The sequence below is a fragment of the Megalops cyprinoides genome, chromosome 3 (genome assembly GCF_013368585.1).
Source record: "Megalops cyprinoides isolate fMegCyp1 chromosome 3, fMegCyp1.pri, whole genome shotgun sequence".
NCBI lineage: Eukaryota > Metazoa > Chordata > Actinopteri > Elopiformes > Megalopidae > Megalops > Megalops cyprinoides.
This window is the reverse complement of record NC_050585.1, coordinates 7,942,883-8,014,971: the sequence shown is the minus strand read 5'-3', so window position 1 is coordinate 8,014,971 and position 72,089 is coordinate 7,942,883. Positions and strand designations below refer to the sequence as shown.

General features: G+C 42.1%; 3 protein-coding genes across 5 annotated transcripts in view; all 3 read right to left on the bottom strand.

The window, feature by feature from the left end:
* The window catches only part of LOC118775458 (T-box transcription factor TBX4-like), an 18,165-nt gene extending 9,135 nt beyond the window's left edge, over window positions 1–9,030 (bottom strand). Inside the window, exons 1-3 of the mRNA XM_036525393.1 lie at window positions 8,887–9,030; window positions 8,040–8,134; window positions 1,162–1,281 (exon numbers count right to left, since the gene is read on the bottom strand). Of these exons, the coding sequence (XP_036381286.1) occupies window positions 1,162–1,281; window positions 8,040–8,134; window positions 8,887–9,030 (359 nt within the window). The remainder of the gene's footprint in view (window positions 1–1,161; window positions 1,282–8,039; window positions 8,135–8,886) is intronic.
* Window positions 9,031–31,267: 22,237 nt separating this feature from the next.
* On the bottom strand, window positions 31,268–42,034 carry LOC118774652 (T-box transcription factor TBX2b). Of its 2 annotated transcripts, none has more exons than XM_036524039.1 (7): window positions 41,211–42,034; window positions 39,872–40,139; window positions 38,049–38,195; window positions 36,132–36,208; window positions 35,717–35,898; window positions 33,866–34,470; window positions 31,268–32,884 (listed from the first exon to the last, which is right to left on the bottom strand). In XM_036524039.1, exons 1-7 carry the CDS (start codon window positions 41,570–41,572, stop codon window positions 32,447–32,449), a joined length of 2,079 nt encoding a protein of 692 aa, XP_036379932.1. In that variant the 5' UTR covers window positions 41,573–42,034; the 3' UTR covers window positions 31,268–32,446. The 2 variants fall into 2 exon arrangements, with proteins under 2 accessions (XP_036379932.1, XP_036379933.1); XM_036524040.1 differs by having other exon boundaries at window positions 35,717–35,886.
* Window positions 42,035–56,020: 13,986 nt separating this feature from the next.
* Window positions 56,021–72,089, bottom strand: part of LOC118775482 (breast carcinoma-amplified sequence 3-like) — a 228,806-nt gene continuing 212,737 nt past the window's right edge. For both annotated transcript variants that reach the window (XM_036525425.1, XM_036525426.1), the window contains one exon: window positions 56,021–56,299. In XM_036525425.1, the coding sequence (XP_036381318.1) occupies window positions 56,151–56,299 (149 nt within the window). In that variant the 3' untranslated portion in view covers window positions 56,021–56,150. The remainder of the gene's footprint in view (window positions 56,300–72,089) is intronic.

Sequence of the window (72,089 nt, the reverse complement as noted above, 5' to 3'; positions counted from 1 at the left end):
ACATTAATGACAGATAGAGAGCACGAGCGGTTTCTCACTGACATTGTGGGAATAATTCCCAAGATGGGGGAAAAGGCAGCTCCGACCATAACATTGCTTTTAATCATGTGCTCCCAAGGTGTCGCTGAGGAACTCCAGAACCAACGCTGGCAAACATCGAAATTCCAGGCCATCTCTCAGATCTGGAAATATGGCTGTAAAAGTGAAGTTCCCCTGAGGCCTCAGGCTGTTTTTATTGGGATTTTCTTGGTGTGGCAGTGTTTTGATTTTCCTCTGTCCATGACAAAGACGTTTTTTTTCCCCTGTGGCAATGCAGCATCTGCTCCTGGTGCCACACTCTAGTGGCACTGCCCAGGGTGGGGGGGGGTGACAGGCAGGTCACCAGAGATCAGCCTGCTGTTTTCAGCTCATCGATTTTTAACAGGCTGCCTCCCAGTACAATAATTAACCGCATGTGCTCACAGCGCCCAGCAGTTTCAGCTAATGAAGCGAGGGCTGCCCTTTTCCTTACCACAGCTCCGAGGACTTGAATCATGTATGAGTGAGTATGCTTTTAGCTGCATATGATTATACAGTATGGCACAGTATACAATATTTCTGCACCCCAATTAATCTGTAGCTGTGTTCTATTTAGAGTTCATTGTCAAAGCTGCATTCCTTTGACTAATCCCTGTGAGTGGGCCACCCTTTGGTCAAAGCAACACGATGTCCTCGTTTTTCCATGCCATTGATAGTGAGGCAAGCAGTGTTAAAATTCTGTTTTAAATCCCAAGAGAATGAATAATTGCAGGCAAAATAAATATGCATATAGATGTTATATAAAAAACACAATCAACGTGTGTATGGCCTGCGTCTCAAGCACAGTTTTATAAATGATAAAGCTGGAAGTTGTAGCACTGTTTACTCTCTGTGTTAAAAATATAATCTTTACTCCAGAGCACAGGGTGCGAGACTTGGAGTCACACTGCGTCACTGGCTTCCTCTTCCTGGGGGTCAACATCCTTCCCAGAATGCAACTCGTCTTGTTTAGAGTCAAGGGGAAGACAGACCTTGGGTCGACTTCTTATCAGTCGCTGTCATTAATGATGGGCTCGTACAAACCCCTAGCGCTGAGCCACACCAGGCGTGGCGACGGAGCAGAGGGCAGGGGACCAGGCTCACCATTTGTTGTCACAGAACTTGTAACGGTGGTCGTCTGCCGGGATGATGTCAATTAACAGGATGTACTTGGTTTTGGGGTCCATCCCTGTCACCTTCACCTTGTAGCTGGGGAACAGCCTCCTGCAAAACAGCACAAGATGGGGTCAAGCAGACCTCCGCTGTGCAGCCTTCAGCTCTGAGCTAGCAAGTGAACACAGAAAGAATGCATTCAGTTACAGCACTTAAACTAAACATTAAGGTGGGAAGATGAATTTGTCTACTCTTTTCCATGCTTTGCTTGTGCATGCGCCCCTTGTGGCGCAATGGTGTAGCTTGCCGTCTTTCAGACACAGTACTGTCATTCTTGTGCTCAGAGAAACTAACACCATCACAGTTCACGGTTTTCTCGAGGGAACAGAGGTGGATGCACACACATGCACTCACAGTATGCAGTGAGAGTGGCCTAAAAGGTGTTATTCCTCCTTTGTGTCTGAAAGGAGGTAACCATTCCCCTGAGAGAAGCAGATTTTCTCTTCTTGAGTGACCTCATCCTTTCTGGATTGAGCTGATGTGTCTTCAGGTTGACAAGGAGCCATCTAAAATAATTTCTTTTTCAGTGGGAGACATTAAGGGGTCTTTACTACTATGTAGAACTCTATGTAGTCTATGTCTATGTAGTCTGTCCTGCAGTGAAAAACACCTGTCTCTTTTTATTTGAGAAAAAATAGTAATTGCAAAAGTATACTAAGAATAATGAGTATTCTCTTAGTTTCTTTACACAACAAGTCCAGGAATTAGTGAAGTCCGTGGCAAAAAAAAGTTTTCAAAATATGTAAGGGTTGCATTAATTTATTACTCAGTTATAGACAACAGGCAATGTGGTTTTGACTGAACAGAGACCTTTCTCTGGTGTCTTTGTCTGTCATTCTATACAGTGCTTTCTGTAGACCTGGGAACTGCAACATCTCGAATTGTGTTCGGGTCTGTTACTGATTTTGTTTTACACACAGGGCATAATATATTTTTGGTGATGAACTCCTCTCACTGACGGTTCTGAAGGCCTGGTGCTGTAAAATATGGGACTGCCACTGAACTCGAACACGGGGAAGGCCGGGATGACGGACAGAATATGCTAATATAGCAGACAAGGCAATAAAACACATCAATGGGGCTGCCTTCCGTGACCTCTTCCCGAAAATGGCTCTCTTTTTTCATCCTATCTGCATCAAAGCAAGTTGCCGGGGGAACCGGTGCCCTTTTAAACCTTAAGTGCTTTTTAATAGGGACCTGGATTGGGCTGCGGTTTATGCAGCTGACACGTCATTGGGCCCTAAGTGTGCCGTCACAGAGCTTTGGTTTATCCGGTGCCCCCTTCGGCAACACATAGGAGCAGCATATGCTCATTTAATGACTGTCTGCGTGCTTAAGAGAGATGACAGCGAGTTGAACGTCTCTGGTCAAGCACTTTGCTCCTGTATCCACTTCTCAGCGCGCGGCTTCAAAGGTCTTCCTTCGCATGAAACACAAATCTGAAGCAGGGCCAGCATCGCATTACATCTAATACCCCATGAGAGACCTGTCCAAGGCTCGAAATCCACTCGTGGCAATCACTCCTGGTGTCATGCATTAGTGGGGAGGCTGTTTAATGTTAGACGTGCCTCTTTTTTCAAGCTCTATTTTTATGATGATGAAAGTGCGATGTGTTCAATTCCCATGCAGGCCGCAATCAAAACCAACAGATATCCACAATAAGCAGATATACACAATAAACACCTTATCAACGTGAAGGTCACTGACTTGGGCTTTGATCCTTGTTACACTAACAATAGACTAAAGCTCTGAGAATGTGAAGGTCTTTTTTCCCCCACAATACAAAGCTGGTTGAAATGACAATGCATCAGTCAGACATAATCTGCATTCAGACATGAAATGTCATCTCACTAATGATTCATGCTGCTGTAGACAATGATACTGTTTGCGCTGGGGCCTCCACAATTAGCGGTGTCCACAGTGGATCACATGGCATGTCCAATAGAGCTTCTCGATGGCTCTGCTTCCTCTAATATGTCTGCTGTACAGACGTTGCTGATGCCTCGTACAGGCTGCCATGAGTAGTACCAACAGAGTAATGCTGAATAGTCAAGGTGAACAGAAAGCTGTGTGGTGCTTCAGACCAAACAATCCCACATCTGAAGCTCCTAAAGTTACCTACACAGACCTGCTCTATTTGATGGTCAAATTATCACCTCTACAAGACCTCTTCATAATCCTGGTTGGTTCTACACATGGTTCTACATGATTCTACATGGTTCTGCATGGTTCTGCCCGCCCTCCCAGACCACCAAGAGGCTCAGTGTTACCTTCAACCGCAAGCTTTTTTCCCCACAGAGATTTCAGTCATTTTGTTATCCCTGATTGTGCCACCAGGCAACTTCAGCTCATATACACTGCAGCTGCAGTTTGTTTTTAGCCCCCCTAGGTATGACCATACCCTTGAATTTGCTTGTCTTACTCCGCTGGCTACTAACTGCAGCTCACATCAAAGTCAAGACCTTACGCTAGCCCACTGGGTGGGCAAATGCATTGCTCCTCCTCACCTATAACACCTCACACCCCAGCAGGAGAACTCTGCCCGTTAACCTCTGGTCATGTGCCAATTCCTACGCTGACCTAGACTTGCCTCTTTACCTTATGAGCCCCCAGTGGTGGAAAAAGCAGTCAGAGGTGCTCCCTCCTGCCTGTTGATCTTATGGATTATTGTGGCAGTATATGTATGCTATGACGTGAGTTAATGTTGCTTTTATGGTCATTATTAAACGCTACGGGGCGATAAGCCATTTTTTACTATCCATATATCTTTTTAATGTTGATGAAAACCTAAATATTTTTTTTTTAAATGTAAACGGTCAAGGTCAAGCCTGTAGGTATTTACATGGGCTGCTGTATCACGTGAAATTTAAAATCTTCTATATAATTAAATAACACTTTCCCCATTCTTTATGAAATGAAGTTTTTATGTCTAACTTTACAGGGGCGTCTTTAAATGTGACAACGCTGGTGTGATTTTCTAAACACGGTCCTCCAACTGTGTCCTTTAAACTGTGCAAACAAGAACACTGGAAAAGGAACTCCATTTTGGAAATACTGTAACTCCAATGGCAGGCTTGTGCATTTTGATATTCGAAAACGATATAAATGACTTCTATTATACACAAGCCCAATATGAACGTAAATCAGCTGCAGGATTATTCTGTTTGCGTGAAAAAAATCTGACAGGGAAAATGAGTCACAAACAAACAAGACTGGTTAATAACGTCCAGTCTTAACTTCAAAGGCAAGCCGAGACATCATTACTTGTGCACTCTGAAAGAAGTGTATGCATATTTGGTTTTTGACAACCCCAAACTGCACCGCTTTACTTAACACCCTAATGCCTCTAACTGGTGCTGTTGGAATGCCGCGGATGCAACGCAATGGAATGACATCAGCGTGTAGTGAGTGAAGTGAGTGGGCCTCAGAGCACTCTGGGAACAGATTGCATTGTCTTTCCATTGCAGTTTGAGATCCTTTTCCGTGTTGAAAGGTGCCTTGATAAATGACTTTTTCACATCTAATGTCATCAGCCTGGGGAGCTTCCACATTGCAGTATAGTGCAGGGGTTCACTGGCAACACAAAATTCTCCTGTGTTTTCATATCCTCCCACACAGTGTCCCATTAATCAGAAGCAGTTACTGTACACCTGCATCTACAGGATGTGTATGTGCTCTCTTCAATACTACTAAAGTTATTTCTTTCTGACCCAGTATGTGTGAATGTCAAGGTTGCAGAATTGTGGATTAATTAAATTATCAATTCAAATTAAGACAGTGTGATAAGATGCTTTGGCAGCTATTACAATAATAGATAAGACAGAAAAAGTGAGCACATTATTTTAATCTATCCCAAAGAAATTTCGATAATTACCAACCATGTAACTAGCTGTGGATAATAAGCAAAAAAGAATACATCAGTATAAAGTGATGTGCAGTGTAGCGTTAAGAGCACTAGTCTCTAGAACTGATTTTAAGCAATCACATGTTAGTGGGGATGAGGATGTCTGCTGACCAACTGGATGACTATAAATGGCTACAACTACCCATCTCACTACAGTCATATACAATAACATATGCAGACGTCAAAAATATTTAGGTCGCCACATTCACATAGAAACTGGCCCATGATGTGTGTTAAAGTACAAAAGAAAATTTTGGACACTTGTTGCAAGTTGCTATCATGAACAATTACCATTATCTTAGCATGGGCAAAATATGTCTTATATTTTCACAGTAGGATAGACATCTGATCATATTTGCATATGCAGCTGTGTGTGTCTATGTGTGCGCATGTGTGTGCGTGCGTGCGTGCGTGTGTGTGCATGAGTGCGTGCGTCGGTGCGTGTGTGTTAAAGAGAGAGGGAGACTGAGAATCGGGGGCCGGGGAGAGTATATCGTATCAGTGTCAGCGTGGATTCGGTGCCAGCTGTTTCTCAGTCCTCCCGCATGCCTGGACTCCCAGTGAGTCATTGCGATCCCTGGGAAGCGGCAGGCCCCGGGAGATCAAAAGGGCCCTGTGGATGAGGGAGCTGCCGGGCCTGCGCGCCGCCGCCGCTGATCCAGGGCGCCGCTCCTCTCTAATCAGCCCGCCACCGGACCCTCTGATGAGCTGCTGCGCGCAGAGAGAGCGATGCCCCCTTTGAAGTGTGGGATTAGGGCCCGGCTGTGCCGCGGTAACAAGCGGCCCAGGTTCAGGGGGAGTTCTTCCAGAGCTCTGTGGGCCGAGCGGCACCGGGCTGCCACCCTTGCTGCTGCCAGCTCACCCCTGATGCCTCCCACTAGAGGTTACAACTGGACCCCCCCGTGCCAGAACCAGCCAGGCTCCCCATCAGGTCACAGCATCCTTAGTTAAGGTTATCCTGGGGCATTTCACTTACAATGCTAAAGAGATTTTCACTGGTATCCACTTTTGGCGTCATCTTAAACAATGTTTGCTGATATCTAGTTAAAGCAAACTGTTTTCAGCTGATGCAAAAACATGGGAAACACTAAAAAATCTTTGTATGTGAGGGAGTATTGTACCTATGGATATTTTTATATTATAAGCTCCAAAAAAATGTTTGATACAACTGAGAAACAGAATCACTCACTGACTCCCAATCCATGTGTCCTGTTTCCCCTTTCCTATCAGCTGTCTCAATTGCACAGTTCATACCACCCTCTCCCTTAGTTCAACCCGTGAAGCATTTGCTAACTAGCAATGTTTACCTATCAACTTGACTTCCAATAAGGACCACATTTTTCAACATTCTGTTACTCTAATTGCAATTTCACCAATGCATATAATTAATACACTGTTGTGCACCATTTTGCTTTTGATGACTTGCAAAAGGTGTGCACAAAGAATTTCATCTAATGATTGCCCTTTCCATACCCTGTGTGTACCCGTTAAATTTCAAAAATACATGCTCATGATAACGTCTTGTGCTTGTTATTGCCTACATTTATTCAAACAGGGTTGTATTCACTTGAAGACAGTTTTCATACATCCCGGAGGATTTCACAATATATTTTTAAGTTAATCTAATTGGTTTTAATTTTCCCTTCAGGCTTGCTTTTGTGAATGGTGTTTGTCAAGTGCGAATAATTTTGTTGCAGTAAGACAGGCTACCTTAGTGGTATTAAAGCGTAGGCTTAATAAAGCACTGATATGTGATTTTTTTGTCGTTTTAAGTATTTCAAAGGAGCTACCAACCCTAAATGCTGCTTCATAGCCAACGCATGGATAACTAGTTTCATAAAAATGTCAAAGCTAAGATTTTTTTTGACGTATTTCAAGCCTTTATTTATATGAGCCCATATTATTGTAAATTTATATTTCGAAATTTATACAAATAGTTTATACTTAAACTGAATGACAGAAATGCGCGATACTTGATTCTGTGGATATATAGATTTCGATCAAAGTATCAATACGTTATTTTTTAAACGGAGAGCCCGCTTTACAGAACAAGACGGTCGTCAATAAAACAGCTTTGCCTCGATCGCGGCTCGCGCCGGGCGCTGCCGTCAGTCCACTCTCCTACAGCTGAGGCAAACCAAAGACGGTGAGTCTTTTGATAAATCCACACTTTAACGTAGTTATAATTCACGTAAATATAACCCAAGCACTGAGATGTGTAGTTTAAGTTTAAATACAGTACAAAATGGTGTTTCACTCGGGCCGATAGTGGCCCAACGGTATTTTGTCTTGTCAAAGTCCTGTCCGCGAAAAGCGACATTTCGTCGTTTTAGTTTTAACATTCGTGTGGGGATTTGGTATCTGCTGTATCGCACTTCTGTCATTCTTTACCTTTTGAACAAAACAAAAAAAATGAAAGCGTCACATCCACCGGCTAATCACTATTTGTGTGAAGAAATATTTACTCTCTCAGGCTTTTTCGCATGAGCTACTTTTATAGCCTGCAAGTTCCGTTACAAACGTATATCGTTAAGTTTTCTTGTTAGTTTGAAATGTGATTATGACACTGGCGCGGAAAACGCTGAGAATTTTACATAAGCCAGCGGTTCATTTTACCCAGTTCATTTGTGCAGGTGTAGAGGGACAATACATGCGCTCGAGTGGCGCCATGACCTGAGCCAGTAGTACTCCGTAGAGGCACTGAATGCTCAAGTTTGTCAGAAGCTCGGTTTGGCTTACTTAAAAGGCGGTGTCCCCCTCCATTCTAGAATCATTGCAGCTTGCTGCATCACAGATAGCGAATTCAACATATATCTGAAGCTGAGCGAGGAAGACTGCTATCCAGAATGGCTGCTGAGCGGACGCACGCATTCCATCGGTGTGGTGATTGTTTCGCGTTACTCACCTCCCAGCTTTTGTGATGATCATCTCTGTCCCTGCCTCGTGGAATTTCTTCCACAGCTCCCGATCCTGCAGGAACACCTTGATGTTCTTGATGTTCTGAAGTTAAGCAATCAGTCGATAACAGTCAATAAACTGTTGGTCAATTAATTTTTTCAGCCTTATAGGTAACAGCACACATGAGAGCATTAAACACACTACATGTAAAAAAACATTTTAAATTACATAAATTTCAAGAAATTGAATGCACATTCATGTCATCATATATTAAAATAGTGCTTAAAAGAGAAGATAAAGTCGGTGCCTACAATAGGCTAAATTAGTACAATTAATATTGCAATAAATTAATTGAATAAGAATAAGCTGTGCAAGATGTACCAGAAATGAGATGTGGATAATAATTTATCCAAACTGAGCGTTTATTGTTGAGAGTGGATGAGAGGCATATGGTGGATTAAAAATCATAATAAATAACTGCACTTGAGTAAAGTTCCAAACGTTGGGAAAACTATTAATTATGCTCAAGTTATTTCACCCGCATTAAATTGTCAAGAGATATTTCTGAGCTATCAATAAGGAGACCCTGTGCAGACAGACAGCTGAATCTGATCTAAACCCTTACCCTAACCCTTAACCCTTGGGTATTAATTTATGCTCCTAGAGTACATGATGATTTTGTTCAGCCTGTTGTAGTGAAGTTGATTGTTCTATCTTTTTGTGTTACTTTTTAAAAAGCTGTGGGCAGAGATTTTAAAGTCCCCATTAATGAAAGTCGAACACTGTGGCATGCGAACAAGATATGAGTTTACAGCAAAGCATGCAGTTGGGGCAGGGAGCTGCTGGCCGTTTACCTGGTCGGGCTCATTGCTGTGTGTGGTGCTGACCTCTGCAGCCAGGCCCAGGTGTGAAGTCTCGGGAACGAGCTCAGGAAGTCCGGCGGGCGGGGCCGCGGTCACGGCTTCGTCTGTCCCAGCCAGGACCTTCTCCTGGAGCATCTCCTGAGACCACAATCAGCCCAAGGTCAGGCCGATCACTTTTTTTTCTTAACGCCCACACTACTCTGTTCCATTTATTCATCTACCATCCATGTACGTGCGCATCTGCTGGGCAAAGATTTTGTTTAATATGCTGTTACGAAGCTTTTCAGAGCAGCATAGCTCATACTGGTGTGAGCTTTTGTTGAACTGCATCTTGGGGATCGGTCCTATCCTCATTGGCTAAAATTATGGCTGTGGCGATCTATAAATAATTTGATGTATTGGGGGTTAGTAGCTTGGGGTCGGAGCCTGGATTTTGTCAAAATGTTCATAATTAAAGTTTTGTAGTGACCGTGCGGATGTAATTCACAACTCATCCATAACTGGTTCCAGTAGGTTGGAGAAATCTATAAAATATGCCTGAAATACAGAAGTCAGTACCAGCCTGCACAACAGTCCATTACAACAACAATCAACGATCATTCTGCTCTTTACAAAAAAAAGGCATAATTACATAATAACTAAAAATATGTTAACTATAGGGTTTATTTTCATTTATTTTGAGAGCAAGCTAAAATTGCAATGAAAGAAGAATATGTTTCCTATTGGTTCATGAATTGAGTGAGACTTAACATTTACTAAACACCATCACCAGTGTACTGCTAAGGCACTTAGTACTAGTACATTCGTAACCTTTTTTTGGTAAACCCAGGACAAAGAGCAATACTATCAACATAAACCCGACACTTTGGAAAGCAAGTTGAATTAAAGCGGAAAAGCAACACTTGGAAACTGAGTTCGTCTTCCGTACTTGGTTGTGACTTTCCAATGCTCCACCGTGTGCATGTGTCGAGCTAAAAAGGCCAGCTATTTGGCTTCATTCGTTTGTACATTTGTAGTTGTACTAGTGCCATTGGACATTGGCTGTGACAGCAGTGTGTGTGTCCCACTTTGCACAGGATGATATAAAGTCCCATGCACAACATAAGAAGTTGGACCCCACCACATGCCTTTACATGACAAAATGATTTGTTTTGTTTGTTCGCATTCAGGCACAGTCAACATTGTTTTTGTACACACATTCACATTACCTTAATTGTTTTCTTAATCTGAAAAAATAGTCAGTTAGGTTAGCAGACAAACAGAATTTGCTTAAACTGCAACCAACCTTGGTTGTGCCAGCAAGCACATAAAAATGGAGGGATCACTGTTTTCATAGCTCACCATCACACTTAAAAATTTCAGCTTTTTTAAGATCAAAACTGTTCAAAACTGATCAAAACTCTTTATTTGTATACACACAACAGTGTCTGCAAGATGACACTACCGCAAGCTACAAATGCATGCGTCAACAGGGAGAATGTGCCGGAAAGGGAGCATAGTGAGATGACTGGCTTTCTGCCTTGTACTCAGCCAAGAGGAAATACAGGCCAAACAAATAGCATCATCAGGAAGATATTCGCATATATGCGGCTTATGTCTTACAGTGCTCTGCTCATATGGGGTTTCATTTAAGATGTCTATTCTGAGAGTATTCCTTTTTGTCCAGGAACGTACTCCGGGCAGTAAACCGAAAAGTAAATGTTTACAGTGAGCAGGCTGAGACCCCCTGAGACCCTGCTCTGACACTCATTTATTCAGATATTTTAATTAAATATTTATGGCTCTAACAGCGTGGCACCCCAGTTTCATGTCACAGGGCTGAAGGATACGGACTCAGGCGAAGGGTCGACCTGAGCCGCTTTCCCATGCTTCTCCATTGCACAGACACAAACATCGCACTAAACGGTCACGCGGGAAGAAAGAGGAGATGAGTCCGGGTCACTTCTGCAGCACCGAGCACCCGAGTTCACCGCAGCCCCGTTTGAAACTGTATAGAACCCATTTCAAGTTTATAAGAAAAGAAATGTGTATACCGTGCGCATAAACAATGTGACTACATACCCTTGAGATTAAAAGGAGATAATTGAGACTTAAGTAAACTCGCACAGACATTTGCGAAATCTAATAAAGATAAGAGCTGTCACGGCAATGCCACGTGAAATCAAGCGTGGACTTTTACTGTTGAAAATGTACCACTTACTCCATCACTTGCTCTGTTTAGCTAAGCACGGCGAGCAAGCGCTGTGTTTACATCTGTGTCGCTCCAGACATAATCCGTTAAACTATTCATAGCAGATACGGCCGTGGAGCACCCTGCAGTCGCAGTGTTGTTTCCAGAGCCCCACAGTCCCGTGCTGGCCGCTGTCACCGTGAAGCGGGCACTAAGCGAATGGCATCGTGTTGACTAGGCCACTATGCCATGATCTTCGTTTTGGGCGACAGGGCTTAAATGTTCATTTCAGGGTCATTGTATTTCAGGCAGGTCATTATATTTCAGGGCAGTATGCCCCTCCCCAGTAAAAATCTGTATTGCTGTAAACATTTGAATAATGTTATTACTACTGTGGTGACTATTTTAAAATCATGTCTGTCATTTTGGGATGAATGTTCCCATGTTTGTATTGTGTTATTGCTATGAGACCCCAGTACCAAACAAAATTAAAAAAAAATTAAAATTCTGTATTTTTTGAGGTAAAGTGAATATTTTTGGGCGTACTTGATAATTGTACATAGTATAGCCCAGTACCAGAAACATCCCCTTTCAGTATTACGATATAATAAAAATTATCCCAGTTTTCGCGGTGGCCTTCTCCCGAAATTAGCCTATCAATGAACGTGGAAACACAGCCAAAAAAAAAAAAAAAACTTGTGGTACAAACTGTATTTCTTTTATATTCGTAAAATACACATTTATATTTATATTTGGTTTATGGTACTAAAATAAATAGCAAGGTATGTTTGGGTTTCCAAATCCGAATGATCATATCAATGCAGTATCAGGAGAACATTCTTTCACCTGACAAGCACATTAAAACAAATTAGATCGGTAATTAAATACAACATATGTACGGCAACAAGCTTCTGTGTCCCTAATCTGTTTAAGAATGTTGATTTTAATGCGCTAATACACCGAGCATCAAACGGGGAGGTCGTGTACCATCCATCTTGACCTAGAGAGCAAGGGTTTAATGGCACACCGATAAAAACGTTTAGTATAACGATAGAAGAGCCATTCTTAATGATAATTATCATGTATAATTTATCGTTGGGTTAAATACACACATTCGGAATTAGAAATATCAGTCTTTTTATTTTATAGCATTCTTTTCCTGTATTTGGATCCGCAGTCCACGCTCATAGGTTTTGTTGTTGGAGTCAGCGATTATTATCTGGATTTTAGCCTGTGAATCAATGTAATGTAAATCAGTTTCGTGTTGGTAATGAAGCTCAGTTATACATATATACTATGCTCCAACATAAAACAATGACTCAGTTTAAACAAACGGGTTTCACTTCTCTGTTAGTTGTATGAAAACCAGATAAACCTCTTTTGCACCATCAACATTTCACTTCCGGCTCTGTGTTTAAGTATAAGATGTAATGCTGTAAAATTAAGTAATCTTAACATGGAAATGAGTTTTCCAAGTAAATATAACGTAACGTCATTTATATTTACTTTTAAAACAGTATATTAATTTATACAAAAAGTATAAAGCTATTCTCATATATTATGAAATTCCTTTCAATCACACATTTCAGAAGCTTTTGCGTCCCGAAAGACTTATACATGAATTAAAATAAATCTATAAGCTATGAAATTAGTTAACTTATATTAGCACTGTTGATGATGAAATCCATAATAGTAATAATGACCTAATCCGAATGTGAAATACGGCGCATAAATAGTAGCCAACATTTCTTCTTATTATTACTCTTACTATTGTTTTGTTTATAATTTTGAAAAAAAAAAAAAGATTTTTTTTTCTGTTTATTTAGCCTATATTAAAGGGAATCATTCAAAACACAGAAATCATAAGTAGACATCAACGTCATCTTACGAAAGAACCCAGCAGTAATGAATCTCTACATTTGACCTGTTTGTGTTATGCGTTGACATATGTCTATTAGAATTTCAGCAATCTAGATTTATGCTTGCCGTTAAGTAAAATATGCCATGCGCTTGCTATTTGTGTTGACATGTATGAGGAAGTGAAATGCGGCCTATGGAAATGTCTGAACCTTATAGGCTTTAGAAAGCTTTCCATTTTCATTTACTTCACTTAGAACTTAAATGATGGATAATATCGAAACGGTGGAAATGTTACATTAGGTTAATATTATGCGATAAATATTATATTTTCTTGATAACACACAGTATTTTCTAACACAGGCCTGTAGTTGATGTAGCCTTCGATGGGTCAGATTTTCTAACCGCCGCGAACGAGATTGAGTTGACACATGTCCTGTATGTTCTCAAACGTAATTTCTTGATGCAGAATGAGATCTGGTCAGATTTTCAGTAAGATACAATACTTCGTTTTTCACAAACACAACTCATATTCAAATACAAGGTATTGCTAACTGTGTGGGAACAGGTGAAAGGCAATAGTTAAGTCGCAGCAATTTTACATGGGTAAAACGTCAGTTAAGTATTTACTTCTCTATAGAGAACGTTTTGCGTGTCATTTTAAGTTCGTATCGTGTTGATAGAACGGTTAAATCATACCAGGCCCTCAAAGGGACACAACTCACAATGATATTTAAGCCTACCTCATTCAATATATACGCACGAATCCTCCATCTCAGACCGAAGACCGACTTTCTCTCCGCGCCTAACAGACAGCAGCAAACTGCGCTCCGGCGACAGCCGAGACGTGTTGTTTAGCATCTCACGTTGATGAAATGGTTCATCTTCTTATCGAAATAACGGCACTTCTACAGTCTCCTCAGCTCACGAGTTCGTGCTATGGCAAAGTGGGCGAGTCTAAAAGATATTCTGGTCCCCGGCACGGTGTGATCTAGGGAACGCGATGTGAATGTTTTCTTGGAACGAAAAAAAAAAAAGTTTTGCTCTACCCTTTGATTTGTTAAAACACCCGCGTGAATTATTTGCCCTCTTCGCTCACTCCCTCCTTCTCCCGTAACAGCGCTGACGTTGCAGAGTTGTACCAATGTCAAAATGTGTTCTGCACCAGCGGATGTTTATCTCTTGTGAAAGGCCGTATTAATTGTGGCTATTGCTTTTCATAGCCTGTACAGTTCTCCCCTCTCCATTCCTTGTGTTAATTAGCTGCATTGCTAAATTTCCCCTATTCTATTCATTCTTTTTTTCTTCAAGTAGTTATCATTAATTGTGTTTTAGGGCGCATTTCACCTGAAAACGAGACTGCTTATATCTCCTGTACATCAGAATTATGCCGTGCACTGAACGATAAACTTCACCCTTGCAACGCCAGGTTGGACACGTCTAATAACATGTGAGTCAGCACCCAACAATGAAGCCGGACCCCAAAAGGACATTTGGAAATGAAAAACGAAACAAGAAGCATCCAGGGACGTGTATTTGACATGGCACATCTCATGATGGTTTGACGTCTCAGCGCGCCGATAGAGGGACCGCGTTCAGCAGTACCACGTGGTACAGTACCACTTGTGTTTGTCAATCAGGCTCGGCGTCGTTGCCTTATATGAGGATATTCCTGCAATCGCTATCAGGGATAAACTGTCGCTCTGTCACACCCACACCCACACCGACGCAAATAAACAAACGGCAAAACATTATCTGTCAAAACTGAGAATCTTCTTCAGAGGTTCTTTCACGTTCAGCCTCGCCAACTTTGCAGGTGATTTATAGGTCTTTCAGCTTCATACAACCCACTTACTCCAAAACCACAACCATATTTCACTGACAATGTTAAGGAGTTTTCACACAACTCTTCAACTGAGTTCGTGATTCTCTATGAAAACGCGGGCCTTTTTAGCGAAAATGGTAACTTAATTTACTCCTCTGGCAGGACACTCGGTTCTAATGCAATCCACATTTCTTGAATGTTCATTCTCACCAAATGATAGTACCGAAACATCGCCTGTTTCATATTGATTTGAAAATAGTTCAACTCTGATCTGTCACAGAAGTAGGCTAAATTCGATCATCGGCTTATGTCGTTAAATTTTACCGTTAAGCATCGCTTGGAACTTTGTGCTTATTAAATGCTTTTGGGTCAGGAGCATATTTGGATTGACATGTTTTGTCAAGGTTACTATACAAATATTCTGTTGTTCACATCGATGAAACAAAATAGTTGGAGTGACAGCTTAATCACCAAGCTTTGGCGAAGTCATCATGATTTTGAACTAGTGGGATGACGTTTGTTTCAAACATTTGGTTTTCTTCCCCTTTTCACAAGGCATCAGATACTCCTTACTTTCTGCGTAAAGTAGTCGGACTGAGAAGGCCAGAACCCAGAAGATCGTTACAGTGCTGTTTAATTCAGCTAAATAACTTATATGAAGTATTATTCCAGTTTTCATTATCCAATAAATCACAGTAAAAACACTAAATATATATAATTATGAGATGATATTACTCCAAGGGTTTGGATTAGGGCCCAAAATTTAAGTCACCGCTGTGGTTACAGTGCATAAAATTGGACTAAAGAGATTATGAAACTCAAACGAAATGCGCCAAGTGACATACCTTGGCCGAGTGAGTTATTTTTACGAAATAGATTATTCAAAGATCATCGCCGTTTAAGAATACGTGCCTCCTGTAAAATTGTGCACCATGCTTTACTTCATCCTTTACCCTTATAAGTCTAGTAATTGCTGAAATGATAAATACATTTATAATAAATGCAATGATTAAATCCAACAGGAACTCAATTTAAAATAGCACTTGAAATTATTCAAGTTACCTATGTATAAGATACACATATAAAGGTATGTCTATGTCTTGAAAATAACATATTCAGGCAACAGACGTTACTAAACGAATGCCCGAAGTTATTACGTATGATTAAAAAAATATCAGGCCTTACCTCCGATGTTTAAGTCTGGTCGTTTTAGCAAGTATCCTAACGTCTGCAAACACCTTTCTCCCTAAATATGCATGTCCTTCTTAGGAGTTCTCCAAAAGGAGACACGACCTGAGAGTGCTATATAAGATGGTGCTATAAAATGGTTGAATTTTTTATAGGGGTTGAATTGAGCGGGTTTCTGAAAGTGAATTTAAAGCCTTACTCCCACAGTCACGTGGTGCAGAGATCGGGGGCATAATAGTAAACTTACTGTGCGCCATTGGAAGGGCGGGTGTTGCCCTGTAAGACGCTCTCCGTATATTGACAGCTAGCCTTTTCTGTTTTTGTTGGAGAGTTTCATTTCAACGTGTTATTTTTTGTAACTGTCTCGGTTTGTTTTGAAAGGACGAGATTGGCAATGTTGTCACTATCATTAATCTCCGTTTCAGTTTCAGTTTTAGTATATTTGTTGTACTAATCATACAGATTAAACAATAACAGCAATAATATTATATTAGTAGGCCTACTACTGCCGCTACAGATACCTATTATTATTATTATTATTATTATTATTATTATAATTGTTGTTGTTTTGTTGTTGTTGTACAACTATAATATAACAATTAAATATATGTATATATAATAGAAAGACAGAGATCTCAATGTAGTCTTACAAGGATTCAAAAAGTCAAAATTACGTTTAACAATGTGACACATTTAAATAACCAGTAAAACGTCAACAAATACATTCACATTCAACGTATGTGATAAGTAAGGCCTTATCACGATGTGTGTCTAAATTTCACATTTCGTGGTATTCAAACTGTCTACAATAAAGGTTGCAGCAAAGGGAAAATTATTTGTGGTTGAGGGCCACCTTATACTCTCATACATCAAGTGAAATTCGATAAGAAGGTAGGGGTGGATTTAGGAATCTTATAGTGACCCTATGCGTCCGATAAACTGCAGCACGACCGGGAAAGTAAACCAGCTCGCGTGGCGTAGACTCGGTCATTTCTGAACTTTAATTATTTAACATTCGCTTTTCTTTCAGATGGTAAGCGGGATGCCGTTGCGATCCGTCAGAAACTACATATCAACAAGCGTTTTCGAGAAACATGAAATGGTTTCTGTGACTTCAAAATTCGAAAGTATATATAACGTGGCAGGTCATAATATCCACCTTATCTACATTCAAAAGTATATGCTAGTTTGATGTATTTTCATTAGCTCGATAAACTGAGTGTAAAGTGCGTATCGTTTGTCGGAAAAGTGATCCAGAAACAAAAAGAATGCCATCTTTATTTGAAGGGTTGAATATATTTTAAAGTCCATTGTTTTTTTCAGTTAAATAAATAAGGAATTGTATCCACAATAGATTTTCTCTAATTTTATTATTTTTTATTTTTCCTTGTTTTTGAATATATTTTATATGAGCACACACTACGTTTCAAGTTTCTAGTCGGTGTTTATTATCTTTTTTCTCAACCACAACTTCTCGTATCATCCATTTCGATTTAATTTTATTTCTTTTTAAAAATCGCATTGAGTAAGGATTTCATCAAAGCGTTTAAATATATAGTTTTTATTATTGCTTGTTTTAATTGGCGCTGTCTACATAGTTTTAAATAACTAAATAAGTTTTTGGGACACTTTGAGTGGTCAAATTTCGAGAGGTCAGAGCGCTACCCCTGTGTTTAGAAAATGCAAAGAGATCAAACTCCTTTGTCTTACTATGCTCTCACTAATAGGCCTCCGAACTAATACACAAAGTCCCATGAGTCATGAGAGATTTATGCTACTAAAGGTAGTCGATGGCTGTTTCCCTTACAAGCTGTTGATGTATGAATTGGCGGCGGGCAACAGAGGGTTTCAGCTAGTAAAAAAGAAACAGAAATGAAGAATAAATGTCACCATCCACACAGCACGGTCCCTCACCAGCCTCCTCCTGCTTCCTGCCTAATTTGTTTTCAGGTAATGGCGGAGAGCAGCGGGAATAGTCAGTGGATCTCTCCCAAGCCTTAGACCAATGAACATGAACCTATCAAAGGAACTAAGCAAAACACAAGAGTGAGCGCTAAGCTAACACAACTGTGCCTATTCCCTGTGTGCCACATTAGTCCCGGTTTTCCAGCCGCTCAGACACCGCCTGATCTGTGTTTTCCCTCTGTGTATCCACAGCAGCCATGGGCGACATGACCCTCGTCAGTTGGTGTAATATTACGCTCACATACACCGCTCTGTGCTAGTGGCAGATCGTGGCACAGCTCTCTGCACAACTGGTTTGGCCATGCAAGCGGGTCTGGCCAAAGCTGTTCAAGGGACCGATGTCACACACTGCTCTCTGTGGTCAAAAGCTGTGCTGACATCATAAGTCCCAGTGCGTCTTCGTGCTTCTTTGTGGGAGAGATTGATCTCATTCATTTTTCCATTTCGACTCATCTTGTGCGCACAGTCTGTTGTATTCCTTGTTCATTTTTAACACATTTTTAAGTTGAATTAGATTTTTTTGGATTATAGCCCTGCCTCACAAAAATAGGTAATATGACTGGCTGTACCACTGTCATTACACTGTAAGTTTCCCCCTATCCCACCCCAGGATGTGAGAGGGAGAACGGGGAAGTTTAACCACATTAACTGTAATATTAATATGACTTATTGGCACTGTCATATGTGGACTGATGTTTGCAGAAATGCCCTGACTTGATTATCTGCCTATGTATTAGGGATGGTAAGATTCACCAATTCGCATCCGATTTATTTATATATATTTATTAGTAGAGGCCCTACACCTTTATTAATTAGAAACGTGACCGATAATTTTAGATTTAGATTGATTCCTCCTCTGTGAACTGTTTCTCATGCGCGCTCTCTCATCTCCACTGCTGTCAGTGACCAATCCTTGTCAAGTGTCTCAGCCAAGTCTCGTGCGAGTTGGAGGCGTGTCCGGACGAGTCACAGATTATCCTGGAGGAGGAAGAGCTGCACATTCCACCGAATTGCTACAAATCAAATGTCTGGCGACACTTCGGATTTTTAAAGAGAGACTGACAATTTGACAGGATGCATGCAATTTGCAAAATATGCCGTGCCGCTGTAAAGAAAAGAAACAGCATAAATGAGATGCTTACTCAGTTGCAGTACTAGAGAAACAAATAAGTGAAGTAGTGAACTTTTTTTAGTTAATTTATGATTTGCTGTCTGTTTAAGGAGAACCAAAGAAATAAAATCACACTATCTGTACTAGATTGAATTTCATAGCATCATATTCTTTTGCATTGCATCATAACGCGTTGAATCATATTGTGTTGAATCAAATCATGTGGAATCGCACTGCATCGCAATAGGGGTGAATCATATCGTATCGCATTAGTAGTTGCTTCGTATGTATCTTTAATGTATCGGATCGTTGGCAATGCATCGAGATGTGTATCGCATCGGCCTCAGTGATGGAGATGCACATCCCAACTATGTATGCACCGTTTGATCCGCAGTGGTAAACACAGGCGTAATGTGGAAGCCCCTAAAACTTCACATGGGTATGAAAGTCACTTATTTCCAGCCATTTCTCCATATGAGCTTGTGTGTAGCCTTCATGAAATTAAAGCCTGTGACTTTCAACAATAATTGCTTATCTTTCTTCTTGTTGTCAAAATGCTGAATCTGCAAGAAAAAAAAAAAAAAAAAAAAACAGTGTTGAGTGTTTTGACACAGAGACGCCATACACAGTGTCTTGCGGTTAGGAACAGCTGCGGGTGAAAAAAACTGATGAAGAATGCAGACATTGGATGCTTTCAACGCCAATCTCATGAACTCTCCCAGTGAGGGGGCGGGTCTTTGGAGGTGTTGCTCCAATCGTCGAAGAGTTGTTTAAGGCAAACAAAGTAGTGACTGCAGATTATTGTTTACTGGCCTGAAGTTTTCTCTTCTTTATCACAAAGCTGAGCGTGACTTCAGAATATGAAAATACAAACCTTTAAATCACCTCATCAGTCTCTCATGCACTGAGCAGTCTCAGTATCGAGTAGGGGGAAAGAATGTGATCTGAAAGCCACCGATGTCTGGGTCAGAGTGCTTACAGGCTTTTAGGAGTCACACGTTCCCTGCCGAGTTGTTGCGCTTAACGTCCTGTAACATGAACCATGATTGTATGTATAGTGACTCAAACATTGAGACGTCATGTCCGTACTGATGTACAGTTCCAGTAAAAGGTTTGGGCATACTTGATTAAGATAACGGGAAACATGCATTCAAAGGAATTTTTTATCCAAAGACTTATGCTTAAATGCTTAAAATTTGTTTCTTAGGCATCAACTTCACTATTTATATTTGTCTCTGTGTGAATTTCTTTTCAAAAAAAAATATTTAAAAAAATATATATTTTTGGCTACTTTGAAGAATTTAAAATATAAGGTAGTTTTGACTCGTTTCACACTTTTTTGGTTACTGAATAATTCCATTTGTGCTATTTCATAGTTTATATAGTGAAACTGATAAAGTTGAATGACATATTACATTTGTTAAAGCAGCTGGAACTTACAGTATCCTACAACTAATACTATATTCCATGCTGATCACAGGTCAGGTAAATTTAAAATAAAATGTTTATTAATACAGTTACTCCCCAATGCCAACATTTAATCTAACTGCAAAGCAGTACATCCTTAACTTTGAGATACAAACTTTAAGTGCTACTTAATGGTTGTGTAAAAATATATTTCCACAAAGCACAAGTTTTCTAGAGTTAATTTAAAAAGTGTGTAAAAAAAGCAGAACACAAATTTGTATCTCAGCGTTTAGGACACAATTCAAAAGAATCTGTGTCCAAGTGTTTTATTGCATCACTATGGAATGTGTCTGCAGAAACATCAGCTGGTGGAGATAATGGTTCTGCAGTCAATTGAAAAGCTACGTGTGTAGATTTAACTTTAGCCTGTCCTTAATCATTCAGCTAAACTGTGGTACACAGGAAAGTGAAGAATATTTCTACTACCAGCAATTACAAAGCACTTCATCTTTTCACAGCACTTTCTCCAAAATCTTGGGCCACATGTTTGCCATGTTTTCCAGCTATTGTCCCTGTTTGCTGACGGGTTAGAGGACCTGCTCGAGTCCACCAAGCTTCCCATGTTGTACAGCTCTGTCACTCTGTGATGCCAGTCTTCTAAACACAGAAATTGTGCCACTCTTCTCTCACACAGAGCATTCTCTTTCAAGTTATTATTTATTTCCTTCACTGATGTTCTCATTCAGAGCAACCCATAGGGTTTTCATTCTTTGTATTGCATTGTATTGGTCTATACAGCAAGGTAATTAGTGAAGTAATTTGGGTCAGGTACCCTGCTCAAAGTAACAATAGCAGTGTTTGACCTGGGCTCTGAACCTATGACCATCAGGTTAAACATGCTATTTCTTTCCCACTGACAACAGTAACACAATGGATTGTTCAGAAGACTTGATTGGGCATTGCACATGTGGCATACTTTGAGTGTTGCCTGTCCTTAAACAGATTGTTGTTTTCCTCTCTCGTTATCAGTGAGTGACACTAACTCTTCATCGCAGTGGGCTTCATGCAGTTATGAACTTTTTACTGGTACTTGCACTGGTACCGGGAAAAAAAACCGCGCTGCCTAGCTCATCACAGACGCCTCAGCGAGCGTCAGGCTCAGGTTTGAGCGGTGAGGGTGTGATGCGATGAGTCCGTGGTGGGAGCAGAGTGGAAGTGGAGACATGCGTGTGATCAAACGGTTCAGCGCTCACACGCGACTGAAACCGGGGATGTGAGAGCGGATTGGATGTTTATAAAAGTCCTGCCTAATTTAGTCTCAGGCCCTCCTGGGTGCAGATCATCATCCATCATGACAGAGATGCTTAGCTCTCGTTAACCTCCACTGCTCATCCCCATGTTGGGAGTGATGGCTTAGTGCCAGAGGCAAATGATTTCACAGGGTTCCAACATTCAGATAGCCCGTAGCTGACCTGTCACTGCGCTGTGTGTGTGTGTGCCAGGCCTGTCCCAAACTGACGGCCTGTGGATTCGGACTTCGCACATCCCTGAATGGTGTGGTGCTGTGAGTGGCATGGAACTTCAGCAAACGGCTTCACCAAAATGTTTTTAACATTATTAAGTATGCTGCCTTTTAGAAACACCAAGTACAATTTTGTTGTGCTATGTTTTGTTTATCGGAAAATAGATCTTGACATTTCACTGAATGTAAAAACTAGCTGAAAAAGAAAACAGTTTAAAAATAAAACGTGGCTCCACTGTAGTTTACATTCCTTCCGTTTTTCTGTCATATGCCATTTTTAAAAAAAGACATTTTTGTGAAACCCACTGAAGGTTTGTAGGCTGCAGAAGGCTATTGGAAGTGCACTCTGGAAAAATGGGTGTCATGTCCTCCACAAGGATTAATTTCATACATGACAAAATGCCATGTGTTAAATTGACTGCCATATAGGATTATTAATCAAACACCTAAAGTTCAACTTCTCATGAACCATCATACCGATTGAAACTTGTGCAAGAGAAATATCAGTATGTCCGTAAGTATGTGCACCACAAAATAATCCGGATTATAGTGTTTCTGAATGCACGTGTACCCCAGAGTTGAACAAAACATGTTAGAAAATGCAGTTACACTGCAAGAAATTGAATTGACAGAAACAAAAATAAGCCATCTGAACCCATGGAAACAGCTCTGTTTTTTGAATATGTTAATGTGAATTGTGTATTATGAGAAAATATAATTAAAAATATGACACCACCCCATTATACACTATATTTCTGTAAGGTTATTATAATGTCATAAATATAACAGTTTTGGCATAGAATATTTTAAATTAAAATTATTTAAAGTAGTAATATTATCATGGGTTATATGTGGACATAGATATGTTTTCAGACTGGCTGTATTATATGTCGATGTACATACCTGTATTAGAAGTGATTTGAGTAAATGTGCAATACCCAAATGTTTTCACTGTGCATTTTGATTATTTCATTGATTATCATTATTATTAGACTGATTTTTTACACAGTAAGTGTATCAATATTGTTCTGAATGTAAATCTACAATCGCAAGATTAAACATTCCCCTGGAAAGAGCAACTAAATGCATGCCAGTTGGGTGACACATTGGACAATCAATTAATTTATATGGATTTCAAATTTCTATGGCCAATCCAAAAGAAAACTCCATGTGTCAAAAACGTGGAGACTACTTGCCAATCAAATTTCGTGAAGCATTCATGAAACTGCATATACTGTAATCATTACAGTGAAAAACAGTGACATTACTGCAGAGTTGCAGCCAGTGATATTTCATGTCCACACGCGGATAGTCACATTGATTTTACACAAAAATACACATCATGCTTAATGGATGAACCATTTTTTCCCACTGACTCCAAATGGGATATGCATTAAATTTCCAATTGTCCGCGTCAGTCAGGTCAAAGAGAACTGAAGGAAGCCTGAGGATCTCTTCGCACCAATCACATTGCAGCTGCCCTAGATCAGCTTATTGTTTCGCGCTGTTGGCTCTGTGCTCCAGTGATAGAGTGCTTCATTGTTAATCACCGTGCGTGTTTTGGTCCCTCGGTTATTGTGCTTGGCCTGATCCGTGACTGCAGGCAGCTGTTGCGTGTTCACGTGTTGGACTCTGGCGGAGTGAGAGCGCTCCATATGGGCTGGTCAGCAGTACTGGCCTTTCTGTTTGCGCTGCCTGTCACTCCTGGGCATGTTAGGAGGGTAGTAGCAAGCTCCTATTCCCCAGGCTGTGACTGGCCGCATTGCCAGGTGTCCGTTATCCTTAACAGATTGCTGTGAACATAATCTACAGCTGCCCACTAATTAATGTATATGCGAGGTCCATCCTTACAACTTATTCTAGCTATTGTTACGTTTTATCCCACTGTCACTTTTTTTTCCACTGAAGGAGTGGAAATGCTTGTCAGAAAGTTATCGTTTCCCAATAAATACGCAGATGCTCTTTGTCTAATATAGTGTGATAAAGCGTGTATTAATTAATGCTTTAGTGGTGAGAGACAGGAAGATAGTAAATGGTACTAAAATGCAGAATTTTGGTACACTATTAGTTATGGATATATTTTTCCAAAGGGAGTTATTGTGACACCTGGTGATAGGTTGTGGTACTACAGCCTGTTAAGGGTTTCCTTGGTTGCCAGAGATGATCATACAGTGGGGAATTGTGTTCTACAGCTCCTTCTACCTCTACTTATAATGCTACTGCTAGCACTGTTGTTTGTTAATATCATGAACTATAGCTCTAATTATCATAAAATAACCATAGCACTGTACTTCAGTACATTGATTTGAAACCCAAGAATTTAGCAGTGTTCATTTTTTAAGATGCAGCTTACAGCTTGATCATTCGTTGTTGGAATTTCTAACCGTATTATTGCCATTCTTCATATTAACTTTGTGTGATTTCATCAAACAATAGGCTGATCACAGCAAATGCAGCCAAAGTTAATTCTCAGGTCCATGCCTGCATGAGATGAATGCTTGTCAGATGTGCTTTCAAGACAAACTCACCCCCAGCTGTGTACCAACTTGACTCAGATTGCAAGGGGGAAAATCTATGGATCAAATGCAGAGATTACCTTAATATTTACTGCCCCATGGAATTTCCAATACCTTTATACAATTCAGACATGCAGGAAACAGTGAGGTCACCAGAAATACAATCAGACATATCACAAATTAAGAGTGTAATTGTAAGTCAGTTTTATAAAATTAGTCATACAATATCAATCAGAGACCATGCAGGATATTTAATATTATTTTAAATGTAATTTTTTAGAGTTGCAAATTTGGAACTTAATACATCTGCAAAAATGCCATACAGATATTTGACTTTATTATAATCCCCCTAAAATAAAACAGATGTACAAAAGAATAGTCTGTTGTTACACAATTTTGCCATTTTAAATTTGTAAGGTCATGACTAATATGCAGATATGTCTACAATGTAACTCTATAGACATGATAATATCAATGAACATGTCCAATATTCGAAGAAAACAGTGTATCAAGTATTTGTTCTGTTATAGGTAGATCAATGCGGGTCTCTTTGGGCAAAGTTAATGATGAAAACTGGGAGTTTGATTCATTTCCTCTTGTAGTGCCAGTACTTCGTCCTTTGGCCAGCAGAAAAATAATCGCACATTTAAGTCTCCTCTTGGGACAATGGTAATGAAGTTGGGTCTGTTGCGATGGGGATTTGTGTGGTCTTGAGCTGAAAGCCACAGTCCCCAGCTTTTCTTTACTGCATGTGTAAGTCAGAATTACTTTGCTATGCAGCTGTGTGACTAACCACACTGTCAGTCTCTGCATATCCACAATTGTTGCTTTAGTGTCAGTGTCTCAGGTTAGGAACATGATTATGTATATAACCCCTACACATTCATAGCTATACCTCTGTTGGAATCCTACCCAAAGGCTCCTACTGAACCTGTATATCCAGGAGGGGGCAGTGTCTCTCTTATTTGGAGTTAGTCATTTGGATCCCTCGTGTTGGAGATTCTTTCACCCTCTGCCAGTGTTCACATGTACCGTAACTTCTTTACTGTCAAATAAACACTTTATATGGAAAAAACCTACCCATTGACACAATTAAGGCTGTTTAATGGCTGGAGAATACAGCATACAGAAGAACCCACTCTCGGAGCAGACAACATGGCTGGCTGGTTCAGGTTACACCGTCAAGAGCCTTCATGTGTTACATATTTGTGTTGGTTTGGTTATGTTGCTGCGGTAAACACATTCCAATATTTTCTGGATCAAAGTGTTTTGTGATGTGATATGAAACCTTGTCTAAACTGGGGGAGAAAGTTGTTTTCTCCAGGTTAGAAATGTGTAAGCAATGCCTTGGACTGTGTAGCAGTTGAAACACTGGGCTTACTGAAACACTGGAATCTCGGTCTCGTCAGGTGTTTCAGCGTGGGCCCAAAATAACTCATTACTGTCAGCAGTTTTATGATTGTTAACACCAACAATTGTTGTTTGGCAAACCTGTACATACAAACAAGTTCAAGTACATACTCTTGTGTTTCCTTTCAACATGCAGTAAAATGTAAGGCCAGCAGACACTGCAATAATCAGCAGGCAAGGGGAACGAAACAACTTGAATTTACAATAACAAAATAAGCAATCTTAACCCATGGAAACTCTGTTCCGTGAGTATGTGTATGTGATTTTGTAATTGTGTATTATGAAAAAATGTAAATGCAAGTATGCCATCGTCACGTTTTATTAGATTATATTACTGTAAGGTTATGACAGTGCCATAAGTAAAACATTTTTGCCAAAGATTATTTATCTGTGGCATATTTTTAAAGGTTTATTTAAAATAGTAATATTATCATGGGTGACATGCAGACATCGATATAATGTTTTCCCACAGGCTATATTAGGTGTAATGTGAGTGAAATCTGCAATATCCAAATGGTTTTGCTCTGCATTTTTATTATTTTGTTTTGTCTTATAGATTAAGTCTGTCAATATTGTTCTGAATGTAAATCTAGAATTGCAAGATTGAACATCCCCTTGGAAAGAACAGCTGGATGCGTGCCAGTTGGGTGACACATTGGACAGGCCCAATTTTAACAATTTCTAATTGAAGCTATCTTAATTAGTGTTTTAGAACATCAGGTTTTATCTGTGTGCAGATTCTTTCACTCTGTCATATTAGGTTGGACAGAACATTGTTTGCGATCAAAAAATTCCACATCTATTATTGTGGGTTATTGTGGAAGGGAGAGTCGGGTGGAGGTGACAAATGCATGCTGGGAACGGTATTTATTTCCAAAGATTGTATGATACCATCTCCCTTGGCCTTTTAGAAGTGATTATTTAAGCAACTCAGGGGCTTGAGTCTGCTGTATGGGTGCTGGTGGTAAGAAGTGGTTGTTGCCACTCGTATTACATTGATTGATTGAGACTGGAGATCAGTCACTGGATTTTGTCTGACGCTACCCCGAGGTCACTTCTCAATTTAGTCTACAGCTGTGAACTAACCACGGGATAAATTTGTGATCATTTGCAACTTTTGGAAATGAGGCCACATGGCCACATAATTGTTTGTGTTTTGTAGGAAAGAACATTCATTTCCAAGAGTAGGTACACTGCACCAGACATTCACATATCCCCACCACAGTGATGTTAATCCATCAACTACCTAATGACGTGTGTAGTGCCTCTCATGCTGTGTCTGTCATATATGATACAGATACACATGCTATCTTGCAATGTCAAAACGGAATTGTATATTGTTGTGAAATCATAATCGAACTAGTGTGTTCCCAGTAAGGTCTACATGATCAGATATAAAAAATGTGTCATGCGTAAGCAACAGATTTTTCAGCGACACGCTGTAGATGTTGCACAATAGTTGCAACAAAAGGAAACACTAACATGAGCATATAACAATAATAACATAAAATAGCATAAAAACATGAGCGTCTATTACGGCAAATTTATATATAATGCACATGCATATTATATATAATATACCATCGCTGTGTCTATTGTTGTTGTTTAATAAATAATATTTGCATTGTCAAATAATGCTGTTTGTTGCGTATATCGTAATTCCTGGATTTCAGCATATTTATTCCGGCCTCATGCGGCAGCCTGTCCTGCTTGGCTAGGGCATTCAAATGGCCCATTATAAGTATTCCATCTGCATGCTGTCATTCTATGTCTTTATTAATGAACTCGCAAACGTTTAGTACTTGCCATACAACGTCTCGAACGTTGCGCCGTTAACAGTGTGGTATATTGACGTGGCCTTTTTACCCCAGTACAATTACAAATCATTAGTCAGTATCTATGAGGCCGCCATTGGAGCCTATTGATCGATCATTGACTGATTGTTTTAGACAAATCGTTTTTTTCTCCGGGAGAGCGCGAGGTCGAGCCCCTCGCTCTGTTAATTGGAGATAACAGAGTGTAACAATGGCCCCTTAATAAAACGAGAGTTTTGTGATTATCGTAGGAGAAAGAAAAGAAAAGAAAGAAGAAGGGGGCTCTCTAATTAGGAGCTGCAGCTCTCGGGATCTCCCTCAGCCTTTGTAAGCGGGTGTGGGGAGGCTGTGTGGCCGGCAGGCAGGCGACAGGCGCCGGTTCCTGGACAAAGGGCTGTCTGCGGCCAGAGTGGCTAGGCGTCCAAGCGCCCATCCTCCGGAACTGCCCCGCCGCGGCGCTTAACCCTTTCGCTATGACAGTGCTATTTTTCTCAGCTCCCAAGTCAAAGTCTCTCTCTTTCTCTCTCTCTCTCTCTCTCTCTCTCTCTCTCTCTCTCTCTCTCTCTCTCTCTCTCAACTCATCCAACCCATACTGCTTGCCCTCAGAGATTCAAGCATCCAAACTGGCGTCATTTGCATGGTAGGAGTTACCCCATGTTACCTAGATCGCTCTCTCTTCTCTCTCACTAATATTGCTAATGATTCTTGAATAAAAAGAACAAAGACTGTTGTCACTAACATGTAATATGAGTTACTATGAGGTCATTTGTATACAATATAAGCTATGACTTATACTCTTATTTTATGACCAGTTTGAAAAAACTTTCTTCCCCAAACAAAAAATATTCAAGTCTCACAAATAAACGGAACAGCCGCTCCAATGGTAATACGTTCTACAACTCATGGTTTTAAGCAGGATTTTTTTTTAATGCTGCTTAATGTTTTTTTGTTTTTTATTTTTTTTTTTTTGTCTTAAATGAATTGATGTTCTCTCCACTAAGCACACTAACATATACAATTGTTTTTAAACGTAATTTATGTCATATGTTTGTGTGGTAGTAATTTAATGTTACAGTTCTAATGCGAACTAGTTTTGGTGTTCATAATTCATAATTAATTTGTCAACGTGTCATGATTCTGCTGCAATTCAAAATGTGTGAGACAAGAAGCTCAGTGCTTCTTTGAGAACCAGTTCAAAACATGTCCAAAAGTCAAAGGAAACCATAGTTTATGTTGTATTCTATTTATGAATGGAAAGAGATAGTATCATCGTGGATTATTTGTATTTGTTTAGCACTCTCTCACAAATAGCTCAACTCCGCGAGTGCCATAAAAAGCGCACAAGAATGGAAATATTGAAATACGCTGAAAAGCAGGGCGTCACGACTTCCGTGTTGTACACAGATTTAAAAATATCCCGTGCTAATTCTATGTATAGCTAGCAAACCGAGGGGATAGTGTCATACGTTTGCAGACAGGAAACTGATTGTGATTTGCAATTTAATAATAATAATAATAATACATTTAACATTAACGGACATTGAACCAATTACATGTACAATAACATCTGCATATACTTTGTCATATTCTTTAAAAAATGACTGGGTTCTCGAAACACAGTCTGATGTAATTTTCAGTAATTCAGTAAAGTTCAGTAATTTTCAAGAATATTATTATTATATTATATTGTTATAATTTGTGATCAAACATGTTAAAGCTTAGCGACTAACGATGTGATTCAATGTAGGCACAATAATGTGGCCTTTCAGTAATGCATGTTTCATTATTACAAAGCATACGTGTTTTTCAAGCGAAATGAATGCCATGAAAAGATTCAAGTTTTCCTCTTTTAATTTAAGTTGATTTTTTTTTGTAAATTGCAGCAGATAGTAGCACTGATGTTTTTTCCGTGAACATCGAAGCCAAACGTCTTAATTCAATCTAAGACCACTGCTAACGCACCAGCCACAGCAACATCAAAACAATTTCAAAACAAACCCATTTTTTGTCATAGTTCAACATAATCTCTTTTCCACTTTTATACAAATGAAACATGTAGTGTAAGTAAGGAATTAACACTGCCCAATATTTTATGTTTGTAGTTAGTTTACTTGCACCTTAGTCAAGACAAAAAACGGACAACAAATCGAAAAAGGAGAAATGTTTGCCTACATAGCTTTCAGCTACCTCCTCCTGTCGCTAATGTTATGAATAAATAATCAATTATTATTTCGGACATTAAATGAAATTAACTTCGCTTAAATTATGGACAACAAACCAAATCATGTAGGCTAGACAAAAAAAACGTTATGCTGAGCTTATTAAAGGACTGTATGAACTTTTTTCAGCTGATGTGTCATTTTATGTTTTAGAATTTCATTTTGCATTTCAGCCTGCGATTTTGCTGCGTGTAAAATTGATTGCTTGATTATAAATGTGGTTCTTTAAGAAAAAGTAAATGCAAATTGAGCTGTCACAGCGGTTGGGCAGAACGTCACAAAAATAGGAAACGACTTGACGCCAGAGGGCGCAGTACTCATATATTGAGCAAAGGCACAGGTTGGTTAAAGGATGGAGTGTGTTGGTCAGCCTCATTTAACGTTGTCTTAGATTTCAAGTTCGAATATTTATTTAATCAGATTTACGGTTACGGTGATCCATTGTGTAATGGATTGTTGATCATCTATTTTGCTATTGATTAAATTCTACCGATTTAAACTTCAACTGCCACTTTAAGTGTTCTTTCCCATAGCCTACACATTAATTGACTGCTAGACAACAGAGGCTTGTTCCAAGAGGTCTTGTTGCATGTTTATTTCTTAATGTGACTTACATGATGAGTCGAAGCGATTTTACCTTACGTCTCTCAATTATCAAAAAAGCAAGGCATAGTTTGTTATATATCTGAGGAACATTTAGGACCTGATTCAATTTAACCGCAAAGCGTTTCATTTTTAGTTCTAGATTCCAAATCCAAGCAAAGTGTCAAATTTTTCGTTGCTCGCCCAACATTTTATTCATTTTAGCCACAGCCAAACTCCTAAGTTTGTGTTTAAACTGCGAAAAATAACCAAGTACTTACATTTGTTTACAGGTAACAAAACCTTAAAAGGTCCGACAAGTTCGAGCTTAACTTTGGAAAAACGAATTCAAGCCGCTATTAACATTTTCAGAACTCGATTCACGTTTTTCATTGTATCTTGAAATGTAACTCTGCATTTCCGTTAATTGCAAATTGAAGCAACGATGTTTACTTTCTCACCAGAAATAATGATTTCGTATCAATGCTGAAATTCAAGTCAAAAAATTGAAAAAAAAAATGAATCGCCGGTTAATATAGGCCTATGAATTTTCGGCTGGTTTCAAGTAGTAGCCTAATTGAGCACAACATATTATGGAAATTGGAAAGATACTGGATGTTGAAAGTTATGGTCATAACTCTTTTTTGCTTTGATTGGATAACTAATTCAGTAATCTTACAATAGCCCGAAGGCCATCACAATGGAAAATAGAAGAAGATCATCTAAGGTAAATGATACAAACAACAATTGAACACATTGTTTTTTTTTATTGAAAGTGTGAGAGAATTCAACAAAAAACATTTGAATTTACCCGAATAACCAGCATAAATGAGATACGTTTAAATCTAGCGCCCACATTACTCTTTGAGGAGGAACGTAGCAAATCTCTTCTCTGCTGGAGTGATAAAACCTGAGGGATTCCTGCCGTTGTGTGTAGCTGTATATTATCAGGTGGTCAGATGGGAGCTTTCATAATTGTGGTGAGTGTTTTCGGCGAATGAACAGTTATGCAACAATGGCACACGCTTCCTTCACGCGTCACAGGCAGGACAAATAGCAATGCATCACAGATATAGAGACACCTTCTGTTTCAAACCAACAAGCGCTAAATGGATTTCATTTACAATATACGTTCATGTAAAATCAAAAACAAAAAGGGAAAATAAATGCAACGTGTTAAAATCTAAGTAGTATGTACACGCCAATGTACAGCTTTGAATAAATTAATACCAATTTGCATATTCTTGGATCCTTATACCTTATTTACAGAATTACTTTTCTTTTAATTACATAAATAATTCAAATACAACTGTCCGTCAGATATTACAAGCGATCGATCATCCACAAATGTTTCAGAGACCAGTTTTCATGACGGAACGTTTCGCTCTCCATCCCTTTTGAAATGTATTTATTTTTGGATGTAGCTTTCATTTTATCTGCCAACCGCTTCCACTTTATGCTGATCTTTGTTTCTGCTTCCTTCGTGGGCCAATTTGACTCCCATTTTTTGACATATTCAGTGCTTTTCTTTTGAACAAAGCTGATTCCTTCACTGTTTTCCAATTCGAGTGATCTTTGTGTCAGGTTCCACAGTCTGCCATTAGCTCCCGGAAATATACGTGGAAATTGATTCTGTTATCAATTCACTTTTCATTACGTTTGAGTTTCGCAGGCGTCCTTGAAGTCGTCACAACATTGCTTATATGTTCAGGTTTAGCCACAAGAACGCATTGGTTAGGCTATTACAAGCGCAATATGTCTTTTCGTTGTCCATTTGAATAACAATGAATGCCTTTTAAAACCTTTTTGGGAGCGTAACCCCATCTATGGTGATGCCAGCGATTCAGGTCAAACACTCCTCCATCCTAGCGTGTTATATTCTGCCGCGTGCTGTACAAAACAGTTCTTACAAAGATTTGAACATTTAAAACCAAGTAAATGGATGGAATTTTAGGACGCCGTCGGTCACTTTGGGGAATCATTAGCTGGGGAGGTCTCCCTCTGACTCTCGAGCCCACTGACCAGTCTTTGTATGTTCTGGAGTTCGTTGATTGATTCTTTCAGCGATGTTTTGGGGGAACCGGTTCTCTGGCTGGACCCTGCTTTGTGGTTGTGAGGCTCAGGAGCGGGGCTCGTCTCCCTGCTGCCCGATTTCGATGACTCGGATCCGGGGGCGAGACTGCTCGGCAGTCCGGTGGTGAGCAGGTTTGTGCTTTGAGGGATAGACACGGGGATCTGGTATGGGTTGAATCGCAGCCGCGGTCGGGAGCTGCTGAGGAAGGGATTTCTGGAGAGTGAAGTCGCAGCGCTGCTGGTGGGGAGAGCAGAGGCAGCTGCGGCAGCAGCAGCCATGTAGGTGTACGGATACGGGAAAAGTCCCCCGAAGGTCGGCATTGGAATGCCCTGTAATGAACAGAGACGTTTAGTTTCGTGACAAACACCCACAAGCCAAACAAGCATTACAACGAAAAACTATCTTTGAGCTATTCTTCATAATTACGATTGTGCCCAATCCTTCACCCATTTCGTTTTCCACTTATGGAAGGAAGTAAGCACATTATTTAACAGCATGAAGTTCGAAACTGTGCAACTTCAAAGGCGATCTGTCCCTGAATATAGGCTAGCTATGTTGATTTGGACAGACACAAAAACACCGACCCAGTGGAATGCTTATACTTTGTTACACAGCCTTACAGAAGTGAGTTTTTCGATATGTCACTTAATTTCACTTGTTTTCGTTTTCCACACTGTGATTGGTCCTAACTGTACGTACATGAATGCATTAAGCAATATGGGTTACGTTTCAGCTGGCCAAATGGTATTTAATGACAGCGTGCTATTTGGTGCTATTCGAAAATAAGCATTGTGTTATAATGTACTATTAGACGATGGGGCATAAAGTGTAAACATTTCAGAAACAACTTCTTAACCCAACATTTCCTCTTAAGTTAAAAAGGCAAGGTCTTATAATTGTCTTGTGTTGCGCTGACTTACATCATTGTCAAACTAAAACCCAGAACATCATTTCTCTTTTATTTTGAGTGTAACAGAGGCTCTCTATTGTTCGCCATAATACTGAACACATTAAAATATCGTTTTACGCAGATCATTTTAAGGCGTAACTTCTGCTTTGATAAGGTAGCCTGCAGAAAAAAATGCTGCCTGATTGAAGAAATTTGAACTGACTTGTTCAAAAACCGAACCGTTTAGCCAAGACAGTTGCTGTCTAAGAAACACCAAATGTTCTCCACAAGGTATAATTACAAGAAATATGCCTCTGTGAAATCAGAATTGTATTCTCTATCGGCAGCTTGGATTTAGACCTCAAGCGATCGGAGTATTCGAGTAATGCAGTCATTGTACAGAGGAGAATTAAGCGTTTACCTGGGAGGCGAGCATGTGCTGTGACAGGTGGAATGGGAAGGGGCTCGGGGTGCCCGTGCTCTGGGCAGACAGGCTACCGTTCTCCAGACCGCTGGCTCCGGAAACTGAGGCCAGTAAATGTCCCATACCCATGGTTGAGAAAGCACCAGGAGCCATAGCAAATTGTCCCGGGTGGATAAACAGAGGTTGTCCGGCGTTCAGCGGGTTAAAAAACTGCTGACTGTGCAGCCCAGAGAGGGCTAAGCTTTGCAGGTGTCCCGCGCTGAAGTGCGAGGGGCTCTCCGTCTGCACCATCAATGGGGAGAACCCATCTTTGCTCCCGCTAAGGCCTCCACAGTCTGTGTCTGTCTTAGAAGATTCGGTCTCTTTCCTGTGCCTGCTTTCCGACTTGTCCTTTTCCAGATTTCTGATACTGAATATGGAGTCGTTGTCTTTCTTCGAATTCGGGTAGTCGCCTTTTTTATCGGGGCTAGGCCTGTCTTTCACCCTGTCCTCGCATCTCGGGCTGAAGGGAGATGGAGGCTCGGGACCAGGGCTGCTCACTCCAACAGAGCGCTCCTCGTGCGGATCAGGTTCTTGGTCGCTGTCGTTGCAGACCTTCTCTTCTGTCAAACGACAAAACATTAAATTAAGTATTGTTTGGATTATTTAACATAAGAATTTTATAGATATGCATATGAATGCTTAAACACATTCAGCTTCATGCTCCTGGGATCAAACAACGTAAGAGGCCTCTCTGACGTACACCCGACTGCTTTGCATGTCGATTTGCACGTCAATTTGGTTAGGTAAAACTTCAAAATAATTCGCCGCATACCCATACATTAATTGCGTAAGTGATTTCGTACAGTTTAGTCGTGATTCGACTATGACATGCGTTTCGCAACCGCCTCACCACTTTGCATCAGCTATCATCTTATTGGCAGATTGAGCAGACGGTTGCCTTTTTTATTTTGGTACGAGCTGTTTGAGTACAACAGTTTAAAGGTTTGCCTTTTGATAAAGCATTGTACGTTTGCTTGTCTGTGTTTATTTCAATGGCCACGCATTTCACGAATATACCCTGAATAGGCCCAGGCCTGCAGCTGCTCCTGAGCGTATCTGCTGTAGGCCAGAGGCAGCCGGTGCAGCTGTACTGCTTCTTTGTCGAGAGGAGGCAAGCAGGCGAGATGGCGCATTGAACCAAATTACAGTAATTTCCTCCCATCATATCGTGCTCAGATTATATATTATGTATGTTCTGACCTGTGAGATCACGTGCGATGCACTAAAGCGCAGGACGCACGGATTTAGTCCCGGGCTCGCCTTATGGCCTCCTCCAGTAAAGCTTGTTTATTTTCTAACCACTGCTCAGTTAACTAACTGTGTGGGTGGTTTGCGGCTGATTCCATACGTGTCCAGGCTGTATAACGAAGCATCAACGAAACTCTATAATATCGCTTAAAACAATAAAGATGGCACAAAGCAATCCTAGCAACATAAAGTGGCTACAGCGCGCGAACAATGGGGCCAGAACAAATATTCCCGCGTATTTCCTTTTAAAATAAAAATATGCGGATATTTTGTAACGCAATGATACTGATATATTTTTACATCCCATGCATGTTTTGTCTTTAAATGCGTGTAGTCAGCCACCCATACGTTGCGATTTGCTCTAGGCATTGTTCGCATACCTGAGTACAAATACTTTTTAAAAGGTCACAATCCGTGTAATTTACATTAAAATGGGCACTGTTGTTATGATCACGCCTCCAGTGACAAGATAATCATTTTAGCATCCACCGGCGTACAATTATGGTATGAAAAACAGGCTGTTCCGCAAAACACGAAAGCGCATGTCAGCTGTCACACCTCGGCTGGCTCGGTTGAACCTCAGTGGGCTGGTTACGGGTCCGAGCGGTGAGTGCACAGAGTCTCTTCCAATCGTTGGTTCGCAAGAAGAGGCGTCAGAATCGCCGCCGTCTCTATCCACCTTGCACTGATCCTCATACATGCGCAGAGATGGCAAGGTTAGCTGCTTCCTGAAGAGAGAACTGAGATTAATTAATTTTTTTTTTTGCATTTGCCAATGCATTTTGCACACCACCCTGTAGAATAATCGACAGGTTAAGGAAACGCACTGTAATATTTCATTGACTTCATCTCGTCTAAACTACGGTTTCAGCGTCTAAACAGATGACCTACAATGAGCTGACAAACATTGCTGATGAGTCTTTGTACCATCCATGAAGAACATATTTTTGTATTTTTGATAAAATAACTGTACCTCTTTTCTCTTCTTCCATTTCCCGTGTCTCTGAACCCCTTTGCAAAAGGGTTGTTATCAATTTTCAGCTGAGTGATCTGGAGAGAATGAGCGACAGAGTATTGGCATTAATCATTACGTAACATGAAGCAGCAATCCTTTATCAAAAATGCTGTATTAAGCTTCTTACTATCTGATTACATGACATCGCCTCTAAGAGTATTGTGTGTCTTCACGAAATTATCATTGCACTTTTCAGAGTATTTTTCATTGCAACAAGTCCAATAGTAATAATAATAATAACAATAATTATTATTATTATTATTTTGAATTTTTTTGACTGGGTATGAAACATAATGACATAATACAAGTGTAGGCCTGTCTATTAGAAATTATTTCAGCAGTTTGGAGCTGATTCTGCATGCAGTTCTACATACAGAATAACCTGTTTAACACCCGATTGATTTATTAAAAACGATGCTACGCTAATAGCCTGCATTATTGATGAACTCTTAATGATAGGAAGTTATTTTTCACTGCCCCCAAGAGGATATTGGGCGACTAAACTTGGCTGTGTTAGATATATCCTTATTATTTTCAAAGATGACTAGAGAGAGAGAGGGCTGGCGATAGAGGGAGAGCCGGAGATACGAGTGGAGACTGAATTATTGTGCTGGCGACGCTGAATAATCAATTATTCATTAGTCGCCTTGAATTTTTTTTTCCATGCAAGTACAACATTTTTGATGGCCCAGTGGCTGCTGCTGTACTAATCAGACAACACTTCCAATTCCAAACGTCTTTTTTATTCAAAAGGCTGTGAACACAATATGAATCTAATCATGAACAGTGTAGCCTACGTTTTTGCATTAAGCTTGGATAGCACGTAGTGTGGTATTTTTTATTTATTTGTGTTTCCTTTAGTGCGTGGAAATATCGTGGACTCCGAATTAATGATATCACGCTGTGCTTATGCTTTAAGTTACCGAATTGTTACGCTTTGATTGAAGTGCTTTGGGGACTGTAGTAGCTCGCGGACATAGCTTGTGTGCCTAAGTGCCTTCTAATCGATTGTGACTCTTTGCCATAAACTTTACGATACCAACAAGCCCACCAGGCCCCTCGGACACGGACGCCAATTAGCATCGGCAGGGAGGGGACGGGTGCACAGGCGAGAATTAAAAATAAATAGTTCCCTCGAACGTAGGAATTACTGACACTTTCATCAACCAAAAATGACCTGCTTTTAATTCATTTCCACAACAGGGTGCGCCGTGCGACATGACAAATTGGATAAAGACATTCATAACATTTACATTGACACCTGATTTGAACGGAATTCGAGTTCATTTCGTATTAAAGACATTCTTGCAACGTTAAAGATTGTTCAAATGATTTTTCTCACATATTTAGTTGCTTAAAATAATTCGCATTTAGCGTTTAGCGTTCAGACGGAGAGGAAGTAAACGATACTTGCTTTTTGTTAGGAAAAATGACTCCAATAAAATGCATGTCAAGCTACAGTCAAAATAAGTGAAAATAAACATATTTACGTTCTCTTTTGGCAGGTATTAAGCTTCTAATACGGGGTAGCAATGGTTGTTCCGTTAAAGGAATTGCACTTAAAAAACAAATCGGTGCCAAGCTGAGTAAATACACATTCGTATTACTTAGTAAGTTCGCCGTCGTCATTCTACAATAAACAGTAAAACACTACCGCACCCGACTTCAGTAGGGAAACTTTTCATTGAGTATGGTGCTCTCAAAGTCAGCCATACAGAACTAAGTATAGGCTGTTTACTTCAAATAATTACTTCTGTTGTCCAGAATACATTTTTTTTTCAAAATACATCTTTACTTTAAAGTGAGCGTTGCTGGAGCGATGGCAAACAGACAAACTCGACTGGAGGCAGGCCTGCGCGAGTGTTGGTAACTCACCTTGTCGTTCTGATAGGCAGTGACGGCAATAAAGTCCGTCTCCGGGAACACGTAAGTCCGGAAAGTGCTGTAGGGGAGCTTCAGAATGTCGTTGGCCCTCACAATGTGAAATCTGGGCTGATATTTATGCATAGAATTCAAAATAGTCTGTGAACAAAAACAAAAACATATGTGTCAGTAGCTTTTATAACATTAAAAATAAGTTTCATTTTCTGACGGTATGTAATGTCTTGTAACATGTACTCGTCACTCGTGATATTATTATTATTATTATTATTATTATTATTATTATTATTATTATCAGTAGTAGTAGTAGTAGTAGTAGTAGTAGTAGCCTACTAGTATAATACTGGATGAATTTGCGGCCTACTGCTCTGGTTTTCAAAGCCTATTCATTTATTTATAATGAACTAGTTTAATATTTCAATAATAATTTAAATGATTTAGCTACCACAATACCGTGAAATGTAAAAATGTCAGTTTTGCAAACACCTTACTAATGAAACCACAATCAATAGCGTTAAACGTATACCAAACAGGTCTTCCGCACGACAATGTGTAAACTAATGTTAATGATACTGAAATCGAACGTTTGTATTTTTCGTAGTACGGAATACAGCATCGTGCAAAAAGTTACGTTCATTCGGAACAGGGTTTGCTGTTGTTAGAGGAGAAATCCTTTAGTGGATGATTGTCTTAATTGGTTGATTTATGGAAACTACAACCCATATTCTTAAGCATTTTCCATAATTGGGTGACACAGATGGTATAAATGGTTCTGCGAGTATGTACGTAGCTACCACTTGGTATGCGGTCATTCGTTTGTTTCTCTTAAGGCTGGTGCTAGTCCAGTGTCATGTCGCCCTTTCTGCTTTTAATTCTAATGGTGAGCTTCTGGGCCGCTTCTCTTTCCTTCATCTAAATCTAAATTGCACTTAAGGGACAGACAGTAAAAACACTCCAGCGCTGTCCACACATTTCTCCTCGCTGCCCAAGTCATCCCGTTGAAGAGGGGAGATCCAACCAGACGTCAAAGGTCGCTACGAGAGGCTCGCCCACTCATTACAGCGAGACTCAGAGTCTGCCCCGTCTCCTTGACCTGATTCCTTCCACTTTACCTAATCCCAAACTCGGTCCCCGTGTTTCACACGAAACCACTCCTCGGAGCTTAAAGCTTTTATCGCAAACCAGCCAATACTGGAACTATGCATTCAGTCTTCTGTGACTATACAATTGTAAGGACCCTTAAGCCTATTTACAAAAAGTATTACGTTGTCGCTTGCATAAACCTTATAGTTTGTGCAGCAGCGACGAAAGACATAATATAAAACTAGCAAAGTATATTCGTGCTTTTTCCATATTTCTCTTCTTTTAATTTACTGTTACATTATACAAAGGAAAAGTATAAATGATATTTGCAAAGCACTTTTTAACGAACACGTCGTTTCTTATTGTTTAATTGACAGACATTACAACAAGGACCCACGCTCCGACTCAAAGTCAACATTTAAAACGTAAAATAAGTTTCACTGAAAAGTGGTTATTTAAAAACAACAGTATTCGTCTCATAATTGTTAGATTATTATTACGTTCTACATTCGTTTTCCTTTCCTTACTAAATTAATTGAATTAATAACTGGCACCCTTCGCTGATACCCTTTCCAGTTACTAATCCATGTACACTTGCAATGTGGAATAAATAGATTGAACTCATTGACATACAGAACCTCATGCCTTGTAAAATGTATATGTAGACATTTTGATGTAATCATTATGATCATTGTATTCATTTATGTGCCTCTGTACGATAACGAGATACTTACAAATCCATGCTTGTCCGAGATGTTGTTCGTCAGCTTGAGTTTATGAAAAGCAACAGGCTTCGCCATCCACTGTTCTCCCGTGGCCGGGCTATCCGGGTGGATGTACATTCGCTTAGGCATCTCTGGGTCAGCTTTCCCCGCGACCATCCAACGAGAATTATGGAACTTGTAGCGGCAGTCGTCAGCGGCGACTATATCCATCAGTAAGATATACTTGGCTTTTTTATCAAGACCGTTCACCCGAACTTTAAAAGGAGGAAACATTCTCCTGAAATACAGGCAAAGAGAAGGAATTAACACTTAGAAAACACAATTTTATTGCATACATTTTTAATCAGTAGCTGCTTGTTAGCCATACTTAAAATGATGTTTTTTTATCGTCTTTGATTGCTGCGTCCAGTAGCGCAATTAATTCAATATTAAAAATAAATAAAACGCAGTTATTTTGTTATTTATTGCCCTACTTGCCTCGCCTTTTAAATTGTATTTAATAACACGGTTACTAGCGTTGCGGTCAAGATTTAAGTATAAAGTTATTTATATTTAATCACAGTTAAGCCGCAGTAAATGCTACACCAATGTGAATCTGCAGCAGTTGCAGAATATGTGGAAAATGATCACTCTTAAACTGTCCATCTCATGTCAGAAAATATTCCTTCAACACTGTGTACGGTATTGACCTATTAATTAAATCACCCTCTTTGTCTTGAAATGGCATAAAAAATGACAGCGTGCATTATTTGATCCACATTGTGATGTAGTTCTGTGTACTAAATTCCTGGAAGTCTCCCATCTTAAACTGCGAAGTACGCTACTACAAGACGAAGAGCATTTCAGTTTTCCACAATATAAAATCCTGAATAATACTAGACTGACAGGTATTTTATCATTCTGACCCAAATAAGTTTGAGGCAGACGATGTCTGTAACATTAGTGGACCGTTCTCTCTGGCAAAATGATTGTATTTTGCTATTTGACAAATTAAATATAAAATGATATGTAACTGTACGACAGCATACGTGAAATTCATGCGTTACTATTTAACTACCATTTAACCAACGTATATTACCTTTAGCCATGTTTTTGCAATAATATATTGTTGACGTTAAATACAATTCGAAACGTCTAAGCAGGCAAAGCACAAAACCTAGCTAGGCCTCCCTTGTACGTATTCCTAATGTTGAATGCAGGTTCTAGCTATTCAGGCGCATATTACCATTTTGATAGAGGAAATATGTATTATCTATATGGTACGGTATTCTCTTGAATTAAATTGCTGTATTTCACACGATGCAGAATTTTTTAGTAAGTATAAATTTGAATACATTCGCATCCTTACCTCCCAGATTTGGTAATGACCATTTCGGTTCCTATTTTGTGAAACTGGTCCCACAGTTCCTTGGCTTCAAGGGTGACTTTTGGGTCGTCTTCCACCTCTTCCTCCGGCTCCAGGCTCTTGAGGGTACGAAGATGAGCCGCCTGGTGGTGATGACCCAAAGCCGCGTGCAGCCCTGCTTCCGCAGCTCCGCTGAGAGCATGGTCCGCGATTGGTTTGGTGAGAGCGCCGGGAGGTAGCGTCAGCGTCGGGAAGAAAGAAGGCTGAGCGGCTGCTAGGAAGGCTGACATGGGGAAGTCGGCCGGCCGGTGAGCGTGGAAGGGGTGATAAGCCATGGCAGTCCCTGTGAAAACTGGATCTCTCATCGGTGCATCCAAAAATCGAGGTGAAATTATTATACGCTGTAATGTTTCCTCCTATAAAAGAAGTACGAATCCGTATGAATAAATTCTTGGTGGTCTTGAAATCGTAAGAAGCGCAGGAGTAGAGTCGACTGCGGTGCCAGGAATAAAAAGGAGGTTACTTTACAGACGCTTCTCGGTGACCAAAAAATAGAAGGAGTTGCTTTAAATTCTCCCGGCGATGATGCTTCCACGAAGTCCCGCAATAATATCAGTCAGTGGGACTGCATTGGCGTTTTAGAAGCGGATCGGGAGCTGCCCTGTTCTCCTCCAAAAAGTCGCGTTGCGAAAAATAAGATCACTCTTAAAATGGAGATGCGAGAGTAATCGACACGGAGTTGAAATTGTTAGATCTTGCCCTGTTCACTGGAGAACTGTGACTCTCTCACATGTCCTTCCTGCTCTGATCCCAACACTAATGAACCAAGCCCCCCTTGATTGCTGATTTTACGCTTTCTGGACCAATTGTGGGCCTCTATAGGCGTGGTTTTGACAACTCCGGCCAAGATCGAGACGGGAGGGGGATGGGGGGACGACGACAAGAAGGTGTCGGAAGCATTAGCAGTAAGAAAACATGTCAACAGAATAAAATATTAACCAATGACAGAGAAAAGATCGGGAAATCCCACCCCCAACTTCAAGCCAAACACCGGGTCAGCCTTCTATCCTCGGCCGGTGGAGAGAGCGCCTCGATCGGCTTGCGTTAAATCGTTTTGTGGAGCTGTTCTCTACCTTATCCGTGGCAACTAATACACACCCCGATACATACTCTTGTCGAAACCTAAGAATATATTATATTGCCTGCTCTTTTCGGATTGTATAGTAATTTTGACCAAGCAAAAAGGCTATTCTGTAAACCGTAAACGATTTTCTAAAATACACAAATGGTGGTTTTAAAACGAAATATCTGTTTTGTTGGTTGCATGTGTATCATTGATTTTTTTTACGTTTTTTAGGTTAAAGATTTTCCCATCAAATAGCTACATGTGTATCACGTTAAGATTGTGAAATTCCGTCCAAACCTAATGCATTATGTATTTAAAAATATTTCCTTATTTATGTTTTTGAATGAATATTGACCGACTGATTTTTATGTAAGGCTCGTGTCCCGAGCGCTATCGCACGGGGAGCACAGCGGTAACCGTTTGGTGACGCGCTTTAGATTTTTATTTGAAAAGATTGGTGATATTTGTGAAGTTTCAAACATTGTAGTCTTTCGAATGACTTTACGGGAAAGGACGGCAGCTAATAAACCGGACATTGCCTCTTTAAACGCAGCCCCGGGTCATTCGAAAAGCACCAGACCCAGATGCCGCGCTGAAGCACGGAGAAAAGAAAACAGCTGAGTGAACAAGAGAAAAATCAAGTGGGAAATGCGGTGAGTGCTTCATGCTGGTCGTCCAGCAGCGGTTTGTTTCATTATAATGGTCACCTGTGATACATGCTGGAATACATTTTTGAGGAAGCTGACATTCCGATCCGAAACTGCAACCTGATTCTTAGCCGTTATTCATATGTAACCTATATATTCGCGCTAGCCACTTCGCGAGTATTTTCCTTCAAATGTAGACTGTTTTGCCATCGTTTTCTCTGAAATTGTAGTAATATACACATTTTATGAGTATTTCTACGACATTGACATAAAAATCAATATCCTGCGTATGTTAACAAAAATGTCGAACACATCAAAAATATTAATTTGTGCTTTAAATGTAAAAAAATTAAAAAGCGAGCGACGAACATGGTAGATAGCACAAAGATAAGCAGCGTGCGGGGTGTATTTTTCACTGGTCAGTGAATTTTAACGTCAGCCATAGAAGCGCCTTCCCTTGTCCAGAATAGCATGGACAGATTGTTGGTATGTGTCAAACTACATATAATCTTAGCTTCAAACTCTGTGTGGTTCCTCTGGAGCGATTAAAGCCGGCTCCGAAGACTGCTGTGTATACCTTTAAGAAGTCCATTCGCAGATCCTTGATTAACTGGAACTCCGTTTGTTAAAGAGCCGCTTGGCGCCAGTCTGCTGACGTTCCACAATAAGAACCGTCTCTTGTCACTTCATATTTACCCCAAAATCCTCAAACAGCGTGCTCCAATCCCCTCACCATTCACTCCAAAGCCACGGCTTATGATTGAGTTTTCAGGCTGCAAGTTCCCTGATTGCTATGTTTCCTTGCCGGTACTAACATCTATTCGTTTAAATGTGGGGATTTTAATAAACACTGAAGTGTCCGTTTAGGTCTACCCAGGGATACATACCCTAATCCTCAGAACGGATTTATTTTGAAGCTCCACTGCCGCTTTGTCAATCCCGAATCCTGCCGCGATAACAAAACTGAAACAAAAAAATAGTAATCCGTAGAATACAAACAGCCCACAAAATTCCGATTAACCCCTGCCTTGTTGAGTATAATTTTATCATTACAGCCCCGTAGAAAGTCCCCACACGGTTTTTCCCAATATTTTGTTGCTGCACTTGTGACCCCCCGCCCTGCTGTATTTTACCCTTCAGCGATCACTTACCCTTTTCAGAATAATAATATTAGAAACAATAACAACAATAATAATGAAATGTGTATATAAAATAACAGTTCAGAAAACGTGTATATGCTCTATGCAACTCACTCACAATTTAAGTGGGGAGAACTGAGTACACTTACATGAGCTTGTGTCACACATCACATAATTGTTGCTCACAAATGCAAGTAACTGAGGCCCGTGCATTACATGACATATGTAAAAAAATAAATATGCAAGCAAACATGCATAGCTAGATGAGTTTAAGATATAAACGGGGCAAATAAACACGAGTATTCTGTTTAGTTTAAGCAGGAGCACGAGCGATAAGAGCCTAGAGGATTTCGAAGAAAGCAAGCAGAGACACTTGCTGCTTATACGTGCGAGGTGGAGATAAAGCTGACAGAATGAGACGCGATGAGGAGATATGTCTCGAGACCGTATTGAAAAGGTGCGAGGCCTCCACTTTACTTGGGCTGTGGCGCCGCAAGTCCTAAGGTTTATTCAGTAATGGATTTGGAGCCCATGGTCTCCCCAGCCAAATGCGTTAAAACTGTCCTTGTTCAAGGGCATTTTTTGCTTTTGTAAAAAAATCGTGAGGGCTTGTAAGGGAACGAGACCAGTAACATCCATTTCGATATATAAGGTATTTATTCCACGCATTGGACCTGTAATCAGGATTTTAACCTGTTCTATTATGGGCCTGTAGTGTCATGTCAAGTCGCTTAAGGCAGTCCGTCTTCTGGTTCAGTAGTATTTGCCTGCACCTTTAGATAATAAAGAATATAAAAATCGATATGTCATGCATCATTATCTGAATATTATCATTCCAGTCCGTTAGTAATATTAATAATTAATACATTGGTTTATATTTTCTCCCATATTTTATTTCTCTGTGCTAAAGAACACGAAAACAGTCAATTTTGTCACGTTTTAACAAGCACAGCATGCATTTGGTTTATTTTTATTCTTCCAGTGCCTTGTCAAGGTTTTTCAGGATAAACTGAAGCCCATAGAGCGTGTTAACCCTTATTTTGTTAATATCATTCATTGAATTAGCAGGATCTGCTGTATATCCAGTGCTTCACCACACATGTATGTTGCATATATTTGTTCCAGATTTCCATATATTGCGTTAACGTCGTGTTACAGTACGTATAATACATGCTGATTTGATCTGAATTTAACAGTTGCATTGCCAACGAAATAAATTGAAATAAATTTTAATCCCGTTTAATTGGAGGTAGTCTTTATGGGAATGATGTAGAAACATAATTCTGAGCTCTCTGAAAATGGTTTTAATCACCATCACCACGTATGAAACTCAGAAGATTTGTTATTTAATTATTGTTGTTACAAATATCAAGACAGTTTTAGGCAGGTGAAAAATACATATATAAATACAAATTATGTGTGAGTGTTTACTCGATAAGCGTTTAATGCCCGGGAAATCCAATTTCTTCCATGTAGTAAAATGTGCATTAACAATTGTGGAATCTTTGTGGGATGGCAAAGTCTTTACTGATCAACAGTTGGTTGATGTTTTAATTATATACTGAAAATTGAGTGGTGTATTTTGTTCCTTTACTTGTATAACATAATAATCAGTCGTCTCATGACAACTGACCATGGAACGCTCCGACGGTAGATAGGTAAATGACCTGCTCATAAGTTTAAACAAAATGACAGCATTTTAACACAGCATACGAGGTTTTATTCGTTTCTTTCTTCGTCATGTGACAGAGCAGTGGTCCGTATTAAGTGTGCTCACTCCAGACGCAGAAATAAATCGTTGAGAGGAAAAAAGATTAACAACACATGGAGAATGTTAATGATTTGCCATGTATATACCCAGAGAACTAATTATATCAACAATGGTCTAAATTAGGCTCAGTTTATTTGTTCTGCAGATCCTGGGTGTACACATTATCTAAATGGGAAAGAAAGCAATCAAATGTGGCATTATCACGGTACTTGGTTGACTTAGTAGGCGCTCATGCCAGGCGCTTTCTTCATTCAATGCTACCGGTTTTTTAAACAGCAAAAATGATGTTACACAAAGGTGTTGTTCTTTTTTTTTCAGTAGATCGATTTATTTTTTGAGGGGTGTGTTATACTGACTCAGTGGTAATAAATTATGTTTGCGTGTAAATATTTGAGGATATTTTACCGTTCACCGAAGTACAGAGTCCACACAATATTTAATCTCATTTTCCTGCGGGACAGTTCATTAAAATGACAAAGAATGGTATTTGTTTTGTGTGAAGTCTGTATGTGTAGAACAGGACGCACAGGCCAGTAGACCCAAAATCCGCCCTTGGAATGGCCTGCGAATACAACTTGTAAAAATTCTAGGTGCATTAAGGTGCGGTACAGTGCATTGCACCAAAAAGGAGAGTAAAGTGACCCACTCCGCTAATGGCACCGGCGCTGTAAAATAATAAAAAGGAAAACTATAATCCTGATTTGTTCTCAAATGATTGTTTTTTTGCTTCCTCCTTTTGCATTGTTACTTTTCATCTCTTCATCAGGTCTTCCAATCTCTTTGCATCATCTCCCCTGCTATATTTATCCTGTAGACAGAGGCCTTGGCGCCAGACCGTTTAAGACCTGTCAAAGTCCTTCATATTTCCCCGTCACATGTATACCCTGAGACTCTACTAGCCCCAGCAGCCCCCTCTCCTTCCTCTCCTCCTTATCCCCCTCTCTCGTTCCCCCCACCCTGAGCTCTCCTCTCCCCCAGCCTGTTCATAGTCATCCGCATTTCCCCTTCTCTCATTAAAGCACGGTCATAATCCCTCGCTTCACCTCCGTGTTTGCGAACTGATGCAATTTGCTCTTCTTCGAGGCTGTGTTGTCTCATTGACCCGAGCCAGCGGGGCTGCCGGTGCCCTGTCCTTGCCGGTTGAACAAATTGCTGCTGATTGATAAAAAAATAACAATCCTCCCAAACAGCGAACGTTCCCCTCCTGACCGGCTCCCTCCTTTCACACGCGCTCTGCAGGTTCAGTGAATGGCTATCTCTACGTACTGCAGACCTTCCTAGGACCCCTGGCACAACGGCACAACACGTACAATCACTCAACTTGCCCCCTTTTTCTCTCTCCCTCCCTGTTTCTGTCTAATTGAAAACTATCGCAGCCTTGAAACCTCTGTAGCATTGTTTTTCCGAGCATAGTGTCATCTGTCAACAAACTGTTCATTAAAATACGTTTCATAGACGTAATTTGGCTGTTAAGTGGTGTGATTAGTAGAGTATTGATTTCACTTTAATTTTTTTCTTATTTGCACCTGATGGTGGTACATTGGAATATTCTTTCAGAACAAGGCATATATCATCAATTCAAAACAAACACGTTTATTATAATTGTAGATACAACAAATGTGTACATTCATAATAATTTTGCAGAGAGAAAACCAGTCATCTGAGAAAGACCATCCGTGTGCGCGCAGGTATTACAACAATGCATGCTTGAGATGTATCACTTCTGACGTTGAATTTACTGCATTATCTTTGAAGGAGTTCAACGTTTCGCTTTCAAGTGAAAATAGCAGGGGCTACAGAGCGTTTAGATAAAACACGAATTCCTCTCTGCTAATGAAATGGACCGTGAGGGGACGGTCATACCTTTCTCTCAGGTATCAGGTGGGGGCGCTAAATTTACCGCACGGGATTAAAAAGGTCTCGATTGTTCGATCTGGTATCTCCAGAAAACTCTAAATTGACGATAAAGTAAAAATAATAAATAATTACCAATATACAGAAGTCATTCTTTCTCTTTTGGAAATGGGTTAGATTTCTCCCTCTGCTTAAAGGAATATGATGAATTCACTCTGATGATATTCCATGATAATCATCTCCAGGGAGACCGTTTGGTGCCTGTTTTTAAACATGTATGTATTTATTAATCAAACTGTAAAGTTTAAATCGACATGCATATCCTTAAGGTAAAAATGTGTTTTAGTATTTCCTTTATGGACAGGTAAGCCGGGGATAGAAGGGTTTATTTTAGCCTTGATCTGCGAAATTAAGTCATTGCACTGTATGGTTCCGTTGATTGTGGGTCCAAATAAAACCCTTATATGCATAAAATCCTTAAAATCAGGGTTTTTAGGAAATAGTCTTATAAATTTTCCAAGCTGGAATTTAGGCTCCCACAGTTTATTAGAAGCTATCTATATGTATGAATATTAAAGCCCGGGAAATGGCTCACCCTGTGAAGAAAATCTGACTCGTGGGCTTGATAAGTACGATCAAACATTTTACCTGGGTTTAACTCTAACATTAACCCTCACTTTTCTCTCAGACAAGTTCCAGAGACTGTCAAGTTCGATTATATGTAGTTGGAGTATATGGCGTTAAATGAACATTGTAAAGCCAACTCTGCACAGAGGACGCAGGGTACCTCGTACTTCTATAAAGGAATAACTGTTAAAGAAAAGAAAGTTATCGGTAATTGCGCAAAAATCTTCAGCCGAATCGGGGAGATTGTCATCTTAGCCAACTTAAATTAATGCATCGGACGTGTAATGGTCCTTAAGATGAGATATTCCTCTTAGCCATTCAAATGCCTTAATACGTTTTCTTTTCAGAGAGACTCATATTTTCCCAGAAACTCGAAAAGTAGCGTTATCTCACTAAAGGCATGTAAAATCAATACAAATCAATATTTAATACATTGTTAGTATTTACGTGTTAATATGGTATCATGATAACTGTTACGTTGTTTAGTGTGACATCAGATATTTCAATCATGAAACTGTTTTAGCTGATTACTGAATGAATAGTTGTAAACATCAATTAATAACATACAAGTTGTAAATGTAATGTACACGTCAGTGGTAACGAATGACACGAGCGCATCTTGCTGTCTACATGCGTGCAATGCCTTTTCCGAGCGTAATGGTACCGTTTGAAAGTAAGGTGCGTGCTGTGTTTTTTTCCTCCTCCCAGTCCTGGCCTGTTTTCAGCCGGTGTAGTAACGCAGCAGGTGGGTCGGCTTTCCCCTAGATACATACTCCCGATACAGGATCGATTTTAAATGGGATGCTTAATGAGATGCACGACTGATCATATCTCGTTCCCAATATTTCTCATCCAACACAGCGAAGATTTTTTTTCATTGGCAACCCGCATGTAAATTTCTAACAACAACTGTTGTTTGATAGTGGATACATTCTGATAACGTGCGCAATGGTATTCACACCAAACAATTTTAGAATCATGAAAATGTAAAATGCATTACTGTGAAATGAAATCCAGACAACATAGTTTAGTATGACGATATTTAAGCGTGGTTGTTGACACCGCTACTACCTGCCCCAAGTCCATGCATTAGCATTATTCCGTTATTTTAACGTCAACCATTGAAATGCAGCCAATACTTTTTAACACACTTTAATCAGAAGTGAAAAGGAAATATCAACCATCGATAAGCTCCATAAAGTAATTTTCTGAATGTCTAAATCTAGGACGCCATGCGTTGCCCGTCATTTTATGAACTTGACACATGCAACATTTTTATTACATAGACCAATATGCGTTACCTGTCAGACAAGTAAAACTCTCTTAAACTCTGGTAACGAAATTTCCTATATTATGCATGTATTCGGAAGTCTGCATAACAATCTGTTTTAAGTGTAGGCATGTGTCAAAAGCGTGCTTGTCCCTTAATTTTTAACGACGCAGGTCCGTATCATGGTTTCGGGCAATTAAAAGAAATGGACCGTCAATGATGCCTACACGGATAGCCTCACCAAAAAAGGACCCTTCATACCAGAGATTCGAATACAGGTCGCATTGTTTTTCCTGTTTTTCTTTTGCTGCTGGTGTTTATAGTTCTTAGTGTACAGAATGTGGTGCATGTTAAGAAACTGGACCTTTGACCTAGTTGTTGCAGGTTCGGCACTGCCGATATACTCTTGAATTGCAGGCTGTACAATTGGATAGTAGCCCGAATAAAATGTAAGATACGTTGGCCTGACGAGGACGTCTGCCAAGCAATTTAATTGTAACAGCAGATAACTATAATAATATTAACAACATAAAACCATGAGGTTACGTAATGAAGACATTCCGGGGCAGTAACATTTTGTTCATAGACCATAGTGAGAAGACTTGTCTAATCGTCTTAAACGAAAGTTAAACGATGTATTCTATGTCAGGATCCAAATGTTTCTGCCTACCAGCAGTGGCGTGATGATAGTGATAGGCTACTAATAATAATTCATGTGCTATGGACTGCACCTGCTAGCTTCCAGGTTTTGAAAACCGAGACTGATTACACATGATACACAAAACGAGAACAAATGTAGAGAGTGTTGTTCTGCATAGGCGGAGGATGCCACGGATGATAAGGGCCGTGTCTGTTCCAGGGGCTGGGGGTGCGAGGGCCAGAGTATCCGGCAGGCAGTCTTGGGCAGACGTTCTGCTGGCCCGCAGAGGCGTCGATTCCATTCTGTGCTGAACAGAGGGGGAAATGCGGGAGGAGGCGGGGAGGGGTGCGGAGGAGGGCTGCACCGTTTGCCATGATAACAGGTTAATGGCCGTATATTCTGTCAGTGATCGGTAACGGGGTGGAGTTAGGGTGTGGCCCTCCCTGCCGAGGCTTTGCTGAACTCTGAACTCTTAATTTTATTCTATGTACAGTCTACATAACGAAAACACAAACAGACGCAATAATAATAATAATAATAATAATAATAATAATGCGCGTGTTGGCGATGAACACAGCTTTTCACTTTTTTTAAATGGCCCTCTTCAATATGTTGGAAACTTTTTGCCATCACATCATTACTATAATTCCCTCTTTACTGTAATGAAACATCAAAATGCTCAACGAGGAAATGATTTTAGCAATGCCACGCAGCACTTCCTAGTTTAAAGTTAAGCTGCAATCCTAAAAAAAAGAAAAGATCAAGTATGTACAAATTGGATCATCCCCCATTTGGCTAGTCCAGATGAAAATTCAGCCACAATGTAATCGGAACATTTCATAGTCATAGTCAGTGGTGACTGGACAGTATAATACACTCCAGAGAGAGCTCGGCAGATTTAGTCTGTAACTTTTGAATTACTTTTGAGCGGGTAAATTTAGAATTTTCTGTCATCTGTGGATTTCATTTTAGTTATTGAGATTGAGAAAATAAAAGGATAGTTTCATTAAGAAAAGGATGCAATCTAGTTACACTTTATTTAGCATATGTAAACGAACAGTATACTCTTGATTCTTATAGAACAATTTGATTTGAATGCAGTAGCCAGCAAATTATGTTGCAGTAATCAAAATAGTGACGTGTTTTCATTCAAAGCGAAGGACAAAGCATTGCAGTTAGATTCGATTATAATGTCCATCTAGTAAACCCGACCCGTGATCTGGTGAATCCAGACACGATCATTCTTTATTTATCTTCGACGCGAATACATATTATGTTTGTTTCAGCTTGACTTTGGTGTTCCTTTCCTAACAACAAGCTCAATCCAGTCCATCAAATGATTCGGTATGATTTGAGAAGTTGGGAAATATCAGTTATATTAGACAAGATAATTACTTCTGTTAAGAATTAAATATAAATTATCTTATATAAACAACTTCTTTGACATTTGAGGCGCGAAACCCTTGGAAAAACGCAACTGTAATTTGCCACAGTTTGTAAAATTCATACGGCACGATCATCAAAAATGTATTTAGCTGGATGTTGCTGTGAAAATAAATCGACACACACGGACGTTTAGTTGGTTACTGTGCCAGATTATTCGCAACAATTTGTCTAATTTGCTGTGCGTACAAACGTGTACTTCGTTTAAATGATTATACCTGCGGGTTATCTTTAAATTTCAACTATAATAGTATAAGCTGTTTTTTACTTTTTTACTTTCAACATTCTCATTGCCTTCATCTACCTTTCACATAGTTTACACAGCATGTGCTGTGCTCTATCTTTCCCCATCTTTCTCTTAGTTCTTATTGTCATCATGGTAATTATTATTATGACTGTATAGTGTATATTATTACCTATATATGGTAACTGAGAGCAATAATAGCAACATTGGTAATTTTGTACAAATATTAGGAATTTGTCTTTTTTCCTTGGCAAGAGTAAATTTAGAGTGAGTCAACTGACATTATTTTGTTTTTCTTGTTTGGCACTGCTGAGGAAAGGGCTGGGATGTCTACAGATTAGTAGATCAATAGTACTTATATTATTACATTATTGTTTCCACTGCTCTCTCTTCAGCAGTGAATGTAAGTTCACCTGTGTATTTTACACAACTGTATTATTATCTGTCATACATATTACACTCAAGAGTGAACCTGCATGTATCTTCCAGTATGTACCCCGAGTGCCTGCCTATCAGAGTGAGTGTCTTCCACACGTCTGATGATTCAAATATTAATCTTAACATGTGAAGTGCAGAGAAACCCATGAGGCAGGAAAACAAAATGAATACAAATGCAAAGGACCACAGCCTCAATGACTAACTCCCATTTCATGTTTCTCCCTCTCTGCTTTTTTTGTAGGTGGCGATCATGCCTGAGAGGGTGATGGAGATCAGGATGTAATGCTGCTGTCTGCAGGCTTTCCGTGCTCCTCCCACCGCTGGCCCTTAGACAGAGAGTGTGGAGTCAGAGAAACCCCGACGCCTGGACCCCCCAACAGCCGCTTCAGAGAGCACGTGTGGGCGGGCGGAGTGACCCAGATCAGTTTGTGTCCAGGGCTGACAGAGGGAGGGCCGCAAGGGTAACCCCCAAGCACTGATCCCGGATTAGTTTTACAACATGAATTTGATCCAAACAGTGGGGTGTGGATTGGGCTGGGTTAGCTGACCCTCGATCAGTGCTTGGGAGCAATACCCGACCTGGGAAATGCATGGGATCGGGCGTGCTCATTAAGAAGAGATGGAGTTTAGCGGACAGGATGGCTCGTGCTGAATTTGTTAAGGGAAGCATTAGTCCCTGCTCAATTTAAACTTTGAGTTTTTGTTTTTTCCACTATTAAGAATATTTTCAAAACTATTCAAACTTGGCGCATGTCCTCATTGTCTGCAAATGCCATCTAAAAGTTTTCTTAATATTTTCTTTTATTTTGGCTTGCTTATTATGAGTGATATAAAAAGGTACTGCAACACTGAATGCCAGTTTCTTGTGGGATATAAACTGAGTGGAACTCCTGGACCAGAAATAGGAACCAAGAGATCTCTTTCTTCTCTGAAACACATTATTCGGAACTGGATACGGCACAAAACTTTAAGTTTCATATCACATTTCTTTTGAATAATTAATAGATTCTTTAAAAAAGTGTGCCGAGTTCACAAATTGTTACAGCCTCCAAACACTTATGTATATTACAGTGACATCACAGTTAATATAAATCTGATAGACTCACTGAAGCCTTTGTTCTCAAATCATATTCAATACAGCGACCAGGTGAACAAGTGTTAGCCACAAAACTCAATGAGATGCAGTTAGTGTGATATACAAATCACCATGCACTGAGTGCATCATTTAGCCAGACACAACGTGCAGCTTCTGGGTGCAGGTAACAGCATTGCCCCTTTGAGAAAATACCTGCTCTCCGAGTGCGAGTTCAGAGATCCCGTTTCCCATTGTTGCCTCAATCCCCTTCGTCCTGCCATGGCTGGAAAGTGCACGGTGAAGTCGTCAGAAATATGTTATGATGTCTTCAAGATGAGATTCATTCACGACCCTGCTTTGTACATTATATTTGACCCCTTTGCAACCTTTCAGCCTTTCAGATAAAAATAATGACAGATGCATTCTGTGTCCTGTTGTATAAAGCAGAATTATGTAAAGCCCAGTAATCCTGATCATATTCTTAACACAAACTACACATATATGCACATGTAAATTTTTAAATCAAAACTGTGCTGTATGTACTTTATTGGGATCTTACAGGTAGGTGCACAAATGCAGGGTTTAACATTCTGGTGCTGGATTTGGATCGATCTTTTATCAAAAGGCAACACAAAATGTGAGAATCCTGAACAATATGCTTTTTAATTCGAGGGCTAACCTTTATGGGTAAATGTTTTCAGGGAAAATGGGGATTCACCATAGGAAATCCAGTTTTCTGTATTTAAACTGGAGGAAAGATGAACACATTTCATTCTTAGAAGTTTGGATCTTTAAGAGGTTTCTGGAGTAGATAAGCCATAGTGTAGGCTGCATTTTAGCTGAGAGTGCTGTGTGCAAAAAATAATTCGATCATTTAAAAGAAAATGACACATGGTCAGTTTTCAAAATGTAGTACTTTAGTTGCAAGGGTTTATAGCAAACAATGAAAACCTCTCTTTTACAATAGAAATAATACAAGCGTTAAAAAGCATGTCTGATCAGCTCAGAGGAATACTTTATACTTTTTCCTTCTGTTACCGACAGCGTGCAATGATCTCAGGCTCTGAGAACTCATCCTTTGCACACATTAACTGCTACTGAGCTCTGCCAGGACAGATTCACCCTCACCACATGCAGTCTTGTCTAATGCTACTTTTTGCCCTCTCTCTAAAACTGAGGTTATGCTACGCAAGTTTACACAATGTGGAGGCGTTAGGGGCAACACATCTTTTGTGTTTGAGTCATAATGGAAAAAAACAAAACAAAGCAAAAAAGAAACCCTCGGTCATGAGAACACATCTCCGCTGAAATAAAGGGGCCATTCACACGTGATCACATAATGTTCTCATTACAACACATTGCAGTATCACTCCTGGGAAAATACAAGTCAATGGCTAGTTGACTCACTCACAGAGAGCTCTGTCAGAGGTTTATACACAAGTAGTGGGAAGATGGTACATAATTAGTGAAGGAGGCACCAGTGCCCCCGTGCGAGCGGGCGGGGGGAGGCTACGCTGTGGCTCGCTGGCGTGCCGCGCTCCCGGCCGTCCCCGGGACTGAGTCACTGGTGGAGTTTCCATAGGCTTTCTGGTCTGAGCTGTCATCGATGCATGCATGTGCCGGGGTAAATATTTACGTCCTTGTTTATGAACGTCTGACCCAAACCCAGTAACTGCCTAGGGGTCAGCATTTCTTCGGTCCGACATGAAAGGCTGGAGCCGTTTACAGTCCGACGGAAAAAACGTCTGCTTCTGCGTCTCCCCGCATGCTGTTGAAAACTCACGTTGCCTTAAAATTTAGGATGGGGTTACTGGGGCGACAGGGATTTCCAGCCCATTCCCGTAAGAAAAACCAAGTGCAGTCTGAACAATGCAACCCCTAACTAAACAATGCACCCGTCTCCCCACATTTTTCATTGTCTAGCGGAACACCCCACCCCCCTTAAAAATGAAATAAATACAAATAAACCCACTGAAAAGAAGCAAAAAATCAATCAAAATCCAATACAGTTACATCAAGCAAATATACAATACAATCAGGTGACTGAGTGACATCGTCTCGGTAACGTATTCATCAGTTAACCGTTAGTCTGCCAATGAAATGATCTCCACTGTATCACTTGTAGATATCAGCTGATTTTCTTTGAGGTAATCAGGCACTGAGCTCATTCACGTCACACAGAGATGAAGGAAAGGAACAGGATGTGCACCTTCACTGTAGTGTGTTTTTACTTCCAGCAGGTCACATGATCCGAGATTATCGTAAACATTCACAGTCCCTGGCCCCACAGCTCTACCCTCCCACTGTAATAAAATAAATAAAACCAAAACAGCAAATTGGAAAATTAGTCTAACTATCGGGTACACATCCACGAGAGCGAGTCTAGACCTACCAAATGCTCCAAAAGCTACGCTTTGTGTTTTCTTTTGTACAGGAAATAAGACCAGTAAAGTAAAACCTTAGAGACCCTTGGGTAAATGCTTTGTAGCACAGCCGCCATGCTGAGAGCAGGACGCCACAAGGTGGGGTGAAGGGGGGGGGTGGCTACATGGGAGTTTGAGAGCGTCTCCGCGGTAGGAGCTGAAGGGTATCAGCAGTTAGACACTGATATGCTGGGGCGGGGTTGGGGGGATTTGGGGGGATCTCTGCAGGTCGTGCCTCGGCCCCCCCTAGGGGAATCCGGAGGGGAAGAGGCTGAGGGGCTGGCTCTCGTTGGTGGGCAGCGGCGATCGGTAGCCCTCGAAGCTGCGCGGGATGCTCCCGCTGGTGGAGCCCGAGCTGTTGCTGAGGGTCTCGATGCTGCCCTCCCTCTGCAGCTCTACGGACAAAGCAGGAGCAAACAGGGGAAAGGGTTAACACTGTGCCGCTCTCCCGGGCCTACACACTGTGCCTACACACACACCCACAAATCCACACTTACAAAAGGAGTAATAAACGTCGGGAAGCACATTTCCTGTTGAAATGGCTAATGATCATATACTTATGCACAGTAGTTAACACACCTCAAAGGACTACATTTTCAGGTTTAGCACTCCAATGGGTTAGTGTTCTACAGGCTCATCGGCATATTACAAATGTGGCAACAGAGTAACAGGAATGATAAGTGGCATGAATAGAAGATGAAAAATCATTAAGCATTCAGTGTGAGCAGTCACTTTTAACAGCATATTATAGAATGACGCATCAAAACAATCTATGAAAATGCAATAAAAGAGAAACTCCAGTAGAAGTAGTGTGATGGAAGATACTACTTGTTGTGTTCTCATAATGATCATAATAATGCTAATGTTTATTACTATAATCATTATTATAATTTTATCATTATATAATAATGAAATTGTTACTTGTTATATATGCATGAATAATGTGATTCTCCTGTCCATTCTGAAATCAAGAAAATGCAAAAATCTGCTGTTAAAATGGCCTCGAAATGACATAATCCCAATAATGTTTGAATATCAGATGCAGCACCTGAACAGTTTTATATGTCATGCACTTGGGTACATTTATATGCCATGCACTTGGGTACATGTAAAGAAGCAAAGTCAAAGGCAGGTTTCTGTCTAACAACCCAGGGCTCTAACAGCGTGATACTGTGATCCCTTCTGTAGGGTTGCCAGAGATCTGTAAATTAGAAAAAGGAACAAGAGCACTTAAGAGTCTGGTCAGACATCAGCATATTTGCCAACATTGTTTATTTTCCTGACAGATTCCCTTATGCAGGGTGACTTAAATGTCTTATCTTCCCTACACCCACATGCTGCCAAGCACCATGTACAATAGGTAGCACATAACAACGGTAGCACACAACAATGGTTTCAACACTGCTCCACACTTGTGTCATAAACACACCACCACAGAAAAGGTACACGCAGACCTTAATACACTGAAAGGTTGAACTGCAGAGAGGAATTCGCACCCCCCCCCCCCCCCCTTGCAAATAATGAAGAGCCTGGTTCCTGGGAAGCGGTTCGCGGGACTCTCCGGTCAGCCTGCCTCTCAACAGGAGAGAGCTACCAAGGCCGAGCACAGCCGACTTTTACCAGCCCCTGTAAAAGACCCCAGTAAATCCTCACCGTGGTCTCTCCTGCATGATGGAGTTAAAAAACCCACCTTTATTAGAGACTGATTAAGAAATGAGGGCTTGCATTTTGGATCTATTAAGTGGAAGCAGCTGCCGCTTCCCTATGTGGTAGCCGTGGGAGCACTTGAATTACTCCGTTCCAAATCGTGGGTTACTTCAGCTTCCTGCGTACTGGGCTTTGCTCATATGCTAACGTCTTTGGCTTGGGCATCTGATAAATGAAATCATTTCCACTTGCGTCAAGAAGACATACCTTAGCTCACGCCGCTTCCTGTGTAAATAAGTGTTTTACTGCAGTACACGTTTTACACCCCACACCTCCCCAAAGCGCTCCCCCTCGGCTCGTCCTGACACAGAGATTCGTCCCAAATCAAAGCCTCCGTGGGGGGCTGTTCTTGGTTTTCGTGGTGGATTGCAGGGTTAGCGCAGTAACTTCTCTCCTCTCGCCGGTGGCATGCTGCCCTTTGGAATGTTTACTGTGGTGTTAGTGAAAGTAATGGCCTTCCACGGAGCGCCCAAGACGCCTGTGCGTGGTTCCACCCTGACTTTCATGACCCCACCGAGGAGCCGTCTGATGCAGGTTTGAGCCGTGGCCGTTTGGCAGATCAGGTGTGTGATGTCGGCAGACGGTCCAGCGGGGTGTGTGTTTGTGTGTGTGTGTGTGTGCGTGTGTGTGTGTGTGTGTGTGTGCGTGTGTGCGTGTGTGCGTGTGTGCGTGTGTGCGTGTGTGCGTCTGTGTGTCTGTGTTTGTGTTTATGTCTGTGGCATGCTGAGACAGACAAGGCTGCTGGTTCTGAGGACAGCGCCAGGATGGACTGAGCTAAGGCCCGCACTGCATTATGGAACTGCACACTACTACTACTAATCTGGTTCAAAGTGAAGCTCACCAATTACCCATACTCCTCTGCCGTTGGCAGTCAAGCATTGTCCAAACGGCATCGAATACTTGGAGTTTCCCTGAGTCCTCTTGGCTAAACCTGAGCATTACAAAAGTTTGTCTGAACACATCAATACACTAGGAGGTCTGCACTTTTCTCCATGAAACAGTCGCTGTTCATCAAAATCATGCTGATGCAAAGTGTCATCCTGCTCTGTTCTAATTATTAGGAATCCTGCAGGCCTGGATGAGCACTGAGGCTGAGTGAGTGTGTGTGGAGTGTGTGGAGTGTGTAGGTGAGCTGCAGGCAGCAGATCGCAGGATGCGCTGGGAAGGCAGGGGGCGCGGGGGGGAGGAAGTGATCTCACCAGTCCCACACAAGAGGAATGGGGTCCCTGACACAGGGGTAATAACTTGTAATCAAAGCCATGAGATGGGTCGGGGGTAGGTGGACCATCAATCGCCCCTGCCGACGATCCCGTCTCACGGCTCGCAGATGAGGTGCGGGGAAAAGGAGCCTTTGGGGGGGTGTGGGGTGGGGGGGTGGTGGTGTTTGTTTGCTTTGGTGGGAGCGCATAACTCACATACCCCCTCTGGCAGGTGTTCATAAATTGTACAGTAGGGTTTGAAGTGAAGGGAGCGTGCCAGCGAGGGGATGGGGGTCTGCTTATTCTCAGGCGCCGCGGCCCGGCGGAGCGCCGCCGCCTAAACCCCCCCCCACCCCCCCGCCGGACGGCTCCCGCTCGCCGCCGAGCGCCGACAGCACATCTGAGGAGCACTGGGGGCGGGGGAGGCGGGCCATCAATCTCCGGGACGCCGCGCCTCTCTCGCCCCTCCGGTCAGAGTCCACACCTGGGACACATTCTGCCCGATGCCGGGTCAAGCGGGGTTTGAGCCGAGTCATCCTGGGGTCGGCGTTGTCAGGCAGGAATTACATTTGCGCCGTTCGAGGGGAAGCACCTCTGCCGATGACAGAGATACACAGGAAACCGAGCTCCTGGCTGGGGGCACGCAGTAAATAACCTCCTCGTACGCCTCCTTTATGTCCGACGGGGGAGCGACGCTCGCTATACGCTGTGGATTTACACCCAATATTACACTCACTCCCCTCCCCTTCCTTTATAAAGCCCCTACAATATATGGCGAGCAAAATCGAGCACAGCTGAATATGAAAGTCATGCAGGAGGCAAATGGCTACTGTTTCATGCTTTCACCGTCTCTCTCTCCCCTCTCCCCTCTCCCTCTCGCTCGCATACATCCATATACATTTAGTGGCCCTGAGGATTTAGCGGTAATCTGCAAATGATATCACTTTCCCGGCCCCGCCTCCTGGCCCCAGTGCCATTCTCCCAGCTCCAGACCAGCAGGAATGCGAGTGTGGCGCATTATTCTAAAAGATATAAGCTGCCTTCCTGGTGCAGGCTAATCCAGCCCTTTGTGTGACTCATATGAGATATTCACCGAAAGGTATTTGGGTTAACCTTTTACATCCTTCCCCCCGCGGTCCTCTCCGTTTTGGCGGAAGCCTCGCTGCTGGGGTAGGTGTCTGAGCCCGGGCGGCTCCGCTTTTTCATTTTGGTCCAGCCCAGCCTCACGTGCCGCACGACACGGTTGCCGCACACAATTTTTTGTAAAAACAGAATTTTTTACAGACTTTTTTTGGGGTTCTTCCTGGAAACAAGCTCCAGCAGAGAAACAGTTAAGCGCTTCGGAAAAATGCGGCAGGGAAAGCAACACGGCCACTGGAAGTACCTCAGTAACAATTCAGCGCTAGAATGTCCACATATGGTCAGCTTTAGCCCTCCACTGCGAACAGGCATAATCCTCTTACATTTTCTTCTTCTCACTTTAGGGCTCGCTAAGAGACATAAATCCACGCTTTCACGTGAAAAGAAACGGCTTTGTTGTTTTGCCATTCCCCGCACACACACACACACACACACACACACGTGCGCGCAACTAAACACAAGTCGAGCAAATTGACCGGGAACGTGTATCCCTTGCAGAAGGCGGCCCCCGGCCCCCTCTGAAACGCCCCCGCTGATTCGGAACACATTTCTCCTGTGAACGGTTCGCGGTGGTGGGAGATATATTGAATTCAGCATTAAGGAGAAACGAAATAAGGATCAAAGGGGACAAAGGGGCTCTTAATCAGCGGTTGTGCATCGGGGTAAATGTGAGGGAGCGCTCCCCCCCCCCGGCCCCGGCCCGGGTCCATACGTCCTCCGTCAGCCTGCCGCTGGAGAGAGGGGGCTGGAATGGGGATCACAGATGAAGGCGGTAACCCACACCAGCACTGTACTTATCCTGTCTGATTTGTTTTTGTGTTTTAACTTTAATCTCGCCGTGGCCCCAGCTGGCTCTGGTTAACGCTCTCACGTCACATTCCTGTCCGGCCACTCCCGCCATCGCCGGCGAGATGAACGGCAGTGTGCTTGATCTATAATCAGGGGCTCATTAGGGCCCGGCTCCCCAATCAACTCCTATCCCAACTGCCCCCCCCCACTCCCCCTCACTGCCCTCCCTCTCCAACCTCCGCTCAGCACCAGGGGAGAAGCGGAGATCTCTCTCACAGCACGTGACCCCGCTGTGGCACAGTCAGGCCCCCCCTCAGACACTGCGCTCTGGCACCAGCCACTCCTGCCTGTGTAATCACAGCCACCGAGCGCCGCCCCCCCTCCCCCCCTCCCCGCTGCAGAGCAGGTAATGCGCTGGTGCTGTCATAGGAGCTCACTGCTTCCCCACCGGACGGGGCAGGGAGAGGGGGTCTGCCGCCTGGCGCTGATCGTGGATCAGTGTCAGCCTTCTGTGCACAAAATGTTGGGGGTAGGATTAAGGGTGGATACACTGAACCTGAATTGATTTTCTGGGGGTGGAAAGTACCTTGAATATGTTACAAACTGAACAAAAGCCAGGCCTCACAGAGGTAATATAATACATCATAATCACAACTTTTTTTTTAAGATTCATAGAAGGAATGAAAGGGAAAATTATAACAAATTAATTAACAACAACAATAATAATAATGATGACATTATACTATCACTACACATGATAAGAATGATAATTTTAATAATGATAATAATACTTATTATGTATATTTGCCCATAGCAGGCCCCAGCAGCTTGCTAAGTTTGGTCAGTATCTGAGGCCAGTCACGCTCCATCACTCAGAGCAGGGGAGGAGGCTGCTTTGACAGTGCCCTCCCTTTGCAATGCCAACACACTGTATTTATCAGCCCAGGCCCTGATATCATTCTGTGCAACCAGCGGCTGCGATTTATAGGCCTCCAACAACAATTCTCCCTCAGTGCCTCTGACAGATTTATCCCTCTCCATAATGTGAGGTTACGCTCCAAAAATCAACGATGACAAAATATTTGACCGTTATTTTAAGTAAATACGTAAATTATGCGAAATATGGATCAGGCGCCGCTCCCTCTGCCTCTCGCACTCTGTACCGCTCCATCTGTGGCGTCGGCGCTGATTAGCCTGCTTGCAAAGGATCATGGGAACGAAGAGCCAGAGTGAAATGCCTTCCTGAGGCTTGGCTGCACCACATGAAAGGAAGAGAGCGGGAAGACTGTGTGCACTTGCACGGGCTGCCTGTACTCATGACTCTCTCTGATCTCTGCTCCCTCCTCCCGTCAGGTGCAGAGTGTAATGTGCGAAAGTAACTTACCTTACCACAACCCCCCGACTCCACCCCTTCTGAATCATGATTGGGACACGCCTGGGTTCTGGGCTCCTCCCGGTCCTGCCCCACTCCCAGGATGCTACACTGACGTAATGGCCACCTTTACAACACACCCTCGGACCGGGCAGGTGGAGGTGCGGGACCTGACAACACCCTCTCTGGTCCGCTTTCAATTAGCCTTAATGAAAACCCCCTGCAGTGCCCCAGACCCCCTGGCCCCACTCAGCTCACAGCAGCCTCCCACGGGCCCTTGCGTATTACTATTAATAATAATACAAGCAGAATAATGCTGACCTCAGTTCTGCTCCTCTCATTACAGAAACAGAGCCCCGACACCCCCTCCCCCTCATTATGAAGAAATAAAGCAACCCTTATGCCCTTTTGAAATATGTAATATTACATCCACTCTCACCAGAAAATGCTACAACTAAGCACTAGTCATTTATCCACAAGCCAGGACCGGCAGAGCGCAGAGCTGAGGCCCCCGTTCTGGGGATAATGACCCAGATGCACGACCGAAACGCGGCACGATGTGCGACCGCATGCTTTTCACATGCAAATGTTGCCCGGGAGCCACTGCCGAGGGAGGAAGCTGCATGCACAAATGCAGGCGCTGCACTGGTGAAATCTGCACACAAAAAGCAACCAGAGCCACCTTCATTTATATGAAGGGCATCTGCAGGCAGCAGTGTGGCGTAGTGGCAGGGAGCAGGGCTCATAACCGAAAGGCTGCTGGGTCAGTTCCCTGCTAGGGCACTGCTGTTGTACTCTTGGGCAAGGTACTTGATTGCCTCAATAACTATCAAAACTCTATGGATGATAAAATTGTAGCCTATTTAAGTCACTCAGGGTAGGAGTGTCTCCTAAACGACAACAATGTAAATGTAATCTGGGAACGGCACGTAGGCGCCTCCATATTTATCCGTGTTGACAACATGATCAGCCTTTCTGTGTGAGGCGACGTCATGCCTTTGTGTGCAGGCGGCGGGCTGAGCGGCGGTGTGCTGTGGACGTAGGTATCTGCCGCGGCAGAGGGGGTCTCCTGAGTGGAGCTGCGTTAAGCACTGCCCTGGAAGCGCGCTGATAACCAGGCAGCCCCGCGTGCGTGCCCAGTCCGCTCCAGCGCTGTCCGTGCCAGTGGCCTGGGGATTAGATGGCTCCGAGCGGGGCGCGGACGCACGCTCCGCGCTCTAATCAACGCTGCAGTCTGCTCCGCGCGCTGGCCGCCGCCCCGTCCCGCCCTGCCCCCCGCGCGCGAGCGTGCCCTCCCCTCCACCCCCTCTCCGGCGGGGGGCAGAGCCGAGCGGAGCCAGCCACCAGCATCTTGAAATCAGAGACCTTTAGCTAATGCAGCAGCGCGCTGCGTGTGCTACATGACCTTCGCTAGTGTGGGAACCGCGAATAGCCTGTAAGCAATCCAAAGAGCACATCCAGTTCCCAGACAGCGGCGGGCGGGAGACACGCACGCCTTCCGCGTGCTCGCTCCACCTGGAGAGCACTGATCTCAGACCTGCCGCTGTCTCGCCAGACACTGCCACGGAGCCGGGGAGCTTCCTGCCAGGCTGATCGGGGGAGGGGGGGTAGCCACCATTCCCGGGGAGGGAAGAGAGAAGCGTACCCCCTTCTGTGAAACCCATGCTGAGAGACAGCGGTAGAAAGCCATAGAGAGAGCACCAAGGTGCTGTGCAGCCCCATCCCCTGTGGCCTTTCCTAGAAAGAGTGGGGCCTAGGAGGAAGAGATCTAGTGTCTCTGCAGCGCCTGGGCCAGCTGTCTGCTTTTTTAACTGCCCCTTCCTGCAACCTTTCCATTAATACTCCCATCATTAATTCATACTCTATGATTTATTCATATGCATATGCATAGTAATGTATGTATTATACCTACAGTCTATATCATATATATATATATATATATAAAATATTAGTGTACTTGACAGTTATCTGATACACTGCATTACATTATTTTTAGCTATGGCTAGTTTCCAATGCCAGTCCCTAAATGAACTTTCAAGATAAAGGGGAAAATTTAAAAAGGAAATGAAAATAAAAAAGATACATAACAATAAATTATATATGAATCACACATATTATGTATACAGCGGTAGACAAGACAAAATACCAGATGAAGGGCTCATATTTTGAAGTAAGAGAGGAGTCTACACATTTCATGTTACAACTATAATTACCAAAAAGTCTCTGCTATAAATGACGTTTTAAAATGAATTCAAATAAGAAGTGTGAGTTTCTAAAGCAAGTCAATTAGCTGGTGCCCATATTGCAGTTGTGTCAGTCAGACAGCACAAAAATGATTTTATATGTCAGGGGAACAGTGTCAAAAATTATGACAGCACACGCCAAACAAGAAATACTTGCAGCAGGAAAGAGGAACAGTGGTCACAAGTTGAAGCTCACCCTCAGGGATAGACAGACACTTAACAGGATAGCCGATAATAACTGCCAAACAGCCTCAAAAACTACCACAGAACTCAATCCACACCTCTGACCCAGTCTCAATAAAAACTATTCATCCTGAGCTTTATAAAAATGATATTTAAGGTTTGGATGCCATTCAGAAACTTCTAGGCCAATGAGCAACAATGCATAACCCAGCGTAATGAGCACAAAACCTGGACTTCTGAACAGTAGTAGAAAGTAATATCCTCAGATAAATTGTGTTTTACTCTTTTTCCTACATCTGGCCAGGTTTATGTTTGAAGAAATCCAAAGGATGCCTTCAACCCACATTCCCTGTCCCCAGCTGTTTAACATGTTGGTGGATCATCTTGGGGGAGCCATCTTGTGGGAGTCGTTGGGTCTGATTATTACTCTGCTTTGTAGAATTATGCCCAATGCAATGCTGCATACCCTATGGTACCAACACATTTCCTCAGAATGTTTCCACATATACACACCCATATACACAGATTTAAGAGTGGTTTCATAGACACCAGGATTATATCAAACATGTTCCATGTACACACACTGATGAGCCAAAACATTATGACCACCTGCCTAATATGCTGTTGGTCCTCTGTGTGCCACCAAAACAATGGACTCTACAAGACCCCTGAAGGTGTCCTGTGGTATTTGGCACCAAAACATTAGCAGCAGATCCTTCAAGTCCTGTAAGTTGCAATATGGAGCGGCCGTGGATCGGACTTGTCGGTCCAGCACATCCCACAGATGCTCAATCGGACTGAGATCTGGAGAATTTGGAGGCCAGGGCAACACCTTGAAGACTTCATCATGTCTCAAACCATTCCCGAATAATGTGTGCAGTGTGGCAGGGTGCATTATCCTGCTGAAAGAGACCACTGCCATCAGGGAATACCATTGCCATGAAGGGGTGTACCTGGTCTGCAACAATGTTTAGGTAGGTGGCACATGTCAAATTGAGGTCCACATGAATGGCCGGACCAAGGGTTTCCCAGCAGAACATTACCCAGAGCATCACACTCCCTCCACCGGCTTGTCGTCTTCCCACAATGCATTCTGGTGCCATCAGTTCCCCAGGTAAACAGCGCACACGTACATAGCCATCCATGTGATCTAAAAGAAAACAGGACTCAATGGACCAGGCAACCTTCTTCCACTGCTCCAAGGTCCAGTTCTGACGCTTGCATGCCCATTGTAGGTGCTATCGATGGTGGACAGTGGTCATCATGGGCACTCTGAACGGTCTGTGGCTATGCAACCCCATACGCAGCAAGGTGCGATGCACTGTGTGTTGTGACACATTCCTCCCGTAACCATCATTAAAATTTTCTGTGACTTGTGCCACAGTAGACCTTCTGTCAGTTTGGGCCAGCCGGTATAGCCTTCGTTGCCCTTGTGCATCGATTAGCCTTGGGCGCCCAACACCCTGTCGCTGGTTTGTGGTTTGTCCCTCCTCGGACCACTGTCGGTAGGTACTCACCACTGCTGTCCGGGAGCACCCCACAAGCCTTGCCGTTTCAAAGATGCTCTGACCCAGTCGTCTGGCCATAACAATCTGGCCCTTGTCAAAGTTCCTCAGGTCTTTACTCCTACCCATTTCTCCTGCATCCAACATGTTGACTACGAGAACTGATTGTTCACTTACCATCTAATCTATCCAGACCTTGACATGTGCCCTTTTCTGGAGATGATCAACATTATTCCATTATTCGGTTCACCTGTGAGTGGTCATAATGTTTTGAGATATATATATATATATATATATATATATATATATTACTGTATATGCGTTTAATTTATATAATGACATCTAACCATTGAAGAATTAAATATTAATAAAATGTAATGTAAATATTACACTTATCTTCTCCTCTGCTATATCATGTGATGCGTTTTATTCAGCACAACACTACAAATGTAGGGAATGTGCCAGAGTTGAGGAGCATCAGGATTATCACTGGCCTGGACTCACATCTCCCCTACAGCAAGTTTTCACACTCTGCCCTTCACTTCCACGTTACTGTGTGCTAACGACCCAAACCAGGGTGAGAAGGTGAAACATCTATTTACAGCCTTTCGTTCTCTCCAGCTCTCTGTCTCTCTTTTTCTCTCCTTTGCTCTCCCTCCATTTCTTTCTCTCTCTCACTCTGTCGCTCAGAAAAAACCCAACATCTCTGCTGGGCTCTCCCTTAAGCAAGCCGTTAAGAGCACTTTCTAAAACCGTTCACAAAAAAACCCATTTACTGGCGGTTCGGGCTCCCTGCCTCTCCCTCCTGCCCCCCAGCTCCCCCCTCCCCTTTCCCGCTGAGTGTTGCCCGGGCTAGCGAGCGGAGTGGCAGAGCCGCAGCCGGGATAAATGATACAATGACATCCAGGCCCGACGTGTCAGCGAAGGGGGGACGCGGCGGCGGCTCTGAATGCAGGAATTATTCTTCATCGTCTCACACTGTCGCTGCGCATTACTCTCAAGCCCTTGGCTCGCTGTGGAGAGCGACCCTGGAAAGAAAGGGTGAGTGCTGAGGGGAAAAAATAATGATTGTAGTCTTCTTTCACACTCCAGTCGCTTTTCACAGCACCATACTTTTCAGCCTCGACTCAGGTTGCTGGCCCTGTTTTTTTCCCCCCCTTTCTTCTCTTTTAGCTGCTACACTGTGAGTGTCTTTCAGTAATAGAGTGCACTTCTTTCCCCAAGCAGGCCCCGGGGGAAATGTAACAAAGTGATCAACAAATATTTCTCCACAAAGTATCCAAATACTCTTCCAGGACACAAGGAGAGAGGAAGTGTGAGGCTACAGCAGGCCAGTCTTTTCAGTGCAGCACCGTGAGTCTCTCCCACAGTGTTTCCCTATGAGTCTCTCCCACAGTGTTTCCCTATGCATCTCTTCACAGTGTAGAGCTATGGGTCTCTCCCACAGTGTATCCCTATGGGTCTCTCCCACAGTGTTTCCCTATGAGTCTCTCCCACAGTGTATCCCTATGGGTCTCTCACAGTGCAGGGCTATGAGTCTCTCTTACAGTGTAGAGCTATGGGTCTCATCCACAGTGTAGAGCTATGAGCCTCTCTCACAGTGTAGAGCTATGCATCTCTTCACAGTGTAGAGCTATGGGTCTCTGTCACAGTGTAGAGCTATGAGCCTCACCCACTGTGCAGAACTATGGGTCTCTCTCACAGTGTAGAGCTATGAATCTCTCCCACAGTGTATCCCCATGAGTCTCTCCCACAGTGTATCCCTATGAGGCTCTCCCACTGTGTATCCCTATGAGTCTTTCTCACAGTGGAGAGCTATGGGTCTCTCACAGTACAGGGCTATGAGTCTCTCTCACCGTGTAGAGCTATGAGCCTCTCTCACTGTGTAGAGCTATGGGTCTCATCCACAGTGTAGAGCTATGAGCCTCTCACTGTGTAGAGCTATGGGTCTCTCTCATTGTGTAGAGCTATGAGCCTCTCTCACTGTGTAGAGCTATGAGTCTCTCTCACTGTATAGAGCTGAGTCTGTCTCACAGTATAGCCCGATGAGTCTCTCCCACAGTGCAGAGCTTTGGGTCTGCAGCCCTGCTGCTACTCAGCACTCGAGCACTTTAAAAACCTCCTTCCTCGGAGGTAGCAGGCCCTGTCACATTAAAAAGGTCACAAACACACAGCGAGGCGAAATGCATCTAACTATCCAACCTTCTCAGGAAGAGGAGAGAAGCCCTGCTCTTTCCCACTTGGTTACGACAGCTCCGGTGAATGGGACTAAGACTCAGGAGGGAGAGGTACATTTTGAGTGGTGAGGCGTGAGGAATAAAGGATGGGTGCAGCACAGGACCATCTGCCTGATCCGAATGTGCTCCACTTCCCTCCCGTCTCACCAGGGGTAAAACGAGGGGTGTCCCAGAAAAGCTCAATGACCCACATAGTCATTCCATTGTTTTTAGCTAACTCCATTATGACATCACAGAAACACACGATGAGCATCTCGTAATAGGTCCCATTCCAGATGTACAACCCCAAAAACATGACAACCCACCTGCCTTGTCCCCTTTTCTGTGTAGGATATCAGCTTTTCTCCGTGTCACCCCCTCATGTAACTCACTATCTACACACAATACAATAAGGCAATTTGTTAGCCACAGCAGAAAAAGAGACCCCGCTAAAAAGGAAGTGTATCCTTTTCTTAAGGGGACGTGTATGAATACCATCTGGGTTCTCAGCCTCAGGGCCTCAAACCACACCAGGAACTGGTCAGGAGCTGTAAAGGGTTGTGTCACATTCTCGCTAGGTGGTTCAACAACACAGAAGGAAAATCCACCGCGCCCAACGTCAGAGCCGTTTCTGATCTGCGATAAAAAACTTTATTTGTGTAACTTACCAGTCATGTGCTGAAATTAGTGTAATAAGGACTGAATATTGGAGTGGAGCAACTCCTGGTTTGGCCCTGCTGGTCAGTGGTGTGCACCCAGCTGTGTGCTGCTGTTGAGATGGCTATCTGTTGCAACAAGCCGTTACATCAAAGCACTCGCTCAGATAATGACCCTCATTTCTTTGGATATGAGCAACAATGTCCAATTTAAACAGTCTGTATTTGAATATGACTTCATAAACATACTCAACGAACAAAAGGGGTTTTCATGGAAAAGGGACCTCCCACATATTTCACTGTACAATTAGACTTGTAACAATGATTCATAATTGTACAATGAAATTTGATTTGGCTGAGGAGAATATTGGCCGAAGTCCACTCCATCATACAGAATATGCCTCATTAATACCCATTCAATCTGTGAATGATGGGAGCTGAATGAGAGCTTTTGATCTTTTGTTTGGCGTGTATATGAACAGATGACAGATGTACAGTAACGCATATGCGTGTGCACATGTGTAACTGTGAAGAGATGCTAAAGAGATAGGATGCGTGATATGTACAGATTAGTTATTCTGATGTGTGGATATGTACAGATGTGCAGCATAATCGTGCAGACGGGCAGATGTGCAGACGTAGAGATGTGTGAATGTGTGTAGGTGTTTACGCATGTAACTGTATAGACGAGCAGATATGTGGATATGTGTAGATGTGTGTACATGTGTAAATGTGTGGAAGAGCAGACGAGTAGATGTACAGACATATGCAGAGATGTGTTGATCTGTGAATGTAGATATATTTAGATCTGAGGGGAAGAGAGATTTGAATATGTATAGAGAGATTTTGAGTAAAGCCATGTGGATGTAAGTACCTATAGACATATGAAGATCAGCGGCATCAGCTACTTCTACATTGTACATATGAGCACGCATAGAAAAATGTAACAGCGCATGTTGAAGATGTAGAAGAGTACAGCGACACAATGACACACAGCAGTGCAGACGAGGACGCGTTTGTGAAAGAGTACAGATGTTTTAGCACAGAGATGTGCTTGGCGCCGGAGATGGGAGAACGCAAAGCCACGCGGATGAGCTGGCTGGCGTGAGACGGGCAGGGCTATAGCACTCAGCCACTCTGCCCCGCTGCCACTGCTCTCCTGGGAACAACACCGCTGCCCCCCCCCCCTCCACCCCTCATCCCCCCCCCGCCGCCCCTGTAAACGTGCCTCGCAGACACACGTGACACGCTTCTCAAAGTCAGGCCTTTAAAAGCCTCGCTGACAGGGCTGACACACAGGGGTACATTCGACAGAGGACGAAAACGTCCCGTCCACTTAAGATAAGATCAGGAACCAGAAGGGAAAAAAACGACACACATGCGCGCTTGTGTACACGCAGCATTAAACATTACAGAAATCCCAGTGTTTTTATTTCACGATAACATCAGGCAGCTGTGGAACCCTTCCTTAATCCAAAGGAACAATTCTCAGGCCAATCTAGCAAACAGCGCTGAACAATGCAGCACAGTGATTCACAGCCCAGTCATACAGCTATTTTTTAACTCAACCTGACATTTGTATTACTAATCATTGCATTTGCTGTAGTTCCCGAGCAGACTGGTACACCCAGGCTGCCTACTGAGTGACTGGCTTCCTGCTGCCTTTGAAGCCTCTGGAAACACAGCAGTGGGCCTTTATTGATACCATCTCTGTGTACATTCTGTTAATAATTCTGCTGTGTATTTTCCTGTAATATGCAGAGTGTTCGGCACATGTGTGTTTATGAGTGTAAGTCTGTGATCAGTATGTGTGTGTGTGAGCACGCAGACATGAATGACACGCGCCTGCATGTTGGTAGGTATGTGTTAACGTGTGAAAGTGAATCTGTGTGTGTGTGTGTGTGTACTTCAGAATGCGCTTGGTGCTGTATACTTATGTGAGAATGCGTGCAAGTATGTGGCAGGGTCACTGTGTGTGTGTGTGTGTGTGTGTGTGTGTATGCACGTATGTGTGCGTGTGTGCATGTATGTGTGTGCATGTGTGTCAGAGTATATGATGTGAATCTGTGTGTGTGTGTGTGTGTGTGTGTGTGTGTGTGTGTGCAAGTATGGGCATACATTTGCACAAGTATCTGTTTGAGTGAGTTAGTGAGTCTGTGTATACGTGTGTGTGCATTTGTAAGAGTATCAGTGTAAGGGAGTCCGTGAATGAGTGTGTGAGTGCATTTGTAAGAGTATATATGAGTGAGTGAGCCTGTGTGTGTGTGTGAGTGCATTTGTAACAGTGTATAAGAGTGAGTGAGCCTGTGTGTGTGTCTGTGTGTGTGTGAGTGCATCTGTAAGAGTATCTGTGTGGAGGAGCCCAAGGGGCAGAGACAGAGGACAGGGACAGGCTGTGAGACTGGCTGCTCGGAGCTGTCACTGGACTCGTCCTCACAAAGCTGCCCTTGTGCACCGCGCTCTCTGCCAGCAGGGGCACTCAGTCAGGTGTCCTAACAGCTACCCTGTCTGAGAGCTGCTAAGCGCGGACGCGCCGCTGCTCCAAACCACAGGACCCTTTCTCACACCCACGGTCCTCACCCGCATCACGCACATGAGTCATCTGCTTCAAACACAAAACTCCCAGCACAGCACACACACCAACAACACAGCGTGTTCTCATGGTTCAGTTTACTACAGTACTTTAACCAATACTACACTGTTCAATAAATGCAAACCAATACCTCGAGCACACATTTACATGAACTGTTTGGGCTGCAGCATAGTCTGGGTTTACACCAAACTACGCCATAGCGTTTCAGTAGATTGTATTACACTGTAGAAGAGTACTATTGGACTGGGAGATCATACCGATCCCACACAGGCGCTAAAAGACTGTACATTCCCAAGTATTTCTTCCACAAGCTAATTTATATTCTGTTATGACAACATATTATTAATAAAATAATCTATATATTACAGAGTCATGACAGACGTGTCATTCGTGGCATGCAAACCAATGTAACGGATGTATTTTTGTACACTCCTCCGATGGTATAGGCAGAACAGTAAAAATAAAGACATAAACAGTGCTTATTTTCCGCCTTTGCGTCCTGGAGGCTGGCAGAGAGACACGCACACACACCCCCTTCGAGCCGGGCCCTGGGAACACGGCCGCGCTGCGACATGGGAAAGG

Coding starts and splice junctions, on each gene's coding strand:
- LOC118774652 (XM_036524039.1), bottom strand. CDS start 41,572: ATGAGAGATCCAGTTTTCACAGGGACTGCCATGGCTTATCACCCCTTC. Junction 38,196..39,871: donor TCTCGGACAAGCATGGATTT/GTAAGTATCTCG, acceptor TTTTGTTCACAG/ACTATTTTGAATTCTATGCA. Junction 36,209..38,048: donor CTGCCTATCAGAACGACAAG/GTGAGTTACCAA, acceptor CATTCTCTCCAG/ATCACTCAGCTGAAAATTGA.